The sequence below is a fragment of the Mustela erminea genome, chromosome 2 (genome assembly GCF_009829155.1).
Source record: "Mustela erminea isolate mMusErm1 chromosome 2, mMusErm1.Pri, whole genome shotgun sequence".
In the NCBI taxonomy this organism is placed as follows: Eukaryota; Metazoa; Chordata; class Mammalia; order Carnivora; family Mustelidae; genus Mustela; species Mustela erminea.
Window position 1 is genome coordinate 101,369,839 of NC_045615.1, and position 69,364 is coordinate 101,439,202.

General features: G+C 49.5%; 5 protein-coding genes and 1 pseudogene across 7 annotated transcripts; 1 reads left to right on the plus strand and 5 right to left on the minus strand.

The window, feature by feature from the left end:
* Window positions 1-6,219: 6,219 nt before the first annotated feature.
* Window positions 6,220-7,463, minus strand: BLOC1S4 (biogenesis of lysosomal organelles complex 1 subunit 4). The gene has a single exon (XM_032333768.1). It carries the CDS (start codon window positions 7,389-7,391, stop codon window positions 6,735-6,737), a length of 657 nt encoding a protein of 218 aa, XP_032189659.1. The 5' UTR covers window positions 7,392-7,463; the 3' UTR covers window positions 6,220-6,734.
* Window positions 7,464-8,396: 933 nt separating this feature from the next.
* On the minus strand, window positions 8,397-13,448 carry LOC116582462 (annotated as a pseudogene).
* Window positions 13,301-22,750, plus strand: LOC116584850 (MORF4 family-associated protein 1-like). 2 transcript variants are annotated; one of them, XM_032333770.1, is made up of 2 exons: window positions 13,301-13,893; window positions 22,737-22,750. In XM_032333770.1, exon 1 carries the CDS (start codon window positions 13,497-13,499, stop codon window positions 13,878-13,880), a length of 384 nt encoding a protein of 127 aa, XP_032189661.1. In that variant the 5' UTR covers window positions 13,301-13,496; the 3' UTR covers window positions 13,881-13,893; window positions 22,737-22,750. The 2 variants fall into 2 exon arrangements, with proteins under 2 accessions (XP_032189661.1, XP_032189660.1); XM_032333769.1 differs by lacking the exon at window positions 22,737-22,750 and adding an exon at window positions 14,494-14,973.
* Window positions 19,005-21,672, minus strand: S100P (S100 calcium binding protein P). The gene is made up of 2 exons (XM_032333771.1): window positions 21,441-21,672; window positions 19,005-19,290 (listed from the first exon to the last, which is right to left on the minus strand). Exons 1-2 carry the CDS (start codon window positions 21,576-21,578, stop codon window positions 19,141-19,143), a joined length of 288 nt encoding a protein of 95 aa, XP_032189662.1. The 5' UTR covers window positions 21,579-21,672; the 3' UTR covers window positions 19,005-19,140.
* A 13,352-nt stretch (window positions 22,751-36,102) lies between the features above and the next one.
* LOC116584852 (putative MORF4 family-associated protein 1-like protein UPP) lies at window positions 36,103-38,408 on the minus strand. Its single transcript, XM_032333772.1, has 2 exons — window positions 37,517-38,408; window positions 36,103-36,780 (listed from the first exon to the last, which is right to left on the minus strand). The coding sequence occupies exon 1, from the start codon at window positions 37,877-37,879 to the stop codon at window positions 37,532-37,534; it is 348 nt and encodes a 115-aa protein (XP_032189663.1). The 5' UTR covers window positions 37,880-38,408; the 3' UTR covers window positions 36,103-36,780; window positions 37,517-37,531.
* Window positions 38,409-62,186: 23,778 nt separating this feature from the next.
* On the minus strand, window positions 62,187-64,217 carry MRFAP1 (Morf4 family associated protein 1). Of its 2 annotated transcripts, none has more exons than XM_032333774.1 (3): window positions 64,129-64,217; window positions 63,578-64,007; window positions 62,187-63,194 (listed from the first exon to the last, which is right to left on the minus strand). In XM_032333774.1, the coding sequence occupies exon 2, from the start codon at window positions 63,972-63,974 to the stop codon at window positions 63,591-63,593; it is 384 nt and encodes a 127-aa protein (XP_032189665.1). In that variant the 5' UTR covers window positions 63,975-64,007; window positions 64,129-64,217; the 3' UTR covers window positions 62,187-63,194; window positions 63,578-63,590. The 2 variants fall into 2 exon arrangements, with proteins under 2 accessions (XP_032189665.1, XP_032189664.1); XM_032333773.1 differs by having other exon boundaries at window positions 63,578-64,010; window positions 64,129-64,208.
* Window positions 64,218-69,364: the final 5,147 nt, after the last annotated feature.

The window sequence follows — 69,364 nt, forward strand, 5'->3', positions numbered from 1 at the left end:
CTGGAAAGGCGCTGTTCCTGCCGCCTCCTTGGCCGCCAGCACGCTGTCACACGCCCACGGGAGGGCCTTTTATTCCCATCCTCTGCCCCAGGATCCCTCCTGAACCCCTTCGGGCACGCCTCCCTTTGGGGATGAAGACCACCAAGAGGAAACTTTCACTCTACAAGATATTCATTCCCTTCTCTATTGCTGGGGCTAACAATGTAGGCCACTTTGGAAAATGGTTTTTAACCTTGCCGCATGAAAAGGAGTCTCTTCAGAAAGGTAGTTCTGGGGACGCCTGGGTGGCTCAGTGGGTTGGGCCTCTGCCTTCGGCTCGGGTCATGGTCTCGGTGTCCAGGGATCAAGCCCCGCATTGGGCTCTCTGCTCAGCGGGGAGCCTGCTTTCCCTTCCTCTCTCTCTGCCTGCTTGTGATCTCTCTCTCTGTCAAATAAGATAAAATAAAATAAGAAAGGTAGTTCTGAAAGTTCTGTAGCAACATCCTGGGGGATCATTTCAGAAGGGGCCCTCTTGGAGCCCACAGGAATGATGGCACCAGATTTAACAAATCCAATCCCTGAAGCTGGGGTTGGACTGGGTTGGGGTTGGACGGCTCACCCTCTGGCCCATCCAGTTCTTGAAGAACAAACAGGTCTTATTTTTCTTGGTGTCCTCAGCCCTCCCAGGATGCTTGATTTCCCAGCAAGTCTTGACTGCATTACTCTATTTGTCTTTCTATCTCCCATTCCATACGCAGCGCCTAGTTTCTCCCTGGCTGTTCATTCCCTTGGCCGGCCCGATTGTCATTGGTTCAACAGCTGAGCGTGCCAGGCATGGTGTTACCTGCTGATAAGACAGCCGTGGTGCAGTGGGACGGACAGAACCCGTGCCTGGCTGGAGGTGGGGGAGGCAGACAGCACAGACTGACACAGCACTGTGAAGGGACTGCACTGAGTATCTTTCAGGATCAAGGTGAAGCTGGATGGGAGTGAGCAAGGGGAGAGAGGCCCAAGTCAAGATCACTGAAGGGGTGGGAGCCACATCCTCTAAGGTGTGGCAGGCCACAGAATAGAATTCAGATCTTATTCTAATGTCCCGAAAAGCCAACGATGGTTTTAGGCAAAGCCCAATGTATCTGGCCTACAGTTTTTATTTATTTATTTTTGTAAAGATTTATTTATTTATTTATTTATTTGATAGAGAGAGAGAGAGAGATCACAAGTAGGCAGAGAGGCAGGCAGAGAGAGAGGGGAAGGCAGGCTTCCCTCTGAGCAGAGAGCCCGATGCAGGACTCAATCCCAAAACCCTGGGATCATGACCTCAGCCTAAGGCAGAGGCTTTTAGCCCACTGAGCCACCCAGGCGCCCCTGGCCTATGGTTTTTAAAGACACCTCTGGCTGCTGTGAACTGTGTGGAGAGTGGCTTGGAGAGAGGATGTGGAAGCAAGAAACCACTTAAGAGACTGCTGGGTGGCGGAGGTGAGATGGGGTAGCTGTGGGATGGACAGAGGGGTGCATTTGGGATGTGTTGTGGGTGGTGCCTATAGTCGTACTGACGAATTGGATGTTAGCTTTCCATATATATATATAGGGGGAGGGGCAGGGGGAGGGGCAGAAGGAGAAGCAGACTTCCAGCTGAGCAGGGAGCCCCATGCAGCACTCCGTCCCAGGACCCAGAGATCATGACCCAAGCTGAAGGCAGACACTTAACCAACTGAGCCCCCCAGGGGCCCTGTTACAGCGCACACTATTAACAGCAGTTCATTTTAAGCCAAAGTCCTTAGAAGATACTGCTGAGAGAGGCCAGGAAGCTTTGTTTCTGGTAAAGGTGGGTCTCGAAAAAGGTAAGACCCGAGCTGGTCTCCAGCTGTTTGAGACTGTCTTTGGTCCGAAGGTAACTGGCAACCTGAGCCCCGTCTGTGGTCCTAAACCCGGCTTTCTCTTGATTCACGTTCACCAGTGGTGGTGAGGGGGGTATCCTTAGAACTAATGCTTTCCAGTGCTGCCCTTTCTGAGGAAGCTAAGCTAGTTTAAAATTTTTTAGTTATTAAGTTTTTTTTTTTTTAATATTTTATTTATTTATTCTACAGAGAGAGACACAGCAAGAGAGGGAACCCAAGCACGTGAGTGGGAGAGGGAGAAGCAGGTTTCCAGCTCAGCAGGGAGCCTGACGTGGGGCTCCATCCCAGGACCCTGGGATCATGACCTGAGCTGAAGGCAGAGGCTTATCAACTAAGCCACCTAGGTGCCCTGTTTTTGTTTTTAATAGATTTTATTTGTCAGAGAGAGAGAGAGAGAGCACAAGCTGGGGGAGTGGCAGGCAGAGGGAGAGGGAGAAGTAGGCTCCGGCTAATCAGGAGCCCGACATGGGTCTCAATCTCAGAACCCTGGGATCATGACCTGAGCTGAAGGCAGATGCCTAAATGACTGAGCCACCAGGTGTCCCAAGCCACTTTAAACATCTTAAATCGCAGACCATCAGTGGTCTGCTCCCCTTAGGGCTTTTGTTTCAAGAAGTACCTGGGTTTTATTTGCATGCAGCCTGCACATTTGTCTATGTGTGGTCTGTGGCTGCTTCTGCACCAGCACCAAGGGAGTAGTTTTGAGACCTGTGCCCTTGTGGTTCTTTCCCTCCACACCTTTAGGGACGAGGCTAGCCTGTCCTAGATCATATACTTAGCAGGTTCACATTGGGCTGACTCCACGACCTGCACTTTTTTTTTTTTTAAGATTTTATTTATTTGACAGAGAGAAATCAGAGTAGGCAGAGAGGCAGGAGGAGAAAGAGGAGGAAGCAGGTTCCCTGCTGAGCAGAGAGCCCAACTCAGAGGTCAATCCCAAGACCCTGAGATCATGACCTGGGCCGAAGGCAGAGGCTTAACCCACTGAGCCATCCAGGTGCCTCCCCCCCACCTTTTTAAAGATTTTATTTGAGTGAGTGAGCCCAGGCATGGAGCCTGATGTGGGACTCTATTTATTATTTGACAGAGAGAGAGAGCAAGCACAAGCAGGGGGATGGCAGGCAAGGAAGAAGCAGGCTCCCCACTCAGCAAGGACCCCGACGCAGATCTCGATCCCAGGACCCAGGAATCACGACCTGAGCCAAAGCAGCGGCTTCACCGACTGAGCCCCCCAGGCACCCCAGGACCTGTACTTTTCTATCTACAATAGGCCCACCCACTCACACATGGTCCAAGACTCATATTCCTAAGAGTCTGGCTGGGAGGAAAAGCCACAAAGTGCTGACTAGCTCGTTAGTACCCAATTTTACACATGTTCATAAACTGGCTCCTGGACGCCCGAGGGTGCCTTTGGACTAAGCGATGTCCTGTGGACTCCTGGACACCAGGCAGCCTGTGCTCTGTAAGCAGGTGCGGGAGTGAAGAACAGACGGACTCCGGTGTGACTGGTGAGGTGCCCCTCTCAAGCTTTATTGAACCCCATCCCTGATTATTCTTCTAGAAAGTGGGGGGAGCTCTAGACCCCAGCAGCGCAGATGGGTCTGCAGGGGTCACCCAGGATGACTACTAGCACCACACACCCCCCAATTTTACTGGCTTATGAGAGGGGGAAGGAGCTTCCTGAAATCTCCAGCTGGTCAGGGGTGGGGGAAGAGGGAGCCAGAAGGTGTGTGGGTGGCAGTGCCAGATCAGAGGCTTGCCTGGCTCCCCCAGCCCCGGTTCTCGAGACCAAGGGGCTTTATCTAGAATCTGTCTTGCACTGTGCAGACCAACTTCCAGTCCCCATTCCAAACAAGGCCCTGCCCTAATCTCTATTTAGAACCCTCAAGGACAACACAAGTGACCAGGAGAATTTCAGAACCCAAGGCCGCCTAGAGATAAGCTGCACAGGTAAGCATGTAAGTAGTCAGCAAACCAGGCCTTGTTTTCTTTTCTAAGATTTTATTTATTTGCCAGAGAGAGCAAAAAGGAGCACAAGCAGGGGGAACAGCAGGCAGAAGCAGCAGGCTCCCCGCTGAGCAGGGAGCCCAAAGGGGACTTGATTCCAGGACCCTGGGATTGTGACCTGAGCTGAAGGCAGATGCTCAACTGACTGAGCCACCCAGGTGTCCCATCATCTTATTATTTTTTTAAAAAGATTTTATTTATTCATTTGACAGACAGAGATCACAAGTAGGCAGAGAGGCAGGCAGAGAGAAGGGAAGCAGGCTCCCTGCTGAGCAGAGATCCCGATGCGGGCCCGATCCCAGGACCCTGGGATCATGACCTGAGCTGAAGGCAGAGGCTTTAGCCCACTGAGCCACCCAGGCACCCCTTTTTTAAAAGTTTATTTATATTTGGGGCTCCAGACGGGCCCAGTTGGTAGAGCATGCAACTCTTGATCTTGGGGTTGTGGGTTCAAGCCCCATGTTGGGTGCAGATTACTTAGAAATAAAATCTCGGGACACCAGAGTGGCCCAGTCATTGGGCATCTGCCTTCGGCTCAGGTCATGATCCGGGGTCACGGGATAGAGTCCCACATCAGGCCCCTTGCTCAGCGGGGAGACTGCTTCTCCCTCTGCCTGTCCCCCTGCTTGTGTGAGCTCTCTTTGACAATAATTAAATAAACTCTTAAAAAAAGATAAAATCTCAAATAAACTAAAATATTTAAAGTTTATTTTTTAGTCCTCTTAACACCCAGCACGGGTGGGGGGTCAAACTTACAACCCTGAGATCAAAAATTGCACGCTCTCCCCACTGAGCCAGTTCAGCACTGCCAGCTCTTCTTTTCTTTTCTTTCTCTTAAGTTTTATGTAAGATTTTATTTGTTTATTTATTTGACCGAGAGAGAAAGAGAGCGCGCACACGCACGCGCGTATGCACAAGAGATCACAAGCAGAAGGAGAGGGAGAAGCAGACACCGTGCTGAGGAAGGAGCCCAACGTGGGGCTCAATCCCAGGATCTCAGGATCATGACTGGAGCCGAAGGCAGACGTTCAACTGAGCCACCCAGGTGCCTCAGGTTTTTTTTTTTTTTTTTTAAATATTGCCAGAAAATGGGGCACCTGGGTGGCTTAGTTGGTTGGGCATTTGCCTTGGGCTCAGGTCAGGATCTCAGGCTCCCTGAGAGCCAGGATCAGGCTTCCAGCTCAGTGAGAAGTCTGCTTCTCCCTCTCCCCTGCTCCTCCCCACTGCTTGTGTGCATGCTCTCTATTTCAAATAAAAAGAATCTTAAAAAAAAATTAGTTATCCCAATTTTTTTCGTAATTTGCCCTAATTACTACCTACTTTTTAATATAAAGCATTTTTGCAGTATGGATGTTAGGTACTAAAGCTATTTTCATATTCAGTGACTATATCATAGGGATATGCTAATTACTTATGGTACTACCCAGTGATTGCCCAACAGTATTAAATGTAGCTTACTTGTGCTTTCAGCTTCTAAATTCAGGAGTTCCTTAATTTATCGTCTATGAACCTCCTGAATAAAAAGTATAAATGTGCGACACTGCAGGTCCATGAAAGAGGAAAGTGCAGATTACATCATCAGATTTTTATTTTTTTGGGTCAGAGAGAGAGAGAGAGAGAGAACTTGTGAGCAGGCGAGTGGGCACACAAGCCGGGGGAGCGGCAGTTCGAGGGAGAAGCAGGCTCCCCGCTGAACAAGGAGCCCAATGCGGGACTCAATCCCTGGACTCTGGGATTCTGACCTGAGCAGAAGGCAGACGCTTAACCTACTCAGCCACCCAGGTGCCCCTACATGATCAGACTTATGATACACAGCTATGAGAGAACATGACTACTCCGTTTGCCTCTAAGATCCAGGATAAATGACACAAAAGAAACCTAAGCTGGGTGCTCATTTGAGGTCTACTGCCTAGGAACATCAATTAATAACAATAGATTAAGATTCAAATCAAGATCAAAGCCTGCTGCACCTGCAAGACATCATTAGGATTCCATGCTGTTGGGTGAAAGAACAAAACCAACACCAGTCATTCACACACATGATTTAACTATGGACTTTGAGAGGTGAGAAACAAAATTCTGTGGAATAGTAGCTAAGCTTTTTCACATCCGAAAGGAGTTACTCCCAAGACACTTCTCCTTATCCCTACAATCATGAGCAATATATCTATTTTCAAACAAAAAAAGAAATATGCAAAGTCCTTTCCAGAAGAAAAGCTTTTCCAATAAAATTTAAAATTTTTATTAATATTTAAATTATAAATTAAATGTTAGCAACCACTTACAGACATATTTGCTGTGGGCAAATTAAGATTCGGAGGGCCTACTTGCAAATACAGCTTCAGAATTAATTGCAATAAATCAATCCATCTTCTCAGAAATTGTATGATTTCCTTCGGTTTACAACCCATGATGTGCAAAGTAGAATATAACGTGAAATAACTTACCATCTACCCTAAAAGCTACAGAAAATGGAATCGCTATTAGGATCGAATAATAAGACTGGGACAGTTGGGCAGTTTTTCTTAATATAAAATATAGAAACTCTGAAAAGGTAATACTGTTGGGTGAGCTGTAAAACCCATAAAAACAACAATTCTGCCACAGCGCACAGAGAAACGCCTTCAGGTTCCCCGACGCCCCAAGCAGCCAGCCCTCAGTTCAGCACTGGAGAGAGAAAGCCACACGTCCTTACGGGAGGTCATGCAAACAGTGGGAAACAAGTGTGCCAAAGACAAACACCCCGTCCTCCAACCTCGTGGAGGTCTACCAGCGGCCTCGCCGGCAGACTCAGCAGCCCCGGCCCTCGCAGCGGGCGTTCCCTGGCGGGCCGGCCGGCCGGCGGACTCAGATCTGAGGTGTCTCGCTGCAACAGGGAAAGTGGTCTTCGGTCCGAAACAGGACGGGCGGCTCGTAGCCGCTCTGCTGGGGCCTGCCGAAGGGCGCCTTGCTGAACAAGGAGGGCACGCTGATCGTGTGCAGCAGCTTCCTGAAGGCGCTGGGGAAAGCGCCCAGCTCGGCCTCCGCCCTGGCCACCTGCTCCTCCATCCTGGCCACGCGGGCGCCGATCATCCCCACGAAGGCCTCCAGCCGGTCGATCCTGCTGTAGACCCGCCGCATCTCCGCGGCCTTCGCGTAAATGCGAGGCACACCCTCACTGACGACGTGGGAGGAGTCCCCGCGCAGCATGTCCAGCATGCCCACGAACTCGTCCACTCTGGTGAGCAGGTCCTCCAGGCTGGCGTCCAGGGCCTCGACCTCCGGCCGCGCCCCGGCTCCCGGCAGCAGGCAGGCGGCGTAGCCCGCGGCGGCGCGGCGCAGCAGCGGCAGATCGCGGCCCGGCGCGCCCAGCTCCGACGCCTCGTCCTCCCACGGCCCCGAGGCGCTGCTGTGGCTCTGGGACACATTGCCGCTGTCCCCGCTCCACGCTGCTCCAGGGAGCTCGGCCTCGTCCTCCGCTGACTCCTCGCGCGGCGGCCCACGACCCGCGGCGCGACCCTCCATGGCCCGCCGCGGCCCGGATGCCCGCCCGACTTCCGGGCTCCCAGTTCTGCTTCCGGCTCCTGCGCGCGCACGCGCGCCCCCCAGCAACCGGCTTTTGCGCGCTCACGTACACGCACGCGCGCCGGTCTCCGTTTCCAGACCCTGGACGCTCGTCCGCGCGCGACGTGAACAGGGCTAGGTTAAGACGCGTGGGTCCTCACTGTATCTTTCGCGTGGTCACGCAATCAGGTAACCCCCATCGAGATCAAGATACAGAACATGTCAAGGACCCATGAAGAGCTTCCCACTGTCCCTAGTTTCTTCTTGCTGCTCATACCGAAATCAAAGAGAGAAATAAACGAGTTCCTCAGAACCTTTCTCTTCTTGATGACTTTGAACGTTCTCATCTTCTTTCCACTTTTTCCCAAACACTTGGTATTGTCAACATTTTCGTTTTTAGCCATTCTAGTGGATGTATAGTGAATGCTAGCTCATCGTGGTTTTAATAGGCATTTCCTGTTCAATAGTGAACTTTAGCACCCTTTTGTATATTTATTGGCCATGTGGATATTCCCTCTTCTGAAGTGCTGGCTCAAGTCTTGCCCGTTTTTATTTTTTATTTTTATTTATTTTTTAAAAGATTTTATTTATTTATTTGACAGAGATCACAAGTAGGCAGAGAGGCAGGCAGATAGAGAGAGACAGAGAGACAGGAGGAAGCAGGCTCCCTGCTGAGCAGGGAGCCCAATGCGGGGCTCCATCCCAGGACCCTGAGATCATGACCTGAGCGGAAAGCAGAGGCTTAACCCACTGAGCCACCCAGGTGCCCCATTTTAATTTTTTAAAAAATATTTTATTTATTTACTTGTCAGATCACAACCAGGGGGAGTGGCAGGACGAGAGAGAAGCGGTTCCTTGCTGAGCAAGGAGCAATGTGGGACTCGATCCCAGGAGTCTGGGATCATGACCCCAGCTGAATGCAGATACTTAACTGACTGAGCCACCCAGGTGTCCCATCTTGCCAGTTTTTAAACTGAGTTATTTGTCTTTTCCTTATTGATCTATAGACATCCTCAACACAGTTTGAATGTGAATCCTTTATTATCTATATCCCTTTAATAAATTCTAATTCATCAAACCAGGAATGTCTGGAGAGCTAAAGGGGACACTCAGGATACAAGATACAAATCATTTTGTGTGTGTGTGTGTGCTGTATGATCTTTAATTAGCTATAGTCTTCCAATCAAGTCACCTAGGGACCATTTTACCCACTGCTCTGTTTGGTTGCCAGTCTCTTGTCTCTTTCTGGTGAGGTGGATACCCTTTCCCTGGGGAAGAGAAATCCATGGTTTGTTCCCTTTGCCAATAACAAAAATGTTAAGAGAGTTGAGTGGCAAATCAGTTGCCATTGGCATCTTTCACGTGAACAGTATCTGAAGAAATAGGGTGTCTCTCTCTGTTGGTGACCAGTTCTTCCCAGGTTAGCACTGTGGTCACCCTACACAGCCAGTGTCGCACTTGTGAAATCAGTAATCTCTCCAGTCTCCCAAATCAATCTTAATGGTGTCATTCACCCTGATGAGGGGCTCAGGACAGCGGATGGAGCAAGCATCATGAGTCACCAGATGAGGGATTTCTTTTGTCCCCACAAAGATCTTCCTCACTTTGCCCAATTTACACTTGACCTTCTCAGGTGTAATCCAATGAACAGCAAAGTGATCCTTGGTGTCATACATCAGATGGAATTTCTCCCCCAGTCTTGTCACTCTGATGATACCCATAAAACTAGTAGGATACATTATATCAGCTTGGATATTGCCATCATTCTTAATAAAATGCTGCACACAGATCTTTACTTCATCTCCTATTAGGGCATACTTAAGTCTGTTCCTTAGGAAAATGATTAAGAGGCAGACATTCTCTCAGCTTATGGGACCAGTAGACAGGTGAGGAGCAAACACACTGGTCAGTTTATCCAGCAGCCAATACTACCTGCTTCAGATAACCTTGGGACCACGAGCTGTGGCTGCACTAGGCAGGAGGCGAGCAAGATACAAAACCTTGGGCAAACCATATCACGTAATTATTATGGGACGATAAGGATCGTGTGAGGATCTTACGGATCATATGTCCAATGCCCAGTTTAGAGCAGCAGGTGGAAACTGACCTCAGAGATATGTGTTCGAGTTAGCCAGCTTGTCCAAGGCCACAGAACAAGTAACTGGAGGGACTAGGAGCACCTAATGCAGGATGTTTCTGACTTCAAAACCTTTAGCACAAACAACCTCCATTCACTGTCATAATTACTATTACACTATCACCACTTATATCTGCTGGTGCTTTGGTATTTGCAAATCACTTTCCTGCACATCACCTCACTTACATATCTTCCCATCGATGGATATTCAGGCTGGGATCACCGGTTTTTACTTAAAGACTGGAATACTGAAGCTCTAATCTGTGGCACTATTGTAAGCAGAATCCCTCCAAAGTTCAGCTAGTGGGACACTCACTGAACAAGCCTGCAAAGAGACTCTATCCATTCCACAATGGCATACTCTCGGTGCTCAAACATTTTTTGTTAAATGAATGTTAAAGCTGAATTTTACTGGTCCCCTGCTATTTTTCAGGTCCTATAGGTGTTAAGGACAGAGACCAGAACCCACTGTCAAGGAGCCTCCAATAGACAGAGGCGCTTATATTTTATGAAAGGAGGCCTTATCTCTAAAATATTTCCTAAGGCCCTACTTGTGTCCAGGCTGCCAAGAGGGGCTGAGGACAGAGCCGAATCAGAAGTGGCCTTTTATCTTAGGTTGCTTACAGTCTGGTGAAGATGATGCAGGCAGGTTGGGTCCAAGAACCCAGAGGGAGTTCGGGGGTCCCTGCAGGACCAACTTTGCATGGGACAGAAATCAAACACAGGCCAGAGAAAGTAAATACAGTTTATTAAATAGTGTGAGAAACAGAATTTAGCAGACAGACTGGGAGACTCAGAAAGGAAAGGAGAATGAGTCTCTTCCTGGCTTGGGTCTAGGGGTTCATATTGGAAAGGGATCTAGGGCAACTATTCCTTCAGGAATCCAAAGTAGGGTCCGATCAAAGGTGAGTGGCAGGTGAGTAATAGGTGTTATTCTATAAATCATTGAAGGTAGGGGTTACTGATGCCAGCATCTGCCAAGTCTTGTTCAAAGTTAACGTCCTGGGAACATGTTTGGGATCTGGCTCTTCTTAGATGTTATCAGGTGTTTGGGGGCCTAGGACAAAAATTCAGAGAATAGGGTGTCTGGGCGGCTCAGTTGTTAAGTTTCTGCCTTCAGCTTAGGTCATGATTCCAGGGTCTTGGGATCAGTCCAGACATCGGGCTCCCTGCTCGGCAGGAAGCCTGCTTCTCCCACTCCCGTTTCCCCTGCTTGTACTCCCTCTCTCTTTGTGTCTCTTTGTGTCAAAGAAATAAATTCTTTTTTAAAAACCTCAGAGAATGATTAACTCTCTTGTTCCCCATTTGAAGTGGGAACATCGCTTGTTTAGTTTAACTGGATGCAGAATACAGAACATAAGTACTTGTGGCCTAAACAAAAGCAACAGAGACAGGACCTTTCTAAAATGAGTCCTTTCAGTTACCCTACCTAAAACAGAGAACAAAAACCTACTGACCAGAACAACCCAAGGCAGTGGGAGAAAAATCCGCCCAGGACAAAAAGCTGGGAGCAAGGGGTGAGAAAAGAGCAGTTAGAATCCTGGGTTTTTGGCAAGGGAAGAAGGGCAAAAATGAACTACTGGGACTTCATCAAGATCAAAAGCTTTGGCACAGCAAAGGAAACAGTTAACAAAACCAAAAGACAACTGACAGAATGGGAGAAGATATTTGCAAACAACATATTAGGTAAAGGGCTAGTATCCAAAATCTATAAAGAGCTTATCAACCTCAACACCCAAAGAACAAATAATCCAATCAAGAAATGGACAGAGGACATGAACAGACATTTCTGCAAAGAAGACATCCAGATGGTCAACAGACACATGAAAAAGTGCTCCACATCACTCGGCATCAGGGAACTACAAATCAAAACCACAATGAGATACCAACTCACACCAGTCAGAATGGCTAAAATTAACAGGTCAGGAAATGACAGATGCTGGCAAGGATGCGGAGAAAGGGGAACCTTCCTACACTGTTGGTGGGAATGCAAGCTGGTGCAGCCACTCTGGAAAACAGCATGGAGGTTCCTCAAAATGTTGAAAATAGAACTGCCCTATGACCCAGCAATTGCACTATTGGGTATTTACCCTAAAGATACAAACGTAGTGATCCGGAGGGGCACATGTACCCAAATGTTTATAGCAGCAATGTCCACAATAGCCAAACTATGGAAAAAATCCAGATGTCCATCAACAGATGAATGAATAAAGAAGATGTGGTATATATATACAATGGAATACTATGCAGCCACCAAAGGAAATAAACTCTTGCCATTTGTGATGACACGGATGGAACTAGAGGGTATTATGCTTAGCGAAACAAGTCAATCGGAGAAAGACAACTATCACATGATCTCTCTGATATGAGGAAGTGGAGATGCAACACGGGGGTTTGGGGGCAGGAAGGGAGGGAGACAAACCATAAGAGACTCTTAATCTCACAAAACAAACTGAGGGTTGGTGGGGGAGAGGGTGGTGGGGTTATGGAAATTGGGTAGATGTATGTGCTATGGTGAGTGCTGTGAAGTGTGTAAACCTGGCAATTCACAGACCTGTACCCTTGGGGCTAATAATACATTATATGTTTATTAAAAAAAATTAAATAAAAAAGAAGAATCCTGGGGTTTTGACTTAAGGGCCCTGTCCCAGAAGAGGAGGAAGCATGTGTGCTCATTAAGATGAGCAACTGTAGGGGCACCTGCCTGGCTCAGTGGGTTGGGCCTCTGCCTTTGGCTGGAGTCATGATCTCGAGGTCCTGGAATCCGCCCTCATCCGCCCTGCATCCGGCCCTGCATCAGGCTCTCTCCTCGGCGGGGAGCCTGCTTACCCCTCTCTCTCTCTCTGCCTACTTGTGATCTCTGTCTGTCAAATAAATAAATAAAATCTTTAAAAAAAAAAAAAAAGAAAAAAGAAAAGAAAGAGTAGACCCAAATGGCTCAGGTTCAAATTCTGACCATAAGCACGTGTTTTGTTGTTGTTGCTTTTAGGATTTTTATTTATTTATTTGACAGAGAGAGAGATCACAAGCAGGCAGAGAGGCAGGCAGAGAGAGGGGGGAAGTAGGCTCCCCACTGAGCAGAGAGCCCAATGCGGGGCTCCATCTCAGGACCCTTAGACCATGACCTGACCCACCCAGGCGCCGCCATTAGAGAGGTTTTTAGCTCTATCAGCTTTTCTGTGAGGTTAAGTGAATTAAAGATTTATTTATTTATTTATTTGACAGAGAGCGATCACAAGGAGACAGAGAGGCAGGCAGAGAGAGAGAGGAAGGGAAGCAGGCTCCCCGCCGAGCAGAGAGCCCGATGTGGGACTCGATCCCACGACCCTGAGATCATGACCTGAGCCGAAGGCAGCAGCTTAACGCACTGAGTCACCCAGGCGCCCCAGGTTAAGTGAATTAAACTAAGCACTTATAGTAGTGCGTGGCTGGATAGTAAGAGCTGTAAACATCAGCCTCTGATTTAAACACTAAGGAGGGAAAATTGCTTTCACTTAAAAAAAAAAAAAAAGTGAAAGTAAAAGCCTGGGTTGCCCTCACAGAGGATATTCGCGAGGTACCGGGACGATCCCAAAGGCTGATTGGGGGCGGGGCGGGGACGGAAGCTGGGGGCGGTGGGCGTGCGCGCGCCCGCGACAGAGGCCCATCAGTGTGCGCGCGCCCGCCACGGGTCTGTCCCTGTCACGGCCGTAAGGGGGCCGGGCCACGTCGTGAAAGTGCCGCAAACACCCCCACCGCCGGCGCCGGCCGGGAGTACCGCTTGTTGGCCGGGTGTAGGTGCGGGATCTGCTCCGGGTTCTTTCCCGGAGCGGCTCTGAGGAGGGAGGCGTAGGTAGTTCGGGAGCACTGTTGACACGCGGACGGCCGCAGGAACGGTTCATGCCCGCGCCCGTCCCCAGGGGCGCAGGCACGAAGAAGTGGCAGGACAGATGCAGCCCTTGGACATCGTCGAGCTGGCGGAGCCCGAGGAGGTGGAAGTGCTGGAGCCCGAGGAGGACTTCGAGAAGTTCCTCCTGCCCGTCATCAACGAGATGCGCGAGGACATCGCGGCCCTCACGCGGGAGCACGGCAGAGCCTACCTGCGGAACAGAAGCAAGCTGTGGGAGATGGACAATATGCTCATCCAGATCAAAACGCAGGTGGAGGCCTCGGAGGAGAGCGCCCTCAACCATCTGCAGAACCCCGGCGACGGCGTGGACGGCAGGGCGGCCAAGAGATGCGAGAAGGCCGAGGAGAAGGCCAAGGAGATCGCGAAGATGGCAGAGATGCTGGTGGAGCTGGTGCGGCGGATAGAGAGAAGCGAGTCGTCCTGAAGGAGCGCGGGCGGTGAGGCGGGGCGGCGGCGGGGCCTGGCCGTGCCACAGCCAGATTCAGTAGTGTCCTGGGTGGTCGTCCTGCTGCAGCAGTGAAGGTGAAGCTTCAGTTTCACGGAGTCCGAAATTGGGCAGGGGGAGCAAAGTTGAGGTTGAGAGGAAAATGGGTCCATGCTAGCTGGGACAGGTGCTAGAGCAGATAGTGATTTTTTGTGGCTCCTCCTGACTCCGCTGGTAATTAGAGAAACATTAGAATAACTTGGAGTTTGTCTTTGTGAAACTGAAAAGTTACCTCCGGAGGGACAGTTGTTGGAGGTAGAGCCGCCCGGGCACTGAGGAGGGTGGTGGCAGGGATGGGAAGAAAGCTTGGCCATTGAGCAAAATAGGGGCAGGTGAGAACACGGGAAAGAAACAGAGAAATGTAAAGCTGTAGGCCTGGACTAGAAATTTCCAGGTTCTTCCCAGGAGGAGGCGGTGTCAGAGGACTCTGTCTGAAAGAAGTGGCATTCTTGTGGATGGTTCATTTTTTTTTTTTTTTTTAATTTTTAACACCAGGATGCAGAAATCTGAGACTCAGTGTCTTGATGTTGAATTTCTTCCAGTTCTGCTTTAGGTTCACAGCTGATGGATGCTGGTCACCTGGGCTGACACCACGAGAAAGCTGAAGTAGCTTGTTTATTTTGTTTTTGTATGTTTCTTATCTGCATGCGACAGTCTCCCTCAGGGTCAGTGGTTGTGTAAGCGAGCCAAAAGAGAATTCTTCCTTCGGATGCACAGCAAGCCAGTAAAAGACTGACATGGAGATTTTGCAGTGAGGAAAGGTAGGCTATTTATTGGAGAACAGGGAGCTAAGGCTTCAAGTCCCAAACTGCCCGATGACTTACAGGTGAGGGTTTTTAAGCGCAAAATTTGGTCAGGGGATGTCTCAGCAGGTGGATGCTGTTGGTGGTTTGGAGGTGAAGTTGTGTTCACAGGCTTACTTAGTTATTCTGGTCCCACAGAGGTCTGTCTGTTCAATTTCGAGAGACTTAGAATTTGAAGAATGTCTTTCTTTCTTTCTTTTTTTTTTTTTTTAAGATTTTATTTGTCAGAGAGACAGAGCGCACAAGTAGCGGGAGCCACAGGCAGAAGGAGAAGCAGGCTCCCCACTCTACAAGGAGCCCAATGCGGGGTCAGTCCCAGGACCCTGGGGTCATGACTTGAACCAAAGGCAGATGCCTAACTGACTGAACCACCCAGGCGTCCCCAAAATGTCTTTCTTTTGTTAGAGATTTCATTAGGTACATCTGGTGATTCTGTGGTTAGGATAGTGTTGATCAGTGGCTTGTACACGCCTAAACGAGCTGCTTGTCTGGGCGTAAGTTAACGGGCTTGGATCCTTTGTGTTTCTTTGAATGATCAAGTATTCCTGGGTCTTGAGCCTGGGTCTGTGTGTTTCCTGGCCAGTCCAGCTGTGCCCCGGGAAGATAAGACCTCTTGAGTTCAAATCAGACATGTGATCGATAAGTGTTCATTTGCCTTGAAAAAACAAAGATCTGTAGAAAATCTTTTTTCAAATAAAGATGTTGTGCAGAAGACCAAAGCCATTGTGTGTGTTTATCTATAGAAAATCTTTTTTCAAATAACGATGTTGTTCAGAAGACCAAAGACTGTGTATGTGTTAATCCATTTCTTTTGAAATGGACACTCTTCTTTCAGCGCTGCCACCAGCAAGCGGACCGAGCTGCTTGAAGTTTGGGGTTCTCGTGAGCCTGGAACTGGGAGGGAGAATTGCTTACAGCAGGTGGTGTGGGGACAGGTTAACAGAACTCTCAGCTTTTAACAGAGATGAACTTCAGGCCATCGTCTCGTCTCTGGCCTTGCTTCTCAGCAGCTGCGGTATGTTTAGTCTCTCAGTGGGAATAGAACATGCTTTCTGTCCCACCTGAGGCACCAGGAGCATGAAGGAAAGTCCCGGATAGGGAAGAGCTGGGACAAGTAATTGCACGGCCGTGTGCTTGAGTATCCTGTGGGAGCACAAGGAGGGACTGAGCACTCATGGAAAAGCTCTTTAGAAAAAGCTCTTTAGAGCAAACGACTTGCCCTGAGCGTGGAGTACAACCTCTGAGAGTAGAACCCAGTGGGGGCCCCTGGAGCTGGGAACCACGGGAGCTGCAGCCCTGGGGAGACTCTGGAGGACACTGTGGGAGCCGGTGAGAGGGGCAGGCCGAGGAGAAAGGCTTCCTCGGAGTTAATTCATCTGCATTGGCCTGTGCTGATGGATGCTCAAAGCCATAGGACAGGCAGGGTGCGATTTCCAGAATTGCTACACGTGATTTGATTGGAGCAAGCATGTGTTCATGGAGACAAGCTGAGATACATGTCTTGGATGACTGTGTACTTTTATCATAGAGTACCTGGGCACAAAGAGAGTCCTTTACAGAAACTGTTTCTGTCCGTGGAATTCTTGTCCACACTCCTGGCCTTCTGAAGTCTGGAGCAGGAACAGAAATAGTGCCGGGAGCCCTTGAGACCCAGGAGCAGGGGAGTGTTGGGGGTCATGTGTGTAGCATGGGAGGCTTACTCACTGCCTGCCATCTGTGTGTCGTTGGGACTTGAGTAAAGGCGAGATTATGGGGGCTGGTGCACATGGGAGTTGAGAGCCTGACCTGGAGCAGGGGAGTAGGGAGGACCCAGTAGGCTTTCCTGGGGCCAAGAGTCAGTGTCTATCTGTGTCAGTCAAGGCGGCTAGGTTAAACTGTGCTAACAGGTCCCCCCAAAGTCTTGGGGCATACAGCCTGCAAGAGTTATTTCTCATTCCTTTTGATATACACCACAGGCCACTTGCTCCACATTCTCTTAATTCAGGGAGTTGGCTGAAGGAGCACCCTTCTTTGAGATATCATGGACCTTGATCAGAAAACTTAGTTGTAAGTTGCTTCACTGATTTAAAAACAAATGTGTTGGTGTAAAACTTGCCATACTTGTGTGTGTGTGTGTGTGTGTGTGTGTCTGTGCGTGCGCGCGCACGCGCATAGGTTTTCCCCTTAATTAACTGACCACAGATTATACTCCTCCATTAGGGTGCATTTCATCTCTTCATTGTCCTAGGGCTCGATGCTAAGCTTCCTTTGTGGTCAGAACCTTAAAGTCTGAATCATTTTGGACCCCTGACTCTAAGGCAGAGCACTGTGGCGACAAGCTGAGCGTCTTCCCTCGTGTTTGTGACGCAGTGTAATGGAGAGGCCTACGGGGCCTTGTGTGCATTTCCTGCTTTAACTCATACATTTGCCCCTAGTCGGATTCTGGATCCGTGGAACTGAACCCAGTTCCAGGTCAGCTAGAAAATTTGAGTCGCCTGCTGTCAGCAGCTCCGAAATCATTTGTCATGGATGAGCCGGTGGTGCCCAGACTCCCCTTGCCGTGAAGTCCGAGATTCTGTGTTCTCTTCCAGAAGGCCCAGGAAATTCTCCAGCGGCCACTTGCATCAGCTGGCTTGTGAGCCTGCCTCTTCACTCATGTTTTGCAATACAACACAGAACAATACTTTTGATTCTTCTGAGAACAGGTTGAGTGTCCCATACCCACATAGCTCACTGAGCCACCTTTTCCAGTGTTGGCTTCCATGTGGCCTAACCAGAGAGGCCTGCTTATGCTCGCTCTTTCAGACAGCACTGCCATCCCTGCATGCTCGCTCTTTCAGACAGCACTGCCAGTCCCTGCTACTCTCTCTGCTCCTTTGTTTTGCTTCTCACTACCTGACACGTGATTATTAATTTGTGTATTGTCTGACCTTTCCTCTTCGAACGTCAGCCCCCGAAGGCAGGAATTTTGTTTACTGCTACATATCCAGCACAAAGATGAATGCTTGGCTGCCATGTGGCTGGTGCCTAATACTCACTGAATGAGTATCAATTCGATACATATATTACATTTAATTGTGGGGCACCTGGGTGGCTCGGTTGGCCAGCATCAGACACTTGGTCTCGGCTCAGGTCATGAGATTGAGCCTCATGTCAGGGTCTGCTTGAGATTCTCTCCCTTTCCCTCTCTCTCAAAAATAAATAAATCTTAAAAAAAAAATGTAGTTGTGTCTGCTTACCGTAAGTGCACATAACTCAAAGCAAAGTTTCTAAGGCAGAAACTTTAGTGTGCTTCTTGATTCATCCCTCTTTCTCAGCAACCCCTTCCTCCTTCCTCATGCTGTCAATGAGGCACATTGATTCTCTGACAAGAGCGTACCCTGGATTCATAGACCCCCTCCCACTGCCCTAGGCCGCTGGTGCAGCGCTCTCCTAACTGACCCCCCTGCCTGCTGTGGCTTCATGTCTCTCCTGCTCCTTTCCAGTCAGCAGTGGGTGGGCCTATGTCAGGTCCCTGCTGAGAACCATTTTGAAAATTCATTTTACCGGGACGCCTGGGTGGCTCAGTGGGTTAAGCATCTGCCTCCAGCCCAGGTGATCCCAAGGTCTTGGGATTGAGTCCCACATCAGGCTCCCTGCTTAGTGGGGAGTCTGCTTCTCCCCTTGTCTGCCACTCCCCCTGCTTGTGCTCTCTCTCTCTCTGACAAATCAATAAAATCTTTAAAAACGAGGAGCATGAGTGGGGGAATGGGCAGAGGGAGAGGTACAGGCAGACTCCCTGATGAGAGCAGAGCCTCCTGAGATCATAACCTGAGCTGAGGTCAGACTCAACTGACTGAGCCACCCCGTTGCCCCTTGTGTCATTCATTTCTTCTCTATGTGTGTTACTGTGTTTTACAGCCTTTGTGGCCAACCCCCCCCCCCAAAAAAAACTCAAAGAAACCAAAACCCCCATGCATTTAAGAATGTGACTTGTTTGGACATGGAGGGGCTGGGGTCTGATGAGTGGCTGTCTGGCAGCCTGGGTGGAAGGATGTGTGGCCCGTGTACCTCCGTGGTCCAGGGCAGCATGATGCTTCCTCGGTGCTGAGCCACCCACAAGAGCAGGGACAGGGCCCCACTGGCAGGCGGCAGTAAGGAGGTGGTCCACCTGACCAACTGATCCAAGTCCTTCTCCAGCTCCCTACTGGGCAGGAGCAGGAAGTAATAAATCAGAGAACTCACTGTGCTGGGGTGGGGGCACTGAGGGGGTCAAGAAGTAATCCATGTCCACCAGACCAGGAACATTTCACAAACATTTTACTGATCAAAGGGGCAGCTGGAGGCCGCGGAGCACAGGGTTCTGGAAGCCAGGGGCTGCTCCCTGCCCACTCCCTACCACCCCCCCAGGCCGGCTGGGGTTCTGGGCTTGCAGGACGTCAGGGGCGCCCAGCCTGCTCGAAGTACTTGTGGCAGGCGGCTGTGAGTGTGGCCACAAACACGATGAACTCGCTGAAGTCCACCTCGGCGTCCCCGTTGGCGTCCAGGTCTTTGAGCAGTTTGTCCACGGCGTCCCTGTCCCTTTTAGTCTAGAGACAGAGGCCAGGGTCAGTGGGTGAGAGGCCCATGCACTGCTGCCTGGTGGGGGGGTGGGGGAAGGGTGGAGGGACACCGACAGGTTGTGTCACTGGACTCCAGGAGGCCAGGAGCCAGGGTTGGGTTTAGGGCCAATCGGAATTGTGTGGTGCAGCTAGGCAAGTTTGGAAGGGGGTGTCTTTGGACTGTTTAAGATGCTTTAGAAGGGGGGCCACTCCCAGGATGCGCTGCCAGCCTGGTGGGGTCACTTTAGGAGATCACGCCTGGGCCATGCACTGCACACCTGTCCCGGCCACAAGCCTCCCATCCTCAGAATGGGGAAATCCAAGCTGGGGTGAGAGGTGGGGAGGAGGGGTGGGCAGGGGTGCTGAGGCCCCAGGCCTTCTGCGGGAGCTGCCACCATGCCAGTGGGGGGGCAGCCTCACTAGAGACTCCCCCCCCCCCCCCGCCCCGCCGCGCAGCCACCCACACTGGGGCTCCAACAGCCCCCCAGGATGGCAGTTCCCAACTGCAGCAGGAGGTGGGCTTCCCCATCAGCTGGAGGCCTGGGGGCCTATGGCCCTGAGCCCTAGCTTTTACAGGCATCTTGCTGAGGATCCCAGGCTTAGCCACCGGTTCTCAAATTGTGTTCTCGGGTCACCTGCCTTTGCCCCTCCAGTAGCCCCCAGCTTTTGGGTTCAAAATCTCCATGGGTTAGACTCAAACTTATCAGAACATCTGCACCATGCCCGATTCCTAAACGGGGCAGGGGCGTTCAGTGAGCATCTGGGTTTGAGACTGTTTGCGGTGATATTAAGTTCAAAAGGAAATTAAATTGCATATTTAGAATTTCATACACATTAGCTTTGAGCTTTTGACTGGGGAAAAGGCAGAAAGGGAGAGGGAGAGTGTGCTGGGGGGAGGGGATTTCTTGCCTCCACGTTTCTGTATTTTTACATTTTCTACCACAAACCCATTTATAAGAGACAAAACCAAATGCACTTCATTTAAAGATCTACACCCTCACTGCCTTTACATACTGAAGCGCTCGGTGTGTTTGAAGGCTAAAAATCTTAGGCTTCCATTTTCAAGATTCAGCTCAGGGTAGATCCATTAGAGGGCAGGACGTGGGGTTTGGTGGGGACTGGGAGGAGGCAAGAGGGGAAGGGGAGGGGTGGGGAAGAAGGGGAGCTGTAATGAAAGAGCAGAGGGGAAGAGAAGGACAGTAAGGAAAGGGTAGGGAAGAGGAGGGGAGGGAGAGAGGGAAGGAGTGGGGCAAGGGTGAGGACCTGGAGGAAGGGAGGGAGAGAAGAAAGGAGGGGGAGAAGGGGAGGGCGGGGTAGAGGAGAGAGGAGGAAGACAAAGGGGAGGGAAAGAGGGGGAGAGAGGAAGGGAAGGAAAAGAGGGGAGGAGGGAGGGAGGAGGAGGGAAGAGGGAAGGAGGAAGAAGGAGGGAGGAGGGGGAGAGTGGAAGGGAGGGGCAAGAGGGGAGGAAGGGGGAGGGAGGGGAGGAGGGAGGGGAGGGAAAGTGGAGGAAGGAGGAAAGGGGAAGAGGGAAGGAGCGGGAAGGGGACGAAGCCAGAAGAGGCAGCCAGAGGGTCCAGAACCGAGAGGAGCGTAATGGGGAAAGGAGGACCGAGAGGGGAGCCCCTCTGTTTTGAGGTCCCTGAGGAGGTCTCCCTTGGGCAGATCCAGGTCCAGGGGCTCTAGGCAGATAAGTGCCAGATGGGACCTCCTCCCATCTGTACCCCTGTCAGCCCTGCTAACACCACTTGGCGGGCCAAGCAGACAGGAGAGCAGGGGTGTTCATGGCCAGCAGCCTCGGAGGGGTGCAGCGGTGAGGGACCAGCAAACCCAGCCTCACCATCCCTACTGCTCAGGTTCAGGTTTGCAAACCACCCCCCACCCCTAGCTCTGCCACTTGGGGCCCTGCTGAGAAAGAATCCTGGTGGCTCTAACTTCATGTGTCAGGGACTGAGCTGGCTACTCCAGCTCCCTGCTCCTAGAGACCTCAGTTCCGAGGGCAACAGATCTGCTTCTTGGCGGGTGGTCTTGCCTTCCAGCTGCTCCTTCTGCAGCCCCTTGGCTCTCTCCTGCCCTCCTTTCTCTGCCCACCAGCCCACCGTCCTCCCTGACCCTCCCCGCCCCAGGCTCGGCACCCTCACCTGCAGGAAGCCCGGGAGCTCCTTCTCCATGAGCACCTTCAGCTCCCCCTTGGTCAGGCTCTGCTTGCTGCCCTCCACACCCGCGTAGCGGGCAAAGACGTCAATGATCATGCCCATGGCTGTCTCTAGTTCGGTCATGGTGCTAGACTTGGACCCACCTTCCTTCTGGGAGCTGGCACGGGGACAGAGGAAACTTTCCCAGGGCAGCTTCTTGGAGCTTTATAAGGCCCAGCCTGGTGTTGACTCAGAGGGTGGGATGGATAGCAAGCCCTGCCCCTTCCCGCACCCCGCCCACCCCGTGCGCTGCTCAGTTCTCCAGAAATTGTGCGGGCACGACTTCCTGCCTGCAGCCCTCCCCCAGCTCACACCCTTGACGGGTGGGAAGGATGGCAAGCCCTGCCTCTCCCCGCACCCCACCCCACCCCTCTGCGCTGCTCAGTTCCCCAGAAATTGTGCGGGCACAACTTCCTGTCTGAAGCCCTCCCCCAGCCCACACCCTTAACGGGTGGGGTCAGCAGGGTAAGAGGGTGCCTGGCGAATGTTTGTTGAGTGACTAAGGAATGGGTGGAGTGGTACTGTCCTGCCACATCTGGCGGGCCACATCTGGCGGGCCAGCGGGAGGGAGGTTGCACGAGGGAATGTCGGAGGGACTAAGCAGGGTTTTGCTTCCGTGGCGCTTTGCAGAACACTTCGTGGAGGACAGCCATGCACCTATGTCCCACTCCCCAAACACACAGCAGTGACGGGTCTGGGAGGCAGACACTGCCAGCTAGTGGACCAGATGAAGGGCTGCCCCGTCCCACCCTGCTAGGCCCCCAGAAACCCCTGCATGCTCTCTCCCTGTGCCTTGCAGGGTGGCCCCATGGGTGCAGTGATTTCCAGACCCGAAAGTGGACTCCTCTTTGTTTCCTGATTGTGGATGTTGAGGACTCAGTCTGCAAGAACCACAGGGGCGGGTAGTAGGCTGTGACTGAGCTAGAATGCCCTGGGCACAGAGCTGCCCCTCCCTCAGTCCCCAGAGGTAGCCCCATGGGTGGCATGGGAGTGGGGGGGGCGGCTGTTGCTGGGGATGCCTGCAGGCCCAGGCACCGAGGGAAGCCCTGCACAGAGCCTGCAGATCAGGGTAGAGGGGAGAGGAAGCAAGTTACCCTCAGCGGGCTCAGCCCCAGCCTGGCAGTCCTTTCTGCTTTGGACACACTGCCTTTCCCACGTCTCTTGCAGGGGATCATTTGGGAGCAAGGAAAGGTCAGTCCACTCTGCTGCGCTGGACAAGGCCCTCCTAGGATAAGACTCTAGGTTTCCAGTCAGCCAGTGGTGGCTCCCAGAGGGCATCCCGAAGTAAGACATCCTCTTGTGACACTTGGTGAAAAGGAAGGAAGAGTGTTCAGGGCTGTCACAACAGGGCTCATGACTGTCTCAATGGGGGTGGGGGTGGGGGGGCACTGGCTCATCTTGCAACTCAGCAGAGCCGGCCTGGGTGGCCCAGAAGCAGAGCCAGTGGGGGTCAGAGGGTGGGAGGGTCTTACTAAGAGGAGGCTGACAGGGTTGGGGGATTCTGGCCACAAGCAAGCCCAGGGCTCACCCTTCAGAGTGGGGGATAAGGAACTTGGGCAGGCATCAAGGGTAGGGAGGTGACTTCCTGACTCTTACAGCCGGGCAGGTGGAAGATAGATGGGCCCAAGGATGAAGCAGGATTGCTGAGCAGCCTGATGAAGGGGGGAGTCAGCCAGACTCCCCTGGCAAGACCTGGCAGGGAAAAGACCCCGGACTGGGGGCCTAGGGGGTGGCCAGCCTGTGCTCTCTAGGGGAGGGCCTCCCGGGAGCTGTGGGGGCAGCAGGGCAGGCCTCGGGGAGGAAGCAGTGCAACATCTGCAGGGCTCTGACCCCTGCTGGCACTCTCAAACCTCAGTCACCTTCCTTGCTCAAACATAGATGCTCCCCCAGCCCCCCAGCCCCGTAAGATTTAGTGATGAGTGTGTGGTTTTTTCCCTCCCAACTTTGTCTTTTCAAACTTGTTGCAGAAGTCAAAGTAAGGCCACTCAAAGACCTCTCCTGGTGGAGATCTTTGTAGGGATTAAAAAAAAAGTGGGGGTGCCTCGGTGGCTCAGGGCAGCATCCCTGGTCCTGTTAGGCTCCCTGCTGAGCGGGTAGTCTGCTTCTCCCTTTCCCTCCCCTTGTTCATTCTCTCTCTCAAATAAATAAAATCTTTAAAAAAAAAAAAGGAGGGGGTTAGATGATCCCAGGTTGAGTGAGCACAGGAGAGAATGCTTGATTAAAGGTCACTAAGATCTTGATGTAGGTAACATGGGGGTAGGCAGCTAAATTCCCAGACCAGTTCTTAACTCTTAAACATTTAACAGAAACCTCTGTTAAAAAGGGCTCAGTGGGTTAAGAGATCCTGGGATGGAGTCTCCCATTGTGCTTTCTGCCCAGCAGGAAGCCTGCTTACCCCCTGTCTCTCTGCCTGCCTCTCTGCTTACTTGTGATTTCTCTCTCTCTGTCAAATAAATAAATAAAATCTTAAAAAAAAAGAAAAAAAAAAAGAAAAACTACCTACAGCCCACTGACTTCAAGTCCTGGAAACAGGCAGAGTGACATTCCTCTAGGGACTCAGCTGTCCCGTTGTTAATGCTTTACTAGGGCAAAAGGCAATCCTTTAGCCAGAGCCCCAGGATCCTGTGAGTCCACCTTAACCTATAAAAATTCCTTTGGAAACTTGCTTTATCTCTGCCCCCCAAGATACATGTTGGCAAACATTCCCCAAGCGTCTGACCCACCGATACCCATCTGAAGGGTCTCATGACTCAGGTTTTATTAGACTACCATGACCTTTTCCCAACAGCAGCTAGTCCCCTCAAAGTCTTGGAAGCCTTGCTTCCAAAATTCCTTAGAGACTTATGCTCTCACTAACCACCTCCCAACTTGAAAGTATATAATGGGCCACTCCTCATGACCCCAGTGCAATTTGTTCTGCCTGTGGGTCGGTCCTGTCCTCCTGATTTAAAGATTTTTTAATTTATTTATTTGACAGAGAGAGATCACAGGTAGGCAGAGAGAGAGAGAGGAGGAAGCAGGCTCCCCACGGAGCAGAGAGCCAGATGCGGGGCAGATCCCAGGACCCTGGGATCATGACCTGAGCCGAAGGCAGAGGCTTTAACCCACTGAGCCATCCAGGTGCCCCATGTCCTCCTGATTTAATAAAACCATTTTGCACTGAACATGTGTCAAGAGTTTTTTCTTGGCTGTCGGCTTCAAACCCTAACATTTCCTATATCAAAATCACAGGCCCAAATTGGTGTCACTGGCCGAGTCCACAATCTGGCCCCTTCATAGCTAATCTAGCTACAGTTCCAACCACCCCCAGAAACCCTAGTCCTAGCCCGTCAGGAATGCTCTGAGCAGCCCAATAAAGGAGCTGGGCTGTGGTCTAACTGGCATGAGACCCCTTGTCCTCCTCCTCCCAAAGTCAAGTGTGCTCATCTAGAAGAGCCTTTTCTTTTGCTAATAACATCTCCCTGTACCCTCTTTCATAGGAAGACCTTTCATTTTGCACAACTCCTGGGAGCTCGCCTCAGCTGGCTTGCTACCTGGGTGCTGTCTGGTTCCTGAATCATTTAACAAAGCCAGTTTGAGCTTCAAATGCACTGGGTTGGATTTTGTTTTTTAACCCTGCATTTATCTGGAAAGGTGAATTCCCAAAAGGAGATGGTGAGTTGCATCATGCAGAACCCCCCTTCTGACCCTGACCAGGTCAGGGTGATTTTTCTTCCCAGCCTCCAGACCCCACACGCCCTAAGATCCCTGGTGCCTGGGCCTCCTTTACAGCATGGGGATTCGGTGGTGGAGGAGGGTAACAGGAATATCAGCAAGGAAGCAGACACCCAGGGGTTATGGATCTGGGGGACTGCGTCTGTGTGGGGCCAGCCCCCAGCTTGCTGGGAAGGGACAAGCAGGTCTCTTCTGAGCCTCTGAGCCAGCTGAGCTGGGAGAGAAAAGCGTTCCTGCCTCAGCACAAATCCCCACCCGCCACCCCCATGCCCTTCTCATACTCCCCCATAATCTGCTGACAGTGGGGAAGGGTACTGGGTCGCCAGCCACCATCCACGGCCAGCCATCCACAGTTCACCACCCGGAGGCTGGGCCAGACCTCTGCATGCATGTGGGCCCTCCCACGTCCAGCACCGGAGGCCAGAAGAAGTGGAATTACGACCTTCCTACACACCATGCAGGGCAAAGAGGAACCACCGAAAGACCAAGGGGCCCAGGTAACCATCACCAGGAAGCCGCCAGAAGCCCAGGACATTGCTCCAGTTCTAAGGCGGATGGGCAGCCAGGAAATGTCTCTGTGGGTTAGGGAGCTTTGGGTTGGGGAAGGCAAGGCGTGGTCTGTGGGTGGGAACAGTTTGCTAGACTCTGGAAGTCTGGATCACTCTGAGAAGGACGTCTGTGCTCAGCAAACACGACCAAGGCCCCTCCTGTGTGGCCCCAGGTCAGCACAGACCAGCCAGGCACAGGCCCCAGACCAAACCATGTTGGTGCAATGAGTTCTTCTGAGCAAACCCCTCACCCAAACCCGGGCCCTAGCCCCGGGAGGCAAACCCTGACCTCTGGAGTGCCTGGCCAGACAGGGGCCTTTGAGGGAGAGGCAGAGAGCACAGGGGCAAGGGGCCCTGGGCCAGGGAGCAGCCCGATGAGGAAGGGAAGTCTGCAGGTGGTACCAGAGGGAAGGGGAGTGCAACAAAGAACAGAGGCAGGAAGAACTGTGGCTCTGGAGAGCTGGGAAGTTTGTGGGGGGTGGTTGGAGGTTGGAGCGGCAGGAAAGGCTCTGCAGGCCCACCTCCCTGGGAGCCTGTCTCACAGCCCTTCAGGCACCGAAGAATTCCTGAGGGACTATAAAGGCCAGCTGTCAGGGCCCCACTTCCCCAGAGCTGCACTGGCCCAAAGCTTCCCAGCTGACCCTGCCCAGCAGCCGGCTGGAGACCACTGGTCCGGAGGGTTTTCCGCTGGGAAGAGACATGGTCGGATTTACCTTTTAGGCGACCCCAGCTGCTGGTAGGACAGTCAGATGAGGAGGGTGAGGCTGGAGGCAGGGAGGCGGGGGAGGAGGCTGCAGAGTAAGGAACCCTCCAGGCACACAGGCTCAGGGGTCCTACAGCCGTAGCCCAAAGCACACCTGGGGACGGGTGAAGGCCTCAACAGGGTGCAGAGATGAGAAGGAAGATGCTGGCCTCACCATCTGATCCATGCTTTGTAGAAGGGGAAATTGAGGCTTAGGGCGAGGACATGGGTGAGCAGCCCCAGGTCCCCCTCCACTCTCATTGTTCCAACAGCTCCCAGGCTGAACTGATTTTGTCCTTGGTGATGTATCTGACAAATATTTGCTGAGGGAGGAGGTTGAGAGAGTGGAGGAAATGAGTTATTGTTTTTTTTTTTTTAAGATTTTGTTTCTTTGACAGAGAGAGATTGAGGGAACACAAGCAGGGGGAGTGAGAGAGGGAGAAGCAGGCTTCCCCTTGAGCAGGGAGCCTGATGTGGGGCTAGATCCCAGGACCCAGGGATCATAACCTGAGCCGAAGGCACACACTTAAGGGCTGAGTCACCCAAGCGCCCCATGGAGGAAATGAGTTTCTCAGGAACCCCAGGTGTCAGGGGTCCTGTACCACATAGCTGTGGGGGCAGGGGCCTGGTCTCAAGCCTAGGCACGTGGCTCCTGGGGAAGGCGGTGACCAGCCCTGCGCCCCAGGCAGCTGCCTATAAACCCCCTTCTCCAGTCCAGAAAGCCAAACTCCATCTGCTATCCCTGCTTGCCTTCTTCTGAAGCCTGGAAGTGATGCCTGGAGCAGCGGCAGCCATGCTGCCACCACGTGGATGAGGTTAGAATGGGTTCTTGGTGCTTGTTTTGTGGAGCTGCTGTGACCCACAACCACAGACAATAGAAACTGCCACTCTCACAGATCTGCGAGTCCAAAATCAAGGTGTGAGCAGGGCTGCTCCTTCTTGGGGCCTCCGAGGGAGACCATTGCCTGCCGCTTGCCTGGCTTTTGGCGACGGCTTGAAATCCTTGGCTTTCCTGGGTGTGCAGCCACCGAACCCTGCTCCTGCCTGTGTTAAATGCTGCCAAAGGGCCTTGATGGAGAGAAAAAATCCCACCCTCCTGGCCATCTCCGAGTGCCTGGAGACCCACAGCCTCCAGATCGGGGCATAGAGGGCTCCCCTCTGGTCTCCTCCAGAGCCACGCCTTAGGAAACTTGGCTGTTTTCTTCTGCGAGTCAAGACTTGCAGGTGATAGGTATGGGAAAACCCGTGACAGTCTGCTCAGAATCAAAGTCTAGGCTGGCGGTGGCAGAGGGGACTAGGGTCACGTTTCCATGTCTTCAAACCCAGGCCTGGCTGACTCAAATTAATGTGTTCATGTCCTTCAGATGGCTCTCCCAGGACCCCCTGATGCTAGTGTGAATTTTGCCCCGTGATCTGTCTTAAGCAGAAGCACTGGGGGTTCTGGGACATGTGTGAGGGGCGGCAGGAACCTGGCTCCCGCCCATGGCGAGGGGCTGCCTGGGGCAGGGCACCTGGGGCCTACCTGGCCTTGACCTTGCCGGGCCGCTGACCTGCTCAGTGACTCTGGTGAGTCCCTTCTCCTTTCAGGACTACTTTTCTCACCTGTAAAATGAGGGGTGCAGATTAGACCCGCTCCAGGACTCTGAGCTCCCGAATCTCATGTTCTCAGCCAAGGTGCCTGTTACCCTTGGGGTACAGTGTGTGCTGAGGGTACTCAGACCACCAGGATTTACAAAGTGTTTCTCTTGGGATGGAGAAACTCACAGAAATGTTCAAACTAAAGCAGGAGCCTTGTGGTGAACACCTGTGGTTTCCATCCCTGGGGCCCATTCAGCCCGGTCCTAGTAGCCCCACCAGCCAGCTGTGGGGTTGCGCCCCCTGACCCGTGTGAGCTGGGCTCCAGTCCCCTCCTCTAGCTGGGTCCTGAGTGACCACAGGGGAGTGCTGGTTTGAGCACACCAGGAAAAAGGAGCTGAGAGTCGGAGGAGGCTGTGATCTCACTGATGTGCTAGGGCACTTGAATCCGTAAGCCCTGCATTTCCAGGCTGTCTGTCCCCCACCCAGCACTTCCTAGCCCCACAGAGCTGAGTGTCCAGTTCTGGGCCAAGTCCTCTGGTGTGGGGTGGGGGAGCTGAGGCCTGGGTCAGACCGGGCTGGGTTTAAGTCTCAGGGAGAACGTTGCTGGGGGTTCCCAGCACACCCCTCTGTCCTCTAGCAAGCACTAGTGTCCGTGCATGGGCACTGCAGGGGATCACATGAATGCCTGTTCTGTGTCTCATTGTGCCTTTCCCCTCTGTTAACCTGCCAACGGGTGAACCGCATTCCTGGACTGAGGCTGAGCACCTGGGAGGCCCCATGGTCTACTGAGCACAGCCGTCACCAAGGGCTGCCCTCCTGTGGGAAGAAGGGACGGTACGGATCTGCTGATGTGCTCTACACTGACACACTCTGCAGTGAACTCCAGACTGACCGTGGCACCTCTGGGTCGGTCCAGGGCTGACCTGCCTGCACATCTCACCAGCACAAGGCACCTGCTGGGTAGCATTCAGGGCAGGTCACAGCCTGAGCCTGCTGAATGCTGAATGATAAAGCCTCTGGACTGTCCAGAGGGCTGCCCAGGGGCTGGGGGTAGTGGAGTGGTGGTGAGCTCAGCACCACCACCAGGAACCAGGTGAGTGGCTGTTCCACCAGAAAGCCACAACCCTGCCATCTTGTGGTGGCTTTTCAGGTCACCTTCCCAGGAAAGCTGTAGGGAGAAAGGGCCTCTGGATCATGGTTCATAAACCCATTCTCACCCAACACAGAATTTCAGAATCACGTATATTGCTCCAGGAGGGGTCAGGGGATAGGGCACAGTGGCCGGGGGTACAAGGCCATGGAGGGGTCGGTGGTCCCGAGCACATGGAGTTCAGGACTCTCAGGGGGAAGCAGGGAGGCTGCTGGGGAAGGGGCATGTGGACTGTGGTTGGGGTGTTCCCCAAGGAAATGTTCCAGAAATGGAATGTCAGTGCTGATGCACTTCTTGCTGCCGGCCTGAGAGAGAACCGCAGGGAAGCTTACATTAACTCAACCAGAGGCTGGAGAGCAGGAGAGAAGCACGGACCTGCCTACGAGAGCCAGAGGGGTAAGGGCCATGGTGTGCCCTGGGGGTTCCCGCAGCAGGTGCCTCTCTTCATGTCACCCATCATCAAAGAAAAGAGACCTTTCGTGAGCCACTCCCCAGTCACCTCATTCCTCTGCTCTGCTCCACAGCAGAATTCCTTCACAGCGCTCCCGTTCTTGCTCTCCATTCTTACCCCCTTTAAGTGTCCTACTCAGAGGCATTGGGCAAAGACCCTGGGGCCATCACATGCTCACCCTGGCTAGGGAAGGGCTGGAGTGGTGAAATCGTAGAAGTCTGCCCACCCTGCCCTTTGCAGTCTATGGTGCTGTCCTTGAATTTGGTTCCAAGTGATAACTGAGATCTCCAACAGATGCCAGAAAGGTGCTGAAATATTATCTCAAAGGTGCCAAGGGAGAATGTGTGTCAACCTAAAATCACACACCCAGCAAGACTATCTCCCAAGAAGGAAACACAAAACCCGAGTAAGTCCACCATCGTTGCTCCTCACAAAATGCAATTCTAAAGTATGAATTCCAGGGTGCAGACTGGCCACCTTGGAGGCAAGAAAAGAATGAGGAGCAAAGAAATTGGTAAATACGTGGGTAAATATAAATAAAAATGGATTATTAAATAGAACAATATTATTTCTAATGTGTGTTTAAAAAAACCCTAGCATATCAGAAGTTTCTAGATCCTTGTGTATTTTAGGAGGATAGAGATGCCAATAAATTTAATTTTGGTAAGCTAATTATGCATGTACAGATTTTGAAGAAGATAATTAAAGAAATAGAAAAAGAGTACATGAGTTTTTTTTTTTTAAGATTTTATTTACTTATTATTTTTTTTTTAAAGATTTTATTTATTTATCACAAGCAGGCAGAGAAGCAGGCCCAGAGAGAGGAGGAAGCAGGCTCCCTGCTGAGCAGAGAGCCCGACGCGGGGCTCGATCCCAGGACCCTGGGGATCATGACCTGAGTCGAAGACAGAGGCTTTAACCCACTGAGCCACCCAGGCGCCCCTATTTACTTATTTTTTGAGAGAGATATCACAGAGAAGAGGGAGAGGGAGCAGCAGATTGATTCGCTGCTGATCAGGGAGCCCAATGCAGTGCTCGAACCCAGGACCCCGAGATCATGACCTGAGCTGAAGGCAGATGCTTAGCTGACTAAGCCACCCAGGTACCCCAAGTATATGAGCTTTAAACCAGTAAGGCAGGGGGTGGGGCAGAGGAAGAATAAATTAAAAAAATCTTAGTCCAGGGCTGCCTGGGTGGCTCAGTGGGTTGAGCCTCTGCCTTCAGCTCGGGTCATGATCTCAGGGTCCTGGGATCGTGTCCCGCATCGGGCTCTCTGCTGGGCAGGGAGCCTGCTTCCTCCTCTCTCTCTCTCTCTCTCTCTCTGCTTGCCTCTCTGCCTCCTTGTGATCTCTGTCAAATAAATAAAATCTTAAAAAAAAAAAAATCTTAGTCCATAGTAAGGCAAGAAAAGAAATGAGAAAAGTGGAACAGGTCAAAATAAGATGGTAAAAATAAATCTCAATATATTAGCAATTATAATAAATGTATGAGGGTGTGATTCTCAAGCCAAAAGACAAAGGTTGTTGACCCGGATGAAAGAATCCGAACCAAACAAAATCAAGACACACACGGCTTACAAAAAACATCCTTAAAAAAATGTAAGGACACAGGGGTGCCTGGGTGGCTCAGTGGGTTAAGCATCTGCCTTCAACTCAGGTCCTGATCCCAGGGTCCTGGGATTGAGTCCTGCCTCAGGCTTCCTGATTGGTGGGAAGCCTGCTTCTCTCTCTCCTTCTGCAGGATGTTCCCCCCGTTTTGTGCCCTCTGTCAAATAAATAAATAAAATGTTTAAAAAAATGTTAAGGACACAGAAAGATTGAAAATAAAATGGTAAACAATCCCAAGGCAAAGAGTAACCCACAGCAAGCTAGGGTAGCTTACAACAGCAGACAGAAATGGTTACTCAGTTCTTGGGTGTCTACCTTTAGCTTGGGTCGTGATCCTGGAGTCCTGGGATCGAGTCCCACATTGGGCTCCCTGCTCCGTGGGGAGTCTGCTTCTCCCTCTCCCTCTGCTGCTCACCCTGATTGTGCTCACACACTCTCTCAAATAAATAAAATATTAAAAAAAAAAAAAAGGAAAGAAACAGTTACTGAAAGAGTATTGCTACAAAGGGATAAAAGCACCGATGCACTTATTCGCAGAGCATCCAACCGCCCAAAGAACCCACAGAACTCCAGGGAAAACCTGACAGTCTGCCAGCAGAGGGTGTTCTACAAGCCTCACCCCCACTGATCCCTCAAATGAGCCCCTAAGAGGCCTGCTTTGTCAGGCAGGGGTTTTACCGGAGCACATTAAAAGAACTCCTCATCCATCCTTCTCTGTGGGGCTACGGAGTGTGGGTGGGCATGTGGGACTTAGAGGATACAGAGTAAGTGACCAGACAGGGCGCCCCAACCCTGGCTCAGGACGCCCTTGACTGCCCAAGTATTGCATTGTGGGTGTTGCCAGATGACCATAGGGATGAAGACCGAAGATGGAGTTCATCTCTTGGTACCTTTCCCCAGTGGGGGAGAGTGTCTCAGGGCCTGTCTGGAACCCAGAGATCTTCCACTGTCTAAGCAGACTCAGTCTACAAAGAGGACCCTCTTGTAAGTCCCAGCATAGTCGGAGCTCCCCCTGAATTCCCTGAGCCTAGGAAAAGGCCTGATGCACCTTGCCTTGAGGGCCAGCACTGAAATTGTCTAAGGGCTGAGTGGTTACTTGACATGAATTAGAGACAACTGGAATGTCAAGCCCCAAGGAAGCTCAAAGACAAGAGTGCAAAACTGTCATCTTCTGGAGGCCCAGGCAGAGTCGGCCGGAGCCACAGAGCCAGCTTCTCCTGGGTGAGTTCCTGGGGACACCGCACCCACCATGTCCTCACCTAAACAATGAGGACGATAAAATGACCTCTCAAATTTGGGAAAATTAGATAATGACGTGAAGGGGCAAACCCCAAGTAGATTTTTTTTTTTTTTTAAGATTTTATTTAACAGAGAGAGATCACAAGAAGAGAGAGAGGGCGGGTGGGGCGGGGGGAGGAAGCAGGCTCCCCGCCTAGCAGAGAGGCCGATGCGGGACTCGATCCCAGGTTCCTGAGATCATGACCTGAGCTGAAGGCAGAGGCCTAACCCACTGAGCCACCCAGGCAGCCCCCCCAAGTAGATTTTTCTTTTTTCTTTTCTTACTTTTTTAAAGATTTTATTTATTTATTTGACAGAGAGAGAGCTCACAAGTAGGCAGAGAGGCAGAGAGAGAAGGGGAAGAAGGCTCCCCACTGAGCAGAGAGCCGATGTGGGGCTCGATCCCAAGACCCTGAGATCATGATCTGAACCGAAGGCAGAGGTTCAACCCACTCTGAGCCACCCAGGTGCCCCCCAAATAGATTTTTCTAATACAGCCTTTTATTTTCTCATTCCACACATCCAAAGCACTGTCACTGGACAGGCTATAGGAACTTGGCTGTGGGACAGCAAAAGCTGGATCCAGGGGTGCCTAGGTGGCTCAGTGGGTTAAAGCCTCTGCCTTTGGCTCAGGTCATGATCCCAGAGTCCTGGGATTGAGCCCCAAATTGGGCTCTCCGCCCTGCGGAGAGCCTGCTTCCTCCTCTCTCTGCCTGCCTCCCTCCCTACTTGTGATCTCTGTCAAATAAATAAAATCTTTAAAAAAAAAAAAAACTGGATCCAGGCACACTGCACTTTTGGTCCCTTGAGTGATTTTAGGGTTGGACCTTTCCATACCATTCACATCCTAGAGACTGACTTTATTCCTCATGAGTTCGATGCAAGCAAAGGTATTGATACCAACTACCACTGGTTAGAAAAGGAAGCAGATTTTAAAATGGAAATAAAAGCACATTTGCCTTAATAGGGACAACACACTCCAACAGGGACTCCCCAAGAATTCCCCCTCCCATTTTCACCCCTGGCTGTCTCCATCTGACACTACTGCAGTCACCCACGGTCTTGCCTGAGGGGACAGCCAGGACATCGGCCTTGGAGGCTGGAGGTCCTGGGAGGGGTTATGCAGTCCTCATCCCTGACAACCCAGCCCTGCCCGGCTGCACACATAGCACTCCTGGCATCATTTGTGGCTGAAGGAACCTCCCCCCCCCCCACCCCGTGATGTCAATTATATTTTAGTTCAAAGACCACATAAAATGATTTCTATGTTCTCTACAGGCACCCTTCTAGCAAAGGACTACAGACTCGGGTGCTGGTGGGATGGAGTATCGGCTGCTGCAATTCCCACAATGACAAACTCACAAGCAGCCAGAGGAAGTGGAGGCAGGGAGGTGAGCCAGGCCCCCAGTTCCCCTCTGTACAATCCCAGCAACGGGGTCTCTAACTTCACTCACAGCCCCGCCTCACCCATCTCCCACAACCACACGCCTATTTCCTAAACCCCAAACATAAGGTATGGTCTTCCTGCTCAAACCTTTCCGTGGCTCACCATCGCTCCGCTTCTCAGTTTCCAGCGAATCCTCCTTAACCTACTCAAAATGCGGTCCCTTGACCAGCAGCACAGGCATGGGGTTGGGGGGGGGCACTTGTTAGAAATGCACAATTTCAGGTCCTTAACCACAGGATCGGACCCTGCATTTTGTTAAGATCCCATGAATTCCAACGCACTTGAAGTTTTTTTTTGTTTGTTTGTTTTTTAAAGATTTTATTTATTTATTTGACAGAGAGAGATCACAAGTAGACGGAAAGGCAGGCAGAGAGAGAGAGAAAAAGAGAGGGAAGCAGGCTCCCTGCCGAGCAGAGAGCCCGATGCGGGACTCGATCCCAGGACCCTGAGATCATGACCTGAGCCGAAGGCAGCGGCTTAACCCACTGAGCCACCCAGATGCCCTTTTTTTTTTTTTTTTAAGATTTTATTTATTTATCTGACAGACAGAGATCACAAGTAGGCAGAGGCAGGCAGAGAGAGAGGAGGAAGCTGGCTCCCTGCTGAGCAGAGAGCCTAATGTGGGGCTCGATCCTAGGATCCTGAGATCATGACCTGAGCCAAAGGGCAGAGGCTTTAACCCACTGAGCCACCCAGGCATCCCCCACAATTGAAGTTTGAACAGCACTGCTTTAGGGGCTTGGGACAGAGCCGGAAGCAGCCCCGGTTGTGACTCTAGTGAGTGGTAGGTCATTTTATTTTATTCACATTGTTTTGTTTTCAAGATTTTATTTGCCAGAGAGAGAGAGAGCACAAGCAGGCAGAGCAGGAGGCAGAGGGAGAAGCAAGCTTCCCACTAAGCAAGAAGCCTGATGCAGGACTCAATCCCAGGACCCTGAGGTCATGACCTGAACCAAAGGCAGACGCCTAACCAACTGAGCCCCCCAGATGCCCTGGGTAGGTCATTTAAAAAATTAAACAGTATCTTTCCTGTCACACATTCGGGAACCCTATAACGAACACGGCGACATACGCCTTGGTACGAAGTACTTGATGGCACATGCGGGCGCAGCCAGGAGCACAAACACTGCAGAGGCAGAAGCAGGGACTCACAGGATCAAGTTTAACCTCTTCCAGGTCATACGCAGACCTTTACAACCATGCCCACCTCCCTTCCTGCCTCTCTGTGCCCTGCAGACACCCACAAACCTTATCATGTCCCATTTTGACCTCCTGAGAGACTCCAGAGTTTGTTCCGAGATGCCCATTCCCTGTGCCTGGGGTGCCGTTCGGGTGGTTGAGCTCAAGCTTCTGGGCCCAGACTAAGAGTCGCTCGGCAGTGTCATCCCTTAGCAACACCTTCAGAACGCAGTTCACACACCCGCCAGCACCTGCAGGGACCACTACCCCAAGCACCCCCAGCTGCTTGTGCCCTGCCTCCCCACCTCACCCTTGCTCCACCCCCAACTTCAATTCATTCCACACTTCTCTCTTTGCCCCAGTGTCGCTGTATCAGGTATGTCACCCAACTACCCTATATAAAACACCAACCTCTTCCTCCCCAATACTCCTTCTCTTTTTTCTACAGCACTTACCACTACCTGACACATACAGTTTTCTTCCTGCCTTAGCACGATGGGGCACTGCTCTAAGCTTACAAATGTCAGATCCAAGGGTCGCACTTTGCCCACCGATGCACTCCAGCCTTCCGCAGGCACCCAGCTTATGTGGCAAACCAAAGACCAGCACAGGGGGTGCTGTATTGTGATTTTACATCAACAGAGCTGTCTTAACCCACTGGATCATCTCTCCTGGAAGTTCCTAGTGTCTTGGCAGACTCTGGAGGGGCCCATGGTCATGGTGAATGTTAAGTAACTGAATGAATTGCTCTGAAGGCAGAGGCCAGCCCAAATGCTTTCCTGAGGCTCCTTCCTGCTGTGTCTTCTCTCCTCTCCTATTACAGTCCCTACAGACCAAACCCTCCTCTGGCCTCCAGGCTTTTGAGCACATTCCCACTGGACATTCATTTGACAATAATGACAATCAAAGAGAAATTTTTACTCTGAAAAGCATTTATTCCTCTCACCTTTTCTTAGCCAAGTCAATGGCTTTGGTTATTTGCACAAGGGTTCTAAAAACTGGCTTTCAGCATTTGTTTTTCCAGGTAACTGAACATTATCAAAGAAAGCTAGAGCTCTGGTCTCAGCCTGTGAGGACCAAGGCTGGATATCATCTCAGTCTGGAAGAAGCTTCCTGCTATCATTCTGGGGCCTGCCAGGGTCAGACCCATGCTCCCCTCCCCAAACCCTCCAGGCCATGCACATGTCACAGGCAGCTGTGGCAGAGAAGCTCCTGAAATGCATGATTACATCAAAAAAGTGTGCTCCAAAGTCAGCCAATACACACAGTACCTAGAACTCATCCCTTATTCTAGGTTACTCACCAGACAGGTTACAAGATGTGCACCAGTTAACATGCCACAGAAAAACTACATTTCTGAAAAAAAGAAACAAGCAAACAAATGAAAAGAACACAACTCTCCTCCTTTGATCTGACAGACTACAGAATGTGAAAATGTAGACCCCACCGCTCTCCATGCCCAACAACCCTCCAAGGGCTTCTCAATCTGATCCAAAGCAGCGGCATCCACATCCTTGGCCGGTCTGGGCTCTCCTTTCAGCAGCTGCAGCCAAGCAATGTCTTCTGTCTTGCAGAACTCTGACCTCAAGCCTCTTTCAGGCATCCCCAGATTCCAGGAAGCATAAAAAAAAAAAAAAAAAGCAGCAAAGCACAAGAGTATACTTCGGAACTTCACATTAACAGAATAAAATCACAATAACGAATATGACCATAAAACAGCTTACAACCTAAGCCCTATTCCCTTAGGTAACAGTATTTATCTAAAAGCGGTCTTCTCAAAACTCAATGCACCTAATAATCGTAATCATATCCGCACACATAATACTGAAATCCTCTCCCCAGAATGATACTGGACATTTAGTATTTAACATGGTGAAAATGTAAGAACAGCATGGGAGAGAAAACGCTCTCGGTTTCAGCCTCTCCAGTCCGTCCTCTTTACCAGCGGAACGGAGTCCATCGGCAGATAAGCTGGCGTACATGTGGGGAAATTAACCACCACAATTTAAATCCTAAGACTCTCATATCCTGGAGTCAAACAGACCCAACCACCCGTGCAAAATGCTACCGCTAGTAGCTAGGTCATGGGCAACGCTCCATTCTCAGCACGTAGGATTCCCGTCCTGCACTTCTGTCTCACGCACCTTATGCACCTGTTACCTTCACAGCCTCGTACAAACCACCAGCTTCTAATTCCCAACCTAAGAGCGCCACCCTGTGTCTGCTCACTCCCCTCTCCCTCCGCCCAGCGGGGCACGACGAGGCAGGGCCTCACGAATCCCCGTCCAGCGCGCCGCCCCCCGACGACCTCCGCCGCCCGGCACGTACCCGCCCCCGCATCCTTCAGGAGCACCCGCAGCGGTCTATCTGCCGGTGGAGCTCTACGATCCTCCGCCCCACCAGCGCGGCCTCGGCGGCCTTCCTCTCCGCCTTCTCGCACAGCTGCAGCACCCGCTCCTCCGCTTCGCCGGCCGCACAGCGGCCGGGGCCCCGGACACCCTCGGCCGAGGTGTCCACCTCGCTCTGCAGCTCGTCCAGCAGGTTCGCCACCTCCAGCAGCGTCCGGCGGGCCCGCAGGTGCGCGCGCACGCGCTCGCGCTCGAGGGCGGCGACCTCCGGGCGCGCGGGGCTTGGGCTGCGGCCACAAGGCCTCTCGGGCTCCCGCCCCTCGTCCGCTTCCGCCGTTCGCATCGCGCCGCCCCCGCGGCCCGGTCACCGCCTCTGAGAGGCCGGCCGGCTGGCAGCGAACGCGAACCCGTGAGCCGAACTCGCCGTGACGAGCAACAGGTTGACCCCACTCCGCACGGCAGACACGGCGTCCGAGATGAGACCCCACCGTCCTCCAGAGCTGCGCCGCTCACGTACGGCCCTTTTACGACACGGCGGGGCTCCCTTGCGGCCGCGCCGCGCCAGCCCCGCGCCCGGCGCCGTCCGTACGTGCGGACATCGCCCTGCCTGCGCTGGTGTGGGTTGTGTTCTGCTCCCTGGCTGGCGCTTACTGCCGGTTGCTCGAGCTACTTAACGTTCTGAATCCCAAGTCACCGGCTTGGTGGGCCCTGCTAGCATCCCTCTGCGCCGCGAGAAACCGAGGTGGCGAGCTCGGCGTCGGGCTTCGGGACGCGCCCTGGCCGCCCTCCAGCCCCCGCTGGCTCTGGGCTCGCGGGCGGTGGCTCTTCACATAGGCATCCTTGCTCAGCGGGGAACGTGCTTCTCCTCTCCCGCTGCCTGCTGCTCCCCCTGCTTGTGCGCGCTCTCTTTCTCAAGCAAGCACGAATGGGGGGAGGGGCAGAGGGAGAGGAAGAAGGAGACTCCCCACTGAGCAAAGTCCAGTGAGTGTCTCCCTCCAAGGACCCTGAGGTCATGACCTGAGCCAAAAGCAGACGCTTTTAACTGACTGAGCCACCCAGGCATCCCTGGGTATTTTTCTTTAGAAACTCGGGCCAGGGGTGCCTGGCTGGCTCTGTAGTGATCTCAGGGTTGTGAGTTCATGCCCCACGCTGGGCATGGAGCCTATTTAAAAAACAAAAAAGACAAACTTTAGAAACTTGGGCCTGGAGTATCTTCTTCAGGAAGTGGTACTCATTCCCTTTGGACATCCAAAGCTTCTTCCATATCCCATTTTCACCTTGAAACTGTGTCCTATTTTTCTGGATGTCATAGCATAAGACAGATTTTAGAATAATATATAAATCAGCCATCACTACAGCTACTTTGCCATATGCAAAAGTGATGTTCCCCAAAGTTGCACATTTTACAATCAAGATCACATTGCTATGACCAGCTGTGGACTACATTATACCACATGAAGGATTCTGGAGGAAAGGGATCTTTGTTACACAGCAGCAGAGAACCTGCAACCTGCAGAAAAGTGGAAAGAGAACATATACCTAATGGACTAGATTATCATGCTAAGGAGATGTGAAGGCAGTGTTGAAGGTCGCCTGGATTCTTCTAGTTGTTGGTAGTAGGATGTAAGAGGAAGAAACAAGTGTTGCATATAAAAGAGTGGGAACTTGCTGGGTTTGCTGGGCATCTCATTCCCAGCCTCTCTGGATGGCAGATGATGCTAACATAAAGGGAGGGCTCTAGACAGAGATGAAGTCCACGTTGCTATCAGGAAAACATGGTTTAAATATGAGACCCAAAGGCATGACTAGAAATGCTCTGTTAAAACCTTAGGAGGACTTATGGTGTTGCCTCATAGAGCCTTTGAAATACGTAAAAGGCTGGCTGAGGATCTCAAAGACATGCCTCGTAGATCTCTTGCAAAGAGCAGGATTGCTAAGAATCCAAAGAACACTGTCCTTACAAATATCACTAAAATCCTGGGGTAGAGAAGGGCTTATCTCAATGAGTTTTGTGGGTATGGCTTTCATGGGTATATTAGTCAATTATGAATCAATAAGAAGCAGTGTTTCAAAAGGAACCATATCAGTTTGAATTAAGGGAGACAGAGACTAAACAAAATGAAAAGGGAATCTCAGAACCCCAAATTTCTGCAAGCAAGAAGCAGTCGGGAAAAACTCAGCTGCAATCCCAAGCTACATCTTCCGAAGAAAGGAAATATAATTCAGAGGTTGGGGTAGAGAGTCCGGAGGCTGGAGCCAGATTCACAGAGAATTGTTCCCAGGCAGTAAGACTAGGCCCTGATGGAGGAACTGGAAACAGCCCAGCTGCGTCGCAGAAACTGCTACAGACTGGTGATTACCATATGCTTCCTCTTGCCCTCTTTTGGGTTGTGTCTGTAGCAGCTAGACGATGCTGGTCCCACCAGGGCCTGGGAGTGTATGGGGTAGATAGAGCATCTCACTGGTTCTCAGTTCCGCATATGGAGAAGCAGCACTGAGGAACTGACCTAGGGAGCCTCTTCTGTCCTTGGTTCTGATCCAGATGACAAGACCCTGGCCTCCCGACACAGTGTGGTAAGACTTGGGGCTCTTCAGGCAGGAAGAGTTTGAGTGTGGGTTTTCCCAGGTGTGGGGCGTGTGTGAACTGTTGTGGCCCGAGGAAGGACTTTATTCTCTGAAGATGGCCACCACAGTATTTCTAGTCCCATGAGCTCTTCCAGAACCTTGCCACTTCCCTATCATGAGGAGGGATCTATGTCCCCTCTTCTGGAATCTGGATAGGACTTTGTGGCCACCTAAGAGAGGATGGCTCAGGTCGTGCTATGTGACTCCTGGGACATGCAGCTTTAGAGCCCCAAGGTCTCAAAAAAATCCAACTACCCAGAGCCACCACAGTGGACAGACCATAGAGAGTTACAGAGATGCCCAAGGGTCCCCAACTTTCCAGTTTTCTGAGCCCAGTCACCAGATATGTGAAGTGAAGGAGCATTTGAGATGACTCCAGCTCTAGCCACACCTGACAGCAATTCCACCAGACCCTGAGCCCTAAATGTTGAACTGGGTCTTCCAAATTCTTGACCTATTCAGTTTTTTTTTTTAAAGATTTTATTTATTTATTTGACAGACAGAGATCACAAGCAGGCAGAGAGGCAGGCAGAGAGAGAGGATGAATCAGGCTCCCACCGAGCAGAGAGCCTGATGCGGGGCTTGATCCCAGGACCCTGGGATCATGACCTGAGCTAAAGGCAGAGGCTTTAACCCACTGAGCTACCCAGGTGCCCCTTGACCTATTCAGTTTTAGAGTGATCAATTATGTAACAAGAGATTATAAGAACAGAGTGCCAGAAACTGCTGTTTGGTGAAGGCTGATGTACCTTCTGCCACAAAGCTGACATTGTCTTCTGTGGCTGTGAAGCAGATTACCTACTTGGCAGCTTGGAAATAAAAACAAATCACCCACTTATTATCTCATGCTTTTAATGTCTGAAGTCCAGTGTGGCTAGTCTCTGCTCACTTAGACTGGGCTACCTTCCTTTCTGGAGGCCCTTGGAAGACATCATTCCCAAGCTCATTCAGGTTGTTGGCAGACTCCAGTTGCTTGGGTCTGCAGGACTGGGATCCTGTTTCCTGGACATGGGGCTGCGTCCATTTTTAAGCCAGCAACGTGCGTGGGATGCTTTTTCTGCTTTGACTCTCTTGGAGTTCTTCTGAAGCTATAGCTCTCTGCTCTGAAAGGTCCACTGGAGGGGGCGCCTGGGTGGCTCAATGGGTTAAAGCCTCTGCCTTTGACTCGGGTCATGATCCCGGGGTCCTGGGATCGAGCCCCACGTTGGGCTCTCTGCTCAGCGGGGAGCCTGCTTCCTCCTCTCTCTGCCTGCCTCTCCCCCTACTTGTAATCCCTGTCTGTCAAATAAATAAATAAAATCTTTTTTTTTTTAAAAAAAAGGTCCACTGGATTTTACATTGGACCCATCTGGATAATTATATCTGCAAAGTCCTTTTTGCCTTGCAACATAACATGTTTGTGGAAGTAACACCACGTGTACAGATCATGGGAGCCAAAATTCTGACAGAATCTCTGACAATGAAAGCTGAACCTGAAGAACCCCAGGCAATTAGGCCTTGATTTTCCTCTGCCTATTTTGCTGGTGACCTGCCACCAATGTAACTCAAAAGTCATACATTATGGTGTGTGACCTCAAACAGAAGCACAGTGTAATTGGGGAAGCCACTTCTTTCCATAGCCTTGGGACATAAATGCCTCCATGTGGGAGTCTTTTAGATGCCCATGACTTCTTTTCAAGCAAATCTGGATTATTATTATTATTATTTTTAAAAGTGGGGGAGCGGCGTCTGGATGGCTCAGTCAGTTAAGTGTCTAACTCTTGGTTTCAGCTCAGGTCACGATCTCAGGGTGGTGAGATCGACCCCCCCCCCCCCCCCCAGTCAGGCTCCGCACTCAGCATGGAGTCTGCTGGAGATTCTCCCTCTCCCTCTGCCCCTCCCCTCCCACACTCTATCTCTAAAGAAATAAATCTTTATTAAAAAAGCTAATCTGAAGTGATGGCACCTCTGTTCTACAGGTCTTACCGAGGCTCCCTTTTTCTCTTTATGTTTATTCACTATATTAAAAAGTTTTGTTACAGAAGAGATTTTCTTATCCCCTTGGCCTCCCATTGTCCCCCACTTTGGGTGGAGGAGGGTGACTTTGTTAAGACATTGTGAAGGAGCTCACTTTTCCTAGGGTTCAAGGAGAGTGGTGCTGGTGCAGAAGGATCAAGGAATCAAGGGGGCCACAAGCAGGAGTGACCAACAGAACGGAATCCTCGTGCCCACCTAGGACAGACTCGGTGAAGACAAGGTGCACCAGAGCCTCAGGGCCTCTGGGTGGTCCACAGACAGCAGGGTTGTTGCTCTGGAGATGGGCTGCACTTTCCCACCCACTGGTTAACCTACAGGAGTAACTGAGCAGTGCCTGTCAGGCCTGGAGCTAAACCAAGTGCTTGGGAATTCTGCACTGTGAGGAAGGCTCTCTGGATGGGAGAGCCCGCCCTGCAAAAGCTCACTGAACCTGCTGTGGGAGCAGAAAGCAGGAGAATGGCAAATGGCTAATGCAACCAGAAAGCTGGGAGTCTGTCCTCATCTGTGTTTTGGGTCATTGTCCCAGGAAATACTGGGGAAGGGGTTCATAAGAACAGTGGTGCATAAACCTGTATCATTCCATCACGAATCTCACAGAAAAGCGGGATTGATCCAGGAGAAGGGAAGGGGGCATCCCACGAAGGGCTGACAAGAAGACACAGGGAGTCTAGAGGGTGGCAGAACCAAGAGTATGGAGTGGGGGCCACTGCATCCTAAGAAAGGCCGCAGCAGGTGCCCCTCAGCTGGTGTGGAGGTGGCCTGGCACAGGGGCTCAGGACTCTGGCTGAGGAGGGAAGGTGCGGAGGGGAGCTGGGGGGGATTTGGGCTGCAGACAGCCTGTGCTCCCCAGGGAAAGGATACAGTAGCGGGATGCCGGTGCTGTACCTTCCTGCTCACTGGCTTGAGAAACCTCAGGAGGTAGGAATTTTGGGGGAATCCCATGCTACTGATCTGTTACCAGAGGCCACAAAACCCCTCTGTTCCATGAAGGATGGAGGGAGGCTTTGGAGCAGTGAGCCCAGGGAAGAACTCAGGGCTGACCATGCTTCCCATGGCCCGAGAGCACCATGCCCTGCATGCGGGGCCTCCCTAGCATAGGCCACGGCCTCATGTCACCCAGCTTAGGAAAAGAAGACCCTCCCTTGAATCTGTGCCTGTCCATCCCCATTTTTCAGGAGTTATATGTATGCACCATTTCCACTTCTTACCCCCTTCATGCTGGACTTGGTTGCGCCTCTTGGCTGCACTGGAGTCTCTTGAGCAAGGACTGAAGCCCTCAACAAGCAACACAAGGCCGGTGTGACTGTAGAAAGCTCCAGCAAAGGCAGGAGGCGATCAGACAGGGCAGAGGCCAGAGCACGCAGGTTTGGTTGGCTGTGGAAGGCTTTGGTGGGTCAAGGGCAGGAAGCAGCTCTCCTTCGTGCATCTCCCCTTCTCAGGGACCTGTACCACCACCAGGCTAGAAGAACCAGTGATGGATCCCTTTCCCTGCTGCCCGCAGGCAGTCCAACAGTACCCTCTCCCAGCTCTTCCTCCCTGTGACCCTCATATCTGCTGGGAGCTGGTGTCGGGTTTCTTAGGGACTCGGTGGGTTCTCTCCCCACAAAATCCTCCTGATATCCCGCTCGCCCAGGAACTCTCTCCACCCCGAAGTCTGCAGGACCCCCAAAGTACAAATCACATGTCTCCTTTCAAGTGTCTGTTTGGCTTGGTCCTCACATCATTCAGTTCTGCCCCTTCCCCGACCTAAAGCAGCTCAAACCTCTGACCTCGCTTGACTTCTCATCAGAGTAGCCAGTACAACCTGACAACATAGTGTAGATGTACTTGCTTGTCGTCCATCTCACCCCCTGGAAGGAGCTTAAGGGCAAGACATTCCCTCCTGCTCTGGTCTGTTCTATTTACTACTGCCTCCCTCACCAGTTTTGATGGATTCCCGGGGCCCAAGGAATGGAAAGGGGCCATGAAAGAGCCAAGAGTGTCCTTTTTCTACCAATGGGATGTAGGCTTATAATAAATCATAGGACCTTAGACATTTTAGGGCCTGTTTCAAAAGGTTTGCTCTTCCTCTCTGGGCAGTAAAACAGGTTATTTACTCAACAAATACTCTAATCTCTGGAGATAAAGCAGCGAACAAAACAAAACAAAGTTCCCACACCCACGAAGTTTACATTTTAATGGGACTCACTGACTTGGTTTCCTAAAACACCCTCCCCCTGAAAAAATTTTATAATACTAAATAAGCTATTTTATTATTTTTAAAAAAGATTTTTTTTTATTGTAGAGAGAGACAGACCACTAGAGGGAGGGTAGAGAGAGGGAGAAGCTCAAGCAGACTCCATGCTGAATGGGGAGCCTGATGCAGGGCTTGATCGCACAACCCTGAGATCATGACCTGAGCTGAAACTAAGGGTCAGACACTTAACTGACTGAGCCACCCAGGTGCCCCCAAATAATTTTATTTTTTTGAGGGGTGGATTGGAGGTACAGAGAGAGAGGGAGAGAGAAAATCCTAAGCAGGCTCCACACCCAGTGCAAAGTCTGATGCAGGGAACGATCCCATGATCCTAAGATCATGACCAGAGCCGAAATCAAGAGTTGGATGCCTAACGAACTGAACCACTCAGGTACTGGCCCCCAAATAAATCTTTAAAATAAAGATCAGTTTAAATGCACTGTTGAGCTGGAAAACAAAGTGGACTTGTTAGAGGTCAAATAGAAAAGAAATAGCAGGTGACTCAGGGAATGCGAACATCCAAGTTAGTCTTTGCACTGGAGGCATCTGCAAACCTTGGTGAGCTTGACCAGGGCAGTCTAGAGCCCAGTGAAGTTGGGAGGGGTGGGACTCATGGCTCGGATCCCCCTTCAGGAATGGAGATCTTATGATCCCAGCTACTGTAAGAGTTTCCTGGAGACAGCCCACACTGGTTCTCATCTTCAGATGCTGCCTCAGCAGAAGACGCTGCCTCCCTCAATGTCATGATACTTCTCCAGGGGCACCTGCATTCAGTGAGTGATCCATGAAGAGGTACAAAGCTTGGTCCTCTACCCCAACTGTGGGAAGCCCTAGAGGACTATCAAACTTTTCCTAGTGATCACTTGCTGCATAACAAATCTGCACAGCACGTAGAAGCTTGAAACCACAAACATTTGTCATGTTAGAGCTCCTGGGAATCTGGTTGAGAGCTCTCATGAGGTTGTAGTCAAGGTGTTGGCTGGGCTCCTTTGATCTCTCCTGGCCCACAGGAGAGGGTGGGTGACTGCTTCTAAGATGACTCCTTGTTGTCGCCTGGCCTCACTCCCCTGCAATATGGGCCTCACAACATGGCGCTAGCTCCACCCAGGATAATACAAAGAGACCATGTCCAAGATGGAATCTGTGGTCTTTCATAACTCAGACTGACACCCACCCCATGGCCCAGTCTAGCCCATATCTAGTCATTCTTAACAGTTTTACTGAAAACATTTGTTTAGGAATCTCTAGGGTTGTTTTAGAGCTATAGTGCAGAACTGAGTAGTTAGGACAGAGACCACAGGGCCTAAAATCCTAAGGCCTACATCACCTGGCCTTTAACAGAAAGCTTGCTGATCCCTGGTTTAGTAGAAGCAGCCACAGCAAGCTGCTACCTCAAAGGCTACACAGGAAATATACTACTTTCCTGCCTAAAAGCCTCCCATTCTTATGCTCATGTAACTTTTACATCAAACAATATTAGGGACAAAGGAGAGTAAAATAAAAATTCTGGGGAATGGGACACACAGAATTAGCCACTACAAAGAACAAGTCTCTGCAGTTCATGGTTTATGAGCCAACCTACCACACCAGTCCCCATGGCAGAAACTTACCATACTGGTTCTGAACCCCTGGCCTTTTCTCATGCTGTCCCCTATGCCCAGAGAAGCACTTCCTCTTTCCTCTGCCTTGGGAGAGTCTCACCCTCCTCTAAGAGCTCAGTTCAAGACACCTCTGTCTGATAGTCTTCCACATGTCTGCACCCCCGCACAGTGGACATGCTCCCCGCAATGCTTCCTAATGCCACAACATTTATGGTCATGCTCTCAAGGCCGAAAACCTCAAAGTCATGGGTGAGTCCCTTTTTTTTCACACTTCATTTGCAGTAACAGCTCGTACTTGGGGGTTTCAGAATCAGGTACAGTTATTATTATGTATTTGTTCTCTGTTGCGAGTGGTTTACACACTTAGGTCACGTAACTCGCTCAAGAGTCTATGAGGCAGGTACTATCGGAATACATCTTATAGATGATGTGATGACACCGGAAGAGACCTGCAAAAGGTCACAGTCACTTAGCTGTGGACCTGAGATTCAGTTCTGTCCCCGCTGTCCACCACTGTCCTGGACTTCACACACCTACCTGCACTGTGTAATTTTTTTATTCACAGAACATATTACCTCGTGACATATTTGTGTGTCCTTTCTTTCTATTCATCAGAGACAGAAAGGGAGGGAGGGAGGGAGGGAAAGGGAGCACAAGCAGGGGAGTGGCAGGCAGAGGGAGAAGCAGGCTCCCCTCTGAGCAGGGAGCCTGTTGCAGGACTTGATCCCAGGACAGTGAGATCATGACCTGAGCTCAAGGCAGACACTTAACCGACTGAGGCACTGAGAGGGCCCTACATGTCGTGTTTTTTTTTTTTTTTTTAAGGTTTATTTATTTTTTTATTTGACAGAGAGATCACAAGTAGGCAGAGGCAGGCAGAGAGAGAGAGGGGGGAAGCAGGCTCCCCGCTGAGCAGAGAGCCTGATGCGGGGCTCGATCCCAGGACTCTGAGATCATGACCTAAGCTGAAGGCAGAGGCCTAACCCATTGAGCCACCCAGGCGCCCCCTTACATGTCGTGTTTTAACCTTGAATCCCTGTGGGTTGTGCTATTCAAATGAGTGTAACCAGACAACTGATGACTCATGATGATGATGTACCTGTTCACTTTAGGTCCATGGTTCTTTCCCCAGACCATCGGGCAGATTCCCCTACTTCTAGGCCTCAGAGTGGTGGAAACACACTGGGGACAGTGGTCAGTAATGCTGACTCTTAAATCAAACCACAAATGAAATAAAGAACACAACCATGTTCCAGGTTTCAAGTCAAATCAGATCTCACCAAATTGTCCAAACTCTCCCAAGAGTTCACAGTATATGTGCCAAATAATGTGATTTAACTTCAGAGGGAAGCTTCTTTGTCTCCCAGAGAAACGACGAGTTCCAAACTGCCCTCTTCTAGTGGCATCTTCCAATGAAGCAGGCGGGATCCTTCAGCAGCTCCACTCTTGGACAACTGACAGTGTACTGCTTGGCCCAGAGTTTCCAGCACTGATGAGGTCACATGGGAGACAGTAAAATGCACAGTAACAGCCAAATTTAAAAACACTGAGAAATTCCAAGAATAAAAAATATGATCACCTCATCAATTTATAGTCTCAAATTGCCTTGAGAGTCTTTTCCAAGCAAAAATTCCTTCCAGAACAGAATACATTTGTCAATCTGTTATCCCTACAGTGGTCACCACATAGAGTACGTTGCAGATTTAGTGGTATATAGAGAAAGGATGTGTCCAGAGAAACAACAAGGTGAAAATAAGAGGCTCTCAGGTTTCAGCTTTTCCAGGGTGTCAGCTGACCAGTCAACGAGAGTGATAGTGAACCTATTGGACAACTGGGAGAAATTTATTTTTAAGGTGTTACCCATGAGAATTATAGAACTCTGGTCCATACCTATTGTGTCCAAACCCTGGCGCTCAGAGACCTGACCAAACTCTAGCATGGCTTTCAGCATCTTTTTAAAATTTTTTTTTATTTATTTATGACAGAGAGAGTGAGAGAGGGAACACAAGCATTGGGGAGCTGGAGAGGGCGAAGTAGACTCCCAGCTGAGCAGGAAGCCCGATGTGGGGCTCGATGCCAGGACACTGGGACTGAGACCTGAGCCAAAGGCAGATGCGCAATGACTAAGCCACTCAGGTGCCCCAGCTTCCAGCATCTTAAGGCTGTGTCCCTAGAAAAATCCCAGCCCCCACTAGTTCCCCCAGCCCCATTAAAGAGCCAGAAGGGGTAAAGCTCAAAGTTGCTGGGAAAATTTACTGTTTGTTCTAACCAAAACCTAGTGATAGGCAGAGAAGCACCTGAGACCCCTGTTAGAGCAGCTACTTTAGAAAGCTTGCACTTATAAATCTTCTCTTTGCCCTCTGAAATCTAAGTCTTCTACTACCCAACACTGTCTTCTCAAGGACCTGAAGGCCATCTCTCTGGCCTCTCACTCTTGGTCTGTGCAGGAGGACAGGGTCTTACTTGGGTTGGTGCCTGGTCCAACTTGCACCCGCGCCCCTGTCACAAAGACAGACGTTTGCTACTCTGGATATACTTCAATGAGCAAATCCGGATACTTGAGTCAACTGGACCAAACCCCCCTTTTAACCCTTCAGTGCCTTTTCCCTAGCACTCCCAAGCTTTTAGTCTGCTGCCCTTCGTTTCGGGGGAGTTCAGTTCAGTTCACGCTGGATTCTCTGCCCTATTACAATAGTTGTAACTCAATAAGATCCAACCTTACAGTTTCAGGAGTGCCCAGCTTTATCTTTCACACCTGTGGGAATCCGTAGTCCTGGGGTATAAAGGTCAATTGTGCATGCAGAACGCCACCTACGGCAGAAAGGGTCAAGTGAAACGCTCCAAACTGCTGGCAAAATTTAGAAATGGTCAATAATGGCCTTCTGTTTCACACTTAAAAATTCTGCTCTGCTCCCCCGTATTCTGCTTGATAGCCTAGGGTTTTCTTCGGTTCAACTCCCTAACCAGTGGCAGCTCTACACCTCTTGCTTTTCTACCACTAGAAAACCAAATCCCTTCTCTCGTCACCAACCAAAGAGCGCGACTCTGTGCGCTCCCGCCCCCTGAGGACCCCCGCCCCCCCGCCCGCGCCGGCCGGTGGAGCTCCGCGGAGACCCGCACCTCGCTCAGCAACTCGCCCCGCAGGCTCGCGACCTCCCGCAGCTTCCGGCCGGGTGCGCGCGCACGTGCTCGCGCTCGAGGGCGGCGACGTCCCGGCGCGCGGCCACGGCGGCGTGCGCGGGGCTTGAAGACGTTGGGGGGCCCTGCCGCGCTTCCGCGTCCGGCCGTCCGCGAGCCCTGGGCGCGGGACCGAGCTCGGCGGGAGCGCCTCCCTGACGAGCAACGGGCGCAGGAGTTTTGTGTACTTTTAATAAAACTTTACAAAACTCCCCTTAACGGAGCTCAAGTCCCATCCAAGATGGCCTCCCAGCCGTGCAGCGGCGCCCTGTTGCTTTGCAGCCCCTTTCGCGACAGCCCCGAGCCCCTTTACGGCCACGTCCCTGTGGGAGGCCCGAGTGGGGGGCACAGGGCGCTCGCGCCCGGTATTTGGTGTGGCGCGCGAGCGGGTGTGAACGCTTGTCCCAGGTCTTGGCTCCTCTCTGTCAAGGCCCTGGGGTGGATTCTCAGGGGGTGGCTTTGAACCCAGGCTTGTAGAAGTGGTCTCCACATTAGGAAACCCAGGGCTGCATCAGTTTCTCCCCTCGCTTTGCCCCCACATTTCTGCCCCAGCCTGCCGTCCCCCAGGGCTTTAGTTTCTTTGCCTTACCGTGCTATTTGGGGGAGATAATTGGATAACTTTATGTTCTAGGCCTGTGGCCCCAGACAGACGAAAAAGAAAGCTCGGGAGTCCTTCCTGTGCAAGTGCCGCAGATTTGGGACTGGGTTTACCGGGGGATCGAATGGAGCCAGTAGTCCCACTTCTGAATACCTGTCAGGGCTTTTGAAACGATTAGCGGGGAAAACAGGCGTGAAGGCCCCTTGTAGAACTGATATAAGCACGAGGCAGGAGCAAGTGGTGGTGGTGTTACTAGACCATGTATCTGGTGTTTGAGGGCAAAGTGCTGGGATTGGATCTGGGATTTGGATCCTAGCTTCATAACATGCTGGCTGGGAGACTCGGGGCCAATCAGGTAGCAGCCTGCAGATGGCTCTCTGGGCATTGGTGTCCCCACCTGGACATAGTGGGGTTGGGTGCCAAGACCTCTAGGGAGAGGTAGTAGGCACAGTGGCTCCCAAAAAGAGATCTTTTCTCTGCTCATGAGCAACCCTGGTGTCTCTTCCTCTTCTTTAAGGTCCCCAGTTATATTGGATTAGAATTCCATCCGTATGACCTCTTTTAATTTTTATTATTATTATATAATTATTACTTCTTTAAGGTTACTATGATCTAAATGTTGTGGCATCCTCCTCTTGTCAAATTCTTATGTTGAAATCTTAATGCCCAGTGTGTTGGTGTTAGGAGGTGGGCCTTTGGAGGAGCTTAGGTCGTGGGGTAGACCCTTCTGAATGGGATCAATGTTTTTATAAAAGAGACCCCATAGAGCTTCCTGACACATCTGCCTTCACCTTGTGCCCTGTGAGAACTCAGAGAGAAATCACCTGCTAGGGACCAGGAAGAGAGCCCTCACCAGAGTTCAGCCATGCTTGTGCCTTGATCTTGGACTTCCAGCCAATTTTGTTTCTAGAAAACTGATAAACTCTACCACTAATGCTGATGATTTATCTTTAGATTATTTCAAATCCGTGAACTGTGAGAAGTAGATTCTGTTGCTTATAAGCTACCCAGTCTATGGCATTTTGTTGCGATAGCTACAGCAGACTGAGACAAAGGCCCTGTTCCAAATGCAGTCATCTTGGGGGTTAGGACTTCCATGTATGAATTTGGGGGACACAATTCAGTCTATAACATCCTATAAAAGGGATCATAGAGGGACACCTGGCTGGCTCAGTCAGTAGAGCATGCAACTCTTTCTCTCTCTTTTTTTAAAGATTTTATTTATTTATTTTAGAGAGAGAGCTTGTGTGTTTGCTCAGGCACACACAAGTGAGGGAAGGGGCAGAGGGAGAGAAAATCCCAAGCAGACTCTGCACAGAGCCTAGAGCCCAACCTGGGGCTCCATCTCACAGTTCCGAGATCACAACCTGAGCCAAAATCAAGAGCCAGATGTTCAACTGAATGAGCCACTCAGGTGCCCTAGTAGACCATGCAACTCTTGACCTCAGGGTTGCGAGTTTGAATCCCATGTTGGGTGTAGAAATTATTAAAAAAAATCTTAAAAATTATTTTATTTTAAAAAACTTTTTTCTAAAGATTTTTTTATTTATTTGACACAGAGAGAGAGCAAGAGAGCATGAGCACAAGCAGGGGGAGTGGCAGAAGAAGAGGGAGAAGAAGGGCCCCTGCTGAGCAGGGAGCCTGAGGAACTGGAGCACACCGGGACCTTGACCCCACCTGAAGGCAGATGCCCACTGACTGAGCGGCTCAGGCGCCCCTAAAAATTTTTTTTTTTTTAAGATTTTTTTTATTTATTTGACAGAGAGAAATCACAAGTAGATGGAGAGGCAGGCAGAGAGAGAGAGGGAAGCAGGCTCCCTGCTGAGCAGAGAGCCCGATGCGGGCCTCGATCCCAGGACCCTGAGATCATGACCTGAGCCGAAGGCAGCGGCTTAACCCACTGAGCCACCCAGGCGCCCTAAAAATTTTTTTTAAAGAAAGGAATCTTATGGTACGTGGCCTTTTGTGTATGGCTTTTTTCACTTTGCATAATATTTTCAAGCTTTTATCCGGGCATGTATCAGTACTTCATTCCTTGTTATGGCTGAATACTGTTTCATGAATATACCACAATTTGTTTATCCATTCATCCATTAATGGCCATTTGGGTTGTCTCTACCCTTTGGCTATTATGAGTAATGATGCTCCAAACATTCTTGTACAAATTAATATTTTAGTATTTTTTTAAACAGTTTGCAAGTTTTTTTATTTTTTATTTTTATTATTATTTTTTAAAGATTTTATTTAGTTATTTGACAGACAGAGATCATAGGTAGGCAGAAAGGTAGGCAGAGAGAGAGGAAGGAAAGCAGGCTCCCCACTGAGCAGAGAGCCCAATGCGGGGCTCAATCCCAGGACCCTGGGATCACGACCTGAGCCGAAGGCAGAGGCTTTAACCCACTGAGCCACCAAGGCACCCCAAGTTTTTTTTTTTTTTTAAAGATTTTTATTTATTTATTTGACAGACAGATCACAAGTAGGCAGAGAGGCAGGCAGAGAGAGAAGAAAGGAAGCAGGCTCCCCACTGAGCAGAGAGCCCAATGTGGGGCTCAATCCCAGGACCCTGAGACCATGACCTGAGTCAAAGTCAGAGCCTTTAACCCACTGAGCCACCCAGGTGCCCCTAATATTTTAGTTTTGGTGAAGGCAAAATATCAAAGTTTCCTTTTATGTCCCTACCCCCGGTTTTATTTTAAGAAATTCTTAGCTACCCTAAGGTCATAAAAATGTTCCTTTATGTTCTTTTCTAAAAGACTTAGTGTTTTTTCATACTTGTGAGCAATCCATCTAGAAGTGAAGTTTGAGGCAGGTATCTCATTGCAGTTCTCCCCATGTGTGTACTTAGTTATCCCAGCCCTGCTTACTGAATATTTTATCCATTCCCTCTGGTCTGCAATGTAACATCTGTCAGCTGTCAAGTTTCTCTGTTTGCTTATGTCTGTATTCTGTTCCATTTGTCTCCATCTCTGGGCTTTTATTGCATTTACTTGATTACTAAATTAGATTTATGGTAAATATTGATATCTGGTTAAGTATGACAAGCCTCCCACCCCCTTCTCCTTCTTCAGGAATGTCCTGGCTTTTCTACCTTTTTTTTTTTTTTTAAGATTTTATTTATTTATGTGACACACAGAGAGATCACAAGAAAGCAGAGTCAGGCAGAGAGAGGGGGATGGGAAGCAGGCTCCCCGCCCAGCAAAGAGTCTGAAGAGGGCCCAATTCTAGGGGTTCAACCCTCTGAGCCACCAGGGCGCCCCTTTTCTGCTTGTTCTGACTTTCAGTTAGTTTTTAAAATTTTACCAAAACAAGCAGACCCACCTGATGAGATTTCTTTGGAATTGGATTGACTCAGTGGGCCAATTAGGAAAGGATTAGAATGCCGATTTTGTCAGTCTATTTAGTTGCTCTGTAATGTATTTCAATATAATTTTGTAGTTTTTTTTCTTAAAGATTTTATTTATTTGTTTGACAGATGGAGATCACAAGTAGGCAGAGAAGCAGGCAGAGAAAGAGGAGGAAGCAGGCTCCCCGCTGAGCAGAGAGCCCGATGCAGGGCTTGATCCCAGGACCCTGGAATCATGACCTGAGCTGAAGGCAGAGGCTTTAACCCACTGAGCCACCCAGGTGACCCTAATTTTGTAGTTTTATACAGAAATATTTTCCATATGTTTTGTTAAAATTGTCCCAGTTACCATTTGTACTGGGTTGAATTATGTCTCCTTCAAATTCATGTGGACTTTGCCCCTCAGAATGTGATCTTATTGAAAATAGGGCCTTTATGGCATGCCTTGGTGACTCAGTTGGTTAAGTGTCTGCCTTCAGCTCAGGTCATGATCTCAGGGTCCTGGGATCAAGCCCAGAGTCAGGCACCCTGCTGAGTGGGGAGTCTTACTCTGTCCCTCCTTCCTGCTTATGCTCTCTCTTTCTCTCTCTCTGTCTCTCCCAAATAAATAAATAAATAAATAAGTAACTTCTTAAAAAAAAAAAAAAAGAAAATAGAGTCTTTATAGATGTAATTAGTTAATATGAGACCATACTAGATGAAGGTGGGCCCTAACTCCAAGGATAGGTATCCTTATGTGAAGCCCATGTGAAAACACAGAGGCACAGGGAAGGTGGCCATGTGACAAGAGGGCAGGGATTGAACTGATCGAAGGAGCACCGAAGATTGCCAACAGTCACCAGAAGCTGAAAGAGCCAAGGAAAGATTCTCTCCTAGACATTTAAGGGGGAGCATGGCCCTGCCAATACCTTGATTTCTGATTTCTACCCTCTTCAACTGTGAGAGAATGAATTTCTATTGCTTTAAGCCCCTTGGTCTGTGGCAATTACAGCATCCCTAGGAAAATAACACAGCATTAAAAAATAGTTTTGTCCTATTATAAATGACACCTTTTATTTTATTATTATTTTTGAGAGGTAGTTAAGTTTAATTGTTATTTATTTTTAAAATCCCAGTGTGAATAACATACAGTGTTACTTTTTAAAAAAGATTTTATTTATTTGACAGAGAGAGACACAGTGAGAGAGGGAATACAACAGGGCATGTGAGAGAGGGAGAAACGGGCTTCCCGCCAAGTAGGGAGTCCGATGTGGGGCTTGATCCCAGGATCCTGGGATCATGACCTGAGCTGAAGGCAGACACTTAACAACTGAGCCAGGCAGGCAACCCTGAATAACATACAGTGCTATATTAATTTCGGGTGTACGATATAGTGATTCAACAATTCTATGCGTTGCTCAGTGCTCATCATGGTAAGTGTGCTCTCAATCCCCTTCATGTAATTTATCCACCCCACCACCCCGTTCCCCTCCCCTCTGGCAACCACCAGTTTGTTATCAATAGTTAAGAGGTTGTTTTTTTGTTTATCTCCTTTTTTTCTTTGCTCATATGTTGTTTCTTAACTTCTACATATGAGAGAAATCACATGGTATTTGTCCTTCTCTGATTGACTTATTTCGTTTAACATTATACCCTCTGGGTCCACCCATGTTGTTGCAAATGGCAAGATTTCATTCCTTTTTTATGGTCGAGTAATATTCCATTGAATATATATACTATATATTCTATATATATTACATATATATATATACACTATATATTCATATTCTTCTTTATCCACTCATCTATGGATGTACTAAATGATACCTCTTAGAAAATATATTTTCTCTTCCTGGTGAATAGAAACACTGCTGACTATCATGTATTCATTTTGTTTCTAGAAAGCTTGCTAAACTCTACTACTAATACTGATGATTTAGCTTTAGATTCTTTCAAATGTATGATGTTTAAAAAATATCACTAGAATATAATGGTAATAGTTGTGATCATTTAAGAGACATGTCCCTAGGGCACCTGGGTGGCTCAGTCGGTTAGCATCTGCCTTCAGCTCAAGTCATGATCCTAGGGTGCTGGGATCAAGCTCCACACTGGGCTCCCTACTGAGTGGGGAGCCTGCTTCTCGCTTTCCCTCTGCCCCTCTGCCTGTTGGTATTCTCAATCACCCTCTCTCTGGCGTGCCTGGGTGGCTCAGATGGTTGGGCGTCTGCCTTTGGCTTGGGTCGTGATCCCAGGTTCCTGACATCAAGCCCTGCATCGGGCTCCCTGCTCCGTGGAGAGTCTGCTTTCTCCTCTGCCTCTCTCCCCTTCTCGTGCTCTCTCTCTCTCTCTCAAATGAATAAAAAAAACTTTTTTTATTTACTTTTTAAAAGATTTTATTTATTTATTTGACAGAGATCACAAGTAGGCAGAGAGGCAGGCAGAGAGAGAGGGGGAAGCAGGCTCACCACAGAGCAGAGAGCCTGATGTGGGGCTCGATCCCAGGACCCTGGAATCATGACCTGAGCCAAAGGCAGGGGCTTTAACCCACTGAGCCACCCAGGTGCCCCTGAATAAATAAAAATCTTAAAAAAAAAAAAGAAACATGTCAATGAATTTTTTGCTCCTCTCTTCATGGTTCTGTTCCTTGTTAAGTTATAGACTCAGAGACTACTCTGGGGGAGTTGCCTCACAAGGTCATCTTTCTTTGTACAAATAAGAAGATCATGAGGAATAATCTCCAGATCCTTGACTCCCTAGTAGGGCTTGGGATGACTGTTCAGGCGGGATATTAACATTATAACGAAGCTTGGGTAACTGTGGGGCACTTCTGGCACGTTCTGATTCATCTGAACAGGAGTCTTCCTCAGATGTCTTTTTCTGTTCCAGTAGTCTGTTAGTTTGTTTCTAAAAGGTAAGACTGACGGCTAGGCAGAAGCTTCTACTAGAATTTTCCTGAGTTTGGGGGTCAGACTGGCGACAGAACTTGATTACCTTCCCTGGAGGGCAGACAGGACTTACTACTAATAAGCAGAACACAGCAGGGGTGATGGTATAGCATCCGAAACAGGGAGGTGTAGGACCACAGCTTTTACCTTTCATCAAGGAAGCCCCCTTTCTGCTGCTGCAGGTTCGGGGCTCACCTGTTCCTCTGGACATTGATTAATCACAGGATTTAGCACACCCTGCTTGGAATTTCTCTGCCAATATAATTTCCTCAAAACCCTAGACTGTTTCCTGTTTACTTACAGCCAGTTCCAATGTGCATGTATTTATAGCAAAAAATCTTACCAAGACAAGTTTTTTTGTTAACTGGTCTCTGTGCTCTGTCCTTCCCCGACTCTCTCAGCTTGTTCCATGGGGAATGAGTGGCTTTGATAGAAAGGTAACTGTTACAATCTGGTCTTTGCTGCTTGGATGGCACCCACTATCTGGGGAAGAACCTTTCTACAACATGCTTGAGAAAGATCTTGAAGTCTGAAGCTCATCTCATCTCTAAGATGGCTTCTTCTGGAGCCATCTCTTTTAAAAAAAATTTTACACACACACACACACACACACACACACACACACACACACAATAAATAAAAATTTAAAAATATATATTTAAATAAGTTCTCTGCCCAATGCCCAATGTGAGGCTTAAACCCAGGACCCTGAGATCAAGAGTCATATGCTCCCCTGACTGAGCCAGCAAGGCGCCATCTGGAGCCACCTCTTACAAGTTTCAGTTTCGTATGCAGAAACTCTTGCCATTTTCAATCCCAAATGACCAGTGGTGGTGGCCTCTCACATCTCCTTCAAAGAAGCGACTGTAGGAAGCATAGTTGACAACCTCCAGCTGCCACTTCTTTGGCTCTGCCATAGTGGTCATGCCAAGGCCCTACCCATCTGCTCTCAGACGATGTTCAGGACTTAATTTACCACACTCATCACTCCTGTCTGTCCCATTGATGAACCAAGTAGAAATCTGCCTGGGGCACTTTTCTTAGGACAAATTTCCCATAATGCTCTCTACCCCAAAACCCTCTCCTGGCCCTATAGGAATTGGTGAGCCATTGCCTGGCTCCCTGCCTTCCACCCCAACCTTGCCCCTTACTGGACTGTCCCCAGAGAATTGTGCCACATGGCCCTCAGGTCCATGAAGGGAAAGCAGCTGGTTTCCCCATGTTCCCTGTGCTTTGGTCAGGAGTTGGGGCAAGACTGTCCTCTGGTCATCGCTATACCTCCTCATCATCCTCCCTCTTTTCTAAGGCGGCACTCCTTTAGAGTGTGTGCTGCTCATCTCACGACCTTATCTCCTTCCCCACTGTTATCATCCTCTGTCCCCCTCCCCACGTTGGAGCTCCCTCATTCATGTATACTGTGGCACCCAGCTCCTGGCCTTCCTTTCCACCCCACGTCCTGTCATCATCTTGGATGAGTTCCATGGCCATCCCACACCTGGTCCCCAGGCCCCCAGCCTCCTCCCATTTGATGAGCTCCTCAATGTCCCTTGGCTGCTTATTCCCAATGGTGACTTGGGGCTTGTTATTGCCCCAAACCTGCTCAATACCTGCTCAGCCTTCCTCCTTTCTGACCATGTCCCTGTCCTCCTAGGTGACATTTGTGCTATAGTCACCCGTACCTTTTCTTTTTAACCTGAGCAATTTACTTTAACAGCTGCTTTCTCATGTAGCTCTCCTACTTATTTCCCCATCCATCCCTTCAGTGTACACCATCCATCGCTATGACAATGTCCTTGTCAAAATCCTGACCTTTTACTTGTTTCCTGTCAAAAATGCAGCCCTTGATCAGTTGCGTGCTGTGGGGGACCATCACCAATGAGACTGCAGGAAAGCCCAGGGCTTGGGGGAGTCTATTTGAAGCTGTCACAGGTAGTAAAGAAACATGCTTTTAAGAGGCAAAGAACAATATTGGTGAGTTTGGGAATAATGGAATGGAGGATTCTGTGAATGAAGGAAGAAGGAGTGGGGATGTAAACAGGAGAAAGGAAATACAGAGCACTATGGGGATCAGAAAAGAGGAAAATAGAACTAGGTTCTATTTTGGGCAGCAGTGAAGTAACCCCTGGATTGGTTTATTTATTTGGCCACAGTGTTAACAAGGTAACAAATCTCCATTTATTTTAAAAAGATGGTGGAAACTTAACCCATTCCATGTTTGTCTGCTGCCTGGAAGGAGGAAGTGTCCAGGACCAGGGACTTGAATTTGGGCTCTTTCACCTCGGAGTCTTTTGAGGGCAGAAGAAAGTAAACAGCTACGAATGAGTGAGAAAGAAGGTTGTTGCTTGAGGAAGAATGCCCTGAACAAGTGGGAGGGATGTGAGGACAAACAAGGCTCTAGGCCTAGAGAGAAGGACGGACAACCCTTTCATCAAATGCAAGGAGAGGAAGAAAGGATGAAATTATCAGTCACCTAAGTGGGGCTCACGTCATCATAACAATTCCCAAATCTCAGGGTCTTTTTTTTTTTTTTAAAGATTTTATTTATTTATTTGACAGACAGAGATCACAAGTAGGCAGAGAGGCAGGCAGAGAGAGAGGGGAAGCAGGCTCCCCGCTGAGCAGAGAGCCCGATTTGGGGCTTGATCCCAGGACCCTGAGATCATGACCTGAGCTGAAGGCAGAGGCTTTAACCCACTAAGCCACCCAGGTACCCCACCCCCTTCCCCACCGCAAATCTCAGGGTCTTAAAGCAACTAAGGTCTTCCCTGTTTGTGCTATGTATTCATCATAGGTTGGCAAGGAAACTACACTTATCAAAGGAACATAGGCTGATGATCAACCACCATCTTGCATGTTGAATGGCTCCTGAGCCACAGAGGACTCTGGAGGGTCTCCTGTTGGAGGTTCCAGCTTGGATGTGACACGTGCTACTTTCCTTCACAAGTCACTGGCTAGAATTCGTCTCTCTCATTCTCCCTCTCTCTCCCACCCACAACCACACCCACTTACCCACGAGGGGGTGAGGAAGTGCAATATATACTAATGGCTTCTACAGCATTTTGTGCCAGGTGAGCTTTAGTTCTAGAAGTCACATGGAATGCCTGTGCTGGAAATAACCTCAGACAAGCCAATATCTGCCCAAGATCACACAGAGAGCAGTAGCAGGATGATTGGGAGTCAGATCTCCTGTTTCCCAGTCCCTCTGTTTAATGGCAGCCACGATTCTAAAGTTTTATCTTCAGCAAGGTTAAGAACTCCGTGGAGTTCTCCCTTCACTTGGAGTAATTTAAAAAAAAAAATACTTTCTACTTTAAGTAGCTCTACACCCAAAGTGGGGCTTGAACTCATGATCCCAAATCAAGAGTTGCATGCTCTACTGACTGAGCCAGCCAGGTGCCCCAGAATCATTTTTGTTAATGCTTGCCCCGCAAGTGTTGATTGTATCCTTGGTTATTGTCAGTCCTGCCATGTCCACTAGAATTACACTTGCTTTCTTCCCTGGGGTCATGTCAGCTGACTAGCTGCAGAAGCCTCTGTAGGAGCACTTTGTGGTCTTCCCAGCCTGATTCGTATTAAGCATGAGACCAGCAGATTGTGCACATTCTGCATACTTTTCCTCCATTTCTCATCAGAACTTCTGTTACAAATTACTTTGTCTATCTCCTCTCAGATAGATGGCTTTCCAGAGCTCTATGCTCCCACAGCCCCCATGCTTCCTTCTGTAATAGCAGTTGATATAAAAGGACATTTGTTACGGGGCACCTGGGTCCTGGGTGGCTCAGTGAATTAAAGCCTCTTCCCTCAGCTCAGGTCACGATCCCAGTGTCCTGGGATCAAGCCCTGCATCGGGCTTTCTGCTCAACAGGGAGCCTGCTTCCCCCTCTGTCTCTCTCTGCATGCCTCTCTGACTACTTGTGATCCCTGTCAAATAAATAAATAAAATCTTAAAAAAAAAAAAAAAAAGGACACTCGTTACACCTGAAGCACCTGAGCAAAGATAGGTTCCAGCTCCGGGCAGGCTGTACAATGGAGAGAATCTGGCCAAGAACCCCAGCAGGCCTTTCTGCATAGCTGTACATAACTGGAACTCTGAAGGACAGCCATGAAAGGGACAGAGAACCTGGGGCTTATAAAGGACATATAGATATATAATAAAAAATTCTGGCAACCCTGGTCATACTCAATGACGTGATTGTACAGTCCCAGAAGACTACCTCTCAGAATGGTTCCTTAGGACATTCTTTGCTTAGAAAATGAAAGATTTGCTTGCTCCAAACGCTGGAGCTCGACTGAGGGTAGACTTCAGAAGCTGGGGATATTGGAGTTGGTGGTTTCTTACAAGAAGGAGGAACTAAGTAAGGAGTTACTGGATAGTAATTTAGAATGCAAGTTCTCAAACCTGTAAGGATCATCTGACTACTTCACGGTTTATAGGACAACAAACAGTGAATGCCATGTAGCCACTGGAAAAAAGAATGCAGATCTTGATGTTTAAATAGGGTAAGATTGGGCGCCTGGGTGGCTCAGTAGGTTAAGCCACTGCCTTCGGCTTGGGTCATGATCTCAGGATCGTGGGATCGAGTCCCACATCGGGCTCTCTGCTCAGCAGGGAGCCTGCTTCCCTTCCTCTCTCTCTGCCTGCTTCTCTGCCTACTTGTGCTCTCTCTCTGTCAAATAAATAAATAAAATCTTTAAAAAAAAATAAATAAATAGGGTAAGATTTTCAAACCACAGTTTTAGGTGGGAAAAAAAAAAGGACATTCACAGGTTATACAGTGTGCTACCATCTCTGTAAAGACAAGAAACCCCAAAAATCCCAAGGTTGGGAGAGTATGTATGTATATACTCAAATATGGATATTTGGAAGGGTATATGATACTGGTAAATGGTTGTTTTCTTAGAGGGCAACGGGGAAGATTGGTGTAGGAAAGGGCCACCTTTTTTTTTTTTTATCTTTTGAATTTTGTGCCATTCCTCGTTTTAAAAGTCAACAAACCAAATGCAATGTGGTATCCTGAAACAGTAAAACAGGCATTATAACTGGGAAACTGGTGAAAGAATAAAGTCTATAGTCTGGTTAGTAGTATTGTACCAATGTTAATTTCCTAGTTTTAGCAAATTACCAAATTTAACTTTTCTCGTGGCTGTTGTTTCCTTGTTCATAATTTCATCCTATCCAATTTTTACCATTAAGATGCTTAGAGAAAATTTTGCAACTTCTGGGATTTTCTCACATTGGTCCTTGTGCTTGGACATCCCTCATTCTCTTGTTCTCAGAAACTGTACTCATCCTCTAAGTTCACCAGTTCCTTGCTCTGAAATGCTTAACTCTCCCAGAGATAGGACATGTAGCTTGTGAGTTTCCTACTGTTTTACACTGACCAACTGGGCTTCCCAGGAAGCCGACTTGAAGATGAAAATACAGTGCAGGTTAAGTTTATTAGGGATTAGACCCTGTGAAAGGGGAGGTCCATTAGACTAGGCAGAGGAGTGGGGCTGTGAGGTTGTCCTAGCAAGAGCCCGAGGAGACCCACCAGGGAGTCACACAGCTGCCCTTCAAAGTTGTCCCAACTTGTGGTGAGAAAAGAGCCTTTAGACTCTTAGCCAGTTCGTCACTGGATACAGGCCACCTAGGAAAGGGGGCATGAACTTGGCAAAAGCAGCTCTCTTAAGCAGAGGGTCTTCTCAAGAGGGCTGACCAGCTGATGGCTATCTGTCAGCAATAATTCCAGCAGCTGGGGAGTAAGCCCTTAATTTCTGAAGGTGCTGGGAGTGGTGTGATCTACCACTGTTATAATTATGACTTATTAAAATATTCCCTACGTGAGGGTTAATGTTCTAGTTTTTTAGGTTAGGTGACTGAAAGTACTACTCCGGCTTGGCTCTCTAAAAGCAATGACCCAGACCACAGGATTTTAGGAGGTCCCCTCCTATGCTAAGAACCAAGTCTGTCCTTCCCTTGACCAGCTCCTATAGCAGCATGCAGAGATAATTCTTTCCCACGACCAGAGGCTTTCCGAAAGCCTCAAAACCAGTAAGAAATTCATCTTCCATTTGGCAATGACAATCAAGGAGAAGATTTCATTTTGAGAGAAATAAAATTTTAGTCAATAACTTTTTAGGTCTTTTGTTTTTTCAAGCAAATGAATACTTTTATTAACTTTTTTTTTTCTTTTTTCTTTTTAATACACATGGTAGGGTTTTGACCTCAAATACTTGTCAGGTCTGCTACTCAAATGAACTTAGAGCAGGACGATTTATGAACTTCAAAAATACCTAGTCCCTGTCCAGTTTAGGGTCCAATGCAGACAGTCCTCCTTTCCTTTCCCAGCCCCTCAAGAGCCTTTGCAAGTATCTCTTCCATTTTATGCCCAGAATCCCCTGAAATGCATCAGAGTATTACATCAATGTGTACAAAACCAAGATCTTGTCTCCTATTCTAGGTTCCACATCAAATAAAGCTGAGTTGGGTTGTCCAAACTGACCAGATAGGTTACATCAGATAGTGTGCCACATAAAATTTAAATTTTGAACAAAATACATCTCTTCTCCTTTGGTCTCACACAGAAATCAAAGTCCCAAAATACAGACACTACCATCGTCCCACTGCCTTCTGATTCATCAGTCCTAGCCAGATCAGCTCCATTCACATTGCCAGTTGACGTCTGGTCCCTTCTTCTTCAGCTTCTTCAGCAGCTGCTGCATGAAGTAATATTCTAGAAGTAACGCAGCTCCTTCAGCAGCTCCAAAGCTGGAAAACTCCAACTCTTGAGTCTCATGTGACAGAGACTCAAAGTTCCAGGGAGCTATCAAGTCACACAAGAAAGCACAAAGCACCTCAAAATTTAGAAATAACCAAAGCCCAGGAACAAACGTGACTGCCGCAAGAGCTTACAATCTAGGCCCTAATTCTCGTGTGAGAGCACCTTCCAAATGAAAACTACTTCCCCAAACAAAAACATTGAACGGTCGGAACTTGTTTTGAGGTCATCCACCACAGACCATAGCAGAAACGTAGTGTAAGTGAGGACAGAGTGTAGACAGAGGAAAAAGGAGAAAACAAAAGGCTCTCTGGTTTCAGCTTCTCAAGGATGTCAGCCAATCTCCATCAGTTGACCAGAATCCGCTGGCTGGAAACCTGAAGCCCAGATGGGAGGAAATCATCGTTAAGAGGTTAAAATCCTGAAGAAAAACAGCAACCAACGCCCCTCACCAACCCGACCATGCGAGGTGCCCCCTCCCCCACTCCAGTCTTCCAGCAAATTCTGAGATCGTCCCGGAACGGCCTTCCCTCTCCACCCCCTTCCTCAGTGGCCCCTCGCGTGACTTAGTTTCCCTACAAGCCCGCACGACTGTCGTCCTCCAAGAAACCGTTACTCTGGGCCCCAACCGGACACACGCCCACCACCTTCTCTGCCAACTACCCTGGCGACCCACCCCGCCGACCCGGGTGCGAGCCGGGCTCGCGTTCACTTCCCCGCCCCCAGTCCCCCCAGCCGCCCCGCCGCCGCCCCGCCTCACCGCCCGCGCTCCTTCAGGACGACTCGCTTCTCTCTATCCGCCGCACCAGCTCCACCAGCATCTCTGCCATCTTCGCGATCTCCTTGGCCTTCTCCTCGGCCTTCTCGCATCTCTTGGCCGCCCTGCCGTCCACGCCGTCGCCGGGGTTCTGCAGATGGTTGAGGGCGCTCTCCTCCGAGGCCTCCACCTGCGTTTTGATCTGGATGAGCATATTGTCCATCTCCCACAGCTTGCTTCTGTTCCGCAGGTAGGCTCTGCCGTGCTCCCGCGTGAGGGCCGCGATGTCCTCGCGCATCTCGTTGATGACGGGCAGGAGGAACTGCTCGAAGTCCTCCTCGGGCTCCAGCACTTCCACCTCCTCGGGCTCCGCCAGCTCGACGATGTCCAAGGGCCGCATTCTCGCCGCCTCTCCGAACCGCGCTGCCGACGTCTGCTGCGGAGAGAAAATGGAGACTCGCTAGGCTTACCGATAGACTTCCAGAATATTCTTTAAAACTTTTACCCCTTTTAAACTTTTCGCCTCACAGAAGCCACGGAAACGAGCGACTTACGAGCAGAGAAGCCGCGAACAAAATGGAGTCCCAGCCGTCAACCAGCGCCCTGCGCGTTGCGGCCCCTTTCACGACACGGCCCTGCCTCTTTACGGCCACGCCTCTCGTAGAACGAGGCGCGGGCCGCGCGCCCGTCAACGGGGCGGGGCAATACGCCCCATGGCCGTGAGCGCGCACGTATACGCGCACGCTCTTCCTCCTTTCCCCCTTACCTGTGTGGTTTTATCCTCCGTCACCTTGGTTTTGGGGTGATTCCTTCTGGGTGTACCTTCTTCTTGGAGGGTTTATGGAGCACTGAGTTACATATTTTTAGTTTATAAGTACGATCTTCCTACAATAAACAAAGATAAAAAGTCTGTGGCATCTTCAGACTAACTCCAGTAGCCCCTTCGGCTTTAGTAGGCAGCCAGACCCAGACCCGTCCCAGCTGGCTGAAAGGTTAGTTTTCCTTCTTCGAATTACAGTCGAAAATGTCTGGGTGTCGTTTCCTCCAGGGCCGGAGACTCCCCCACCCCCCCACTCCAGGGTCCTAGGCCGTGTGTGGTACCTTCATCCTGAGGCCCCCCCAGACCCAAAGCTCAGCGGAGGTGAAGAGGGTTTTTCGGCTAGCCTTCACACCTTTTACCTAGTTGAGGGTTCCCCCGGAGTCGTCTTATTCAGCTCTGTGTCCCTGAAGCCCTGAGCAGAGTTTGGCACACAGTAAACTTGCTTTAACATTCGCTACAATTTTAACAAAAGAAGTTAATTTTCTAGCCTGTTGACCCAGTCACAAAACAGCAGCAAAAACGTGAGGAATCCAGCTTGCACAAGTGCCTTTGGCTTCTGTTTTCCTGTCCATTAAATGGAACCAAATCCTAGTTATTGAGTATGGCACAGTTAAGAAGGAAATAGTCATAAAAATGCTTTGTAAATACCAAACATACACACATGTGAAGTCCTTATATTTTAAACTTTTCTCAGGATTTTCATATTTTGGCTGCTCTATTAAAAATCCAACTTTTGGTCTTCCTTGGTATATCAGAGGCAGCTAGCTCATAAGTGTTTTTGTATGCATAAAATAAGTGGTTCAAACAACAATGAGATACCACTACACCCTTGTTAAAAAGCCCCAAATGGGGGCGCCTGGGTGGCTCAGTGGGTTGGGGCCTCTGCCTTCGGCTTGGGTCATGATCCCAGGGTCCTGGAATCGAGCCCCACGTCGGGCTCTCTGCTCCGCAGGGAGCCTGCTTCCTCCCCCCTCTCTCTCTGCCTGCCTCTCTGCCTACTTGTGATTTCTCTCTCTCTGTCAAATAAAATCTTAAAAAAAAAAAAAAAGCCCCAAATGCAGAAGACAGACACCACTAAATGCTGGTGAGGAAGTGAAGCAACAAGAACGCTTTGTTCCTTGCTAGTGCAAATGCAAAATGGTACAGCATCACCTTGGAAGACAGTTCGGCAGTTTCCTACAAAACTAAGCATACTCTTCCTCTATGGTCCAGCAGTTGTGCTCCTTGGTATTTCTACAAATGACCTGAAAACGGACATCTACACAAAAGCTTGCACATAGATGGGTATAGCCCTTCTATTCATACTTGCCTGAACAGGGGAGGATTCAAGGGGTGTTTTAATAGATGAATGGAAAAATAAACTGGTAATTCAGAGAGTGGAGCATTATTTGGCTCCATGAAAATGAATAAGGGGAAACCTCACTAAAACCGAATCAGGAGGTTCTGCAGGGGGAGCTTTTATGGCCTCCAGTCAAGAGCAAATCCAACAGGAAGAGGCATAAGGAACCTTGCAGGTAGATACTACTTCAGCTACTACATGACTATCCTTAGCAGGAGGAGGATGGGCTTACTACTTCTATAGCAATAGTCCAGCCAATAAGGAGCTGCTGTACTTGGGGCACCTGGATGGCTGAGTGGTTTGAGCCTTTGCATTTGGCTCAGGTCATGATCTCAGGGTCCTGGGATCGAGCCCCACATCAGGCTCTCTCCTTAGCGGGGAGCCTGCTTCCCCCTCTTTCACTGCCTGCCTCTCTGCCTACTTGTGACCTCTCTCTCTGTCAAATAAGTAAGTAAAATCTTAAAAAAAAAAAAGCTGCTATACTTCAAACTCCTGGTTTACGCCAGTGGACTTTCTGTTTTCAACAGCCCTCCTAACTTCGCCTTTCCTCTATAAAAGAGTGTTCCTCTTCTTTTCAGGGCATCCACACCTATGGTTTTGCTAGTGGTTGCTTGTCTTAGGTTGCAATTCTCTGTTGTTCTGGAATAAACTAATCTTTCCCTGGTATAATAACCGGCAGTTTTATTTTCAATGTTGACAAGGCTCTTCTTTCAGCTATCAACATGAATTTCTGCTCTCACTTCCTTAAGATCTTTGTCCATTTGCTAAATGAATAAAAAAAGAAGTTAATAGCATTTAAAATATTTTCAGTAACCTTGTTAATGTGTTGTCTGCTTGATCTCTCAATTATTTCATTATGTTGGTGGATTTGTTAACTTCTTGTAATGCTGTCACTTTTTCTGTACACACATACAACATATGCATATAGATATTTTATTCAGTGTACAGAGGCTAGAATCATGATATAATTCTTGCCAGTTGACGTTTCAGGAAGGTTTTTCTTTTTTCCCTCAAGTCTGCCTGGCCAATTTTCTCTTTCTCTTTTGCTTAATTAAAATTAATTAAAATTAATATTTTCACTGCAACTTGTTTTCACATTTAAATTCTCTGAAATTGTGCTACATCTTTCATTTGTTGTGATTTAATAACTTGATTCACACTTTGTAGTGTATTCACACTCACATTCACATTCTTAGCATTACCTGAAAGAGTGGTAAATCTCAAAAATTGATGGCTTTTTAGGTTTGGCAACATCTCATCTTATTTCAAAATTTTCTGTGAGTTTTAAAAATTTTATTTATTTATTTGACAGAGAGAGAGAGAGAGAGAGAGAGAGATCACAAGTAGGCAAAGAGGCAGGCAGAGAGAGAGGGGGAAGCAGACTCCCGCTGAGCAGAGAGCCCGACGCAGGGCTTGATCCCAGCACCCTGAGACCATGACCAAAGCCGAAGGCAGAGGCTTTAACCCACTGAGCCTCCCAGGCACCCCAGATTGGAAGATTTTCAATGGCAGACCTAGTCTCCCATCCCCCATATTTCTGCTATTGGTAGCTCTGGGTTTGATCCTTGTTCATGCATTTGGTTTTAGTATTCACTTCCCTCCTGGCCACCTTTGGGGATTTCTAATATATTCTTGCAAGTCCAGCAATGCATTTAAAGGAAAGTTTGTTGTAATTTATGCACCCTCTGAGTGCGGTAGAAGAGCATATTAGAAAATCCTATCCACCATAACTCCAGAAGCAGATGGCCTCCTTCCAAACTGCCTTTCCTGCTCTTGCATCCCATCTAGCATGGCTGAGAAGTCACAAGGACATCAGGACTTTCAGGATGCTAGAACTCTACCCTTTCTGGAGCAATAAGAGAGGAGATACTCCAGGAACCCTAAGCTGTTTGCACTATGAGGACCTGGAGACCAGCAAGTTCCATCTTAAGAAGAAATATGGCAGAGATGGGTAATGAAATTAATTGGGCAGAAGCTTATGACCACCTCTTCACCCTCCTGATGGAGTACCTAGCATTTTTGACACTCAGAGGGGATAATTTTAATACCCTCACCTCTCTATGACAAATTATTTGCAGTAATAAATGGGAAGTAAAACTATTTGTGACATTGTGGATATTTCATATTCCAGAATAGATCCAGATATTGCTGCAATGCCTCCTCTTTTGCTTAAAAATTTTCTTTATTGAACTCCATGGGGGTCAGTGTCTCTCAGAATACCCCCTTCACATTTCTTAATAAAATTCAGAATCATTATGGGCCAGTTGTTGGTTTCACAACACAAGGGGGTTCAAGTTCCTCTAAGTTCCTAAAGGAAGGACAAGCACAACTATTTATTCAGTACCTTTGATAGCTACCTAACAGTTTGATCTTTGCTCTTATGATTTGTGAAATGATGGGAAATCTATATATCAGTCATTGCTCCAAAATATTCCAATATTCCAGCTCCCAACAGGAGCTTCTGTCCCTGTGGTTTGGGGATGCATTATCTTCCACATATAGTTGTGTTGACCAGCCCAGAAGCTCTCTCAACCCATAGGATTGAGATTTCTATGAAGGTTTCCTAATGTAGGACTAATCAGTTATTAACCCCATTTCCAGTCCCTCTTCCCTCTCTGCAGAATATGGGGTGAGGCTGAAAATCCTGAAGTTCTAATCATGGGTCAGTCTTTCTGGATGAGTGACTGCCCCCCTCCAGGGGCCTTTGAATCAACTTCTATGTAGAATAAATGTTTACGAAAGGAAGAATCATTAAGATGAACTAATTGGAAGCTTACATATTGTATTCATCTCCTGTGGCTGCCGTAACACATTATCACAACCTTGGTGTCTTGAAAACACACACACACACACACACACACACACACACACACACACACATATTTATTTTAATACAGGTCTGGGGTCAGAAGTCTAAATCAAGGGGCGCCTGGGTGGCTCAGTCAGTTAAGTGTCTGCCTTTGGCTGAGGTAATAATCCAAGGTCCTGGGATGGAGCTCCATATCAGACTCCCTGCTCAGGGGGGAGGCTGCTTCTCCCTTTCCCTCTGGCCTTCTCCCTCTTCATGCACTTTCTTTGTCTCTCAAATAAATAAATAAAATCTTAAAAAAGGAGAAGTCTAAATCAAGATGTCATCATGGCCTCTCCCTTCTCTGAAGCTTCGGGAGGAGAATCTGGTTCCTGGTCGCTTTTAGCTTCTAGAGGCATCTGGGTTCTTTGGCTTGCTGACCCTTCTTCCTCCCCAGCTTCTTGCTTCTGTGGTCACCTCGATTTTCCCTTCTTGAACTCTGATCCTCTCTCCTTTTTCTTATAGGACCTTATGGTTTCATGGGGTCTACCCAGATAATCAGGAATAACCTGGCCATCTCTAGATTGGTCATATAATCCCATCTGCAAATCTCTTTGGGCACTTCAGGTGACATCTAGGTTTAGGGGATTAGGACTTGACATTTTCGGAAGGCATAATTCAGCCTACCTCACATACATTCTCGACAATAATGGCAGTAGTTGTATTTTGAGGGAGTTTTTTTTTTTAATCACTGACATTGTTTAGAATTGCTTGCTCATCATGATAACAAAAAGCAGACAGACTTAGTTGGTTTTACCCTTGTTTTTAAATCCCCTATAGACA

Coding starts and splice junctions, on each gene's coding strand:
- BLOC1S4 (XM_032333768.1), bottom strand. CDS start 7,391: ATGGAGGGTCGCGCCGCGGGTCGTGGGCCGCCGCGCGAGGAGTCAGCG.
- LOC116584850 (XM_032333770.1), top strand. CDS start 13,497: ATGCAGCCCTTGGACATCGTCGAGCTGGCGGAGCCCGAGGAGGTGGAA.
- S100P (XM_032333771.1), bottom strand. CDS start 21,578: ATGACCGAACTAGAGACAGCCATGGGCATGATCATTGACGTCTTTGCC. Junction 19,291..21,440: donor AGCTCCCGGGCTTCCTGCAG/GTGAGGGTGCCG, acceptor CTCTGTCTCTAG/ACTAAAAGGGACAGGGACGC.
- LOC116584852 (XM_032333772.1), bottom strand. CDS start 37,879: ATGCGAACGGCGGAAGCGGACGAGGGGCGGGAGCCCGAGAGGCCTTGT.
- MRFAP1 (XM_032333774.1), bottom strand. CDS start 63,974: ATGCGGCCCTTGGACATCGTCGAGCTGGCGGAGCCCGAGGAGGTGGAA.